Source organism: Helicoverpa armigera, chromosome 12 (genome assembly GCF_030705265.1).
Source record: "Helicoverpa armigera isolate CAAS_96S chromosome 12, ASM3070526v1, whole genome shotgun sequence".
Taxonomy (NCBI): Eukaryota; Metazoa; Arthropoda; class Insecta; order Lepidoptera; family Noctuidae; genus Helicoverpa; species Helicoverpa armigera.
Genome location: NC_087131.1, coordinates 695,076 through 767,164, shown reverse-complemented (window position 1 = coordinate 767,164; position 72,089 = coordinate 695,076). Strand labels below are relative to the sequence as shown.

The 72,089-nt window shown below is 34.8% G+C and overlaps 1 protein-coding gene, 1 long non-coding RNA gene and 1 other non-coding gene across 3 annotated transcripts; 1 reads left to right on the top strand and 2 right to left on the bottom strand.

Annotated features, from left to right (window-relative positions):
- Window positions 1-43,008: 43,008 nt before the first annotated feature.
- Window positions 43,009-46,132, bottom strand: LOC135117642 (uncharacterized). The gene is made up of 2 exons (XR_010277027.1): window positions 43,782-46,132; window positions 43,009-43,289 (listed from the first exon to the last, which is right to left on the bottom strand). It is a non-coding gene; the product is annotated as an uncharacterized LOC135117642 (long non-coding RNA).
- A 6,097-nt stretch (window positions 46,133-52,229) lies between these two features.
- Trnae-cuc (transfer RNA glutamic acid (anticodon CUC)) lies at window positions 52,230-52,301 on the bottom strand. Its single transcript has one exon. It is a non-coding gene; the product is annotated as a tRNA-Glu (tRNA).
- An 11,982-nt stretch (window positions 52,302-64,283) lies between these two features.
- LOC110379332 (zinc finger protein Noc) lies at window positions 64,284-66,390 on the top strand. Its single transcript, XM_021338968.3, has 2 exons — window positions 64,284-64,725; window positions 64,846-66,390. The coding sequence occupies exons 1-2, from the start codon at window positions 64,639-64,641 to the stop codon at window positions 66,106-66,108; spliced, it is 1,350 nt and encodes a 449-aa protein (XP_021194643.3). The 5' UTR covers window positions 64,284-64,638; the 3' UTR covers window positions 66,109-66,390.
- The last annotated feature ends 5,699 nt before the right edge of the window (window positions 66,391-72,089 follow it).

The window sequence follows — 72,089 nt, the reverse complement described above, 5'->3', positions numbered from 1 at the left end:
AAAGTTATTGACGTACTCAAAATACGAGCTAAGCGTTATCTCAACGGCGCCGCTAATTACAAATGAAAATCGCTTCCCGCCATTCCCTGTCAAAGATAACCGCACATCGTAATTCCTATAATCTATGCTCACTTGGTATCTTAATTACGCCAAGCCGCCGAAGGAGTACATTTTTAATTGAGCCACGTTATCTCACCGATTACATGACAAATGCATCTTGTCCACCACTATTTTAATTTAGAAATGTTATCGACATTTGCTACTGACGGCCCTAGCGTTAAGGTCCGCTCACATTAGCACGCTACGCTCGTTTTAGGCACGAACTGTTTGACATTTTGCGTTGTTAACGCGATTACAGTGTTTTAACATGTACGTGTACACCTTTTAAATGTTAGTGCATGAACAAAATAGCTGGCTATAAGTTTGTTGGTTGGCTTTATGATTGAAGTTAATAATATTATACGAAACATACACAAAATTTCATTATATTGCTTAAATCAAATATAGAAATATATAATATTTGTTCTCTTATTGATACAGTCATGTTAAGTCATGAAGCCCTTGCAGTCCAATAATTATTCAGATTTATTTTTATCCCTGTTATTTACATACCAAATAAATCTAATCTTTCATAACTGTCGCTACTAAGAACAAATAACAATTCACGGTGACTTGGAGCATACACATCAGACTCATTGATATACGATGTTACTTATGAATAGCTTTTATTCTTCGCTGCTGTAATCAATCTAAATCATTAGAATGGGCCGTTAAAGTCATTTTAAAGCATTAATGATACGATTACGCTCTTTGTAGGAGCATTACGTAAATCATTGTGAGAAACGGGGCGCACAAAAAGAGCAATTAGTGTTGTGCCAACGTCGATAGTTTAGCGGATGTCGATAGCATTCCGCGCGGTGCGACGTGACTGCACACTGAAATGCAGCAACTTTAATACACGTATAATTTAAACGATTCTCGACTTTAAGCTAAAGGGGTAAGGCTTTTTTCATATGTGGCCTGCGTTTGTCGCTGCACAGAGACGTGAGTTCGATTAAAAAATGTGATTTGTGGCTGCCACTCCGCACGTGTTTTATTTTGCGAGTTATGTTCCTGACAGGCTCGTCAAGAGGCCACGATAAAAAAGACGCCGAACGTTAGAGATTTAAAACGCTTGAAATGATTTCGCCGTTGAAATGTTTTAAAAACATTTTAAAAATTACTAAGCAGCAGACGTAGGTATAATCTCTCAACAAAAAAACGATTTGCATTGAATCGAAAAAGTATTGCAATATTTCTCGAAACTACTTACTTATGTTTTGTTAGCGGCGTAAGAAAAATAAACGCTTTCAATGTACCAAAAACAAAACTATTATCTTCAAAGAAAACGGTGGAGCTCTTTGGTGATTGCGATTGTCAGTCTACGTGCGTCTAGTCAACCATCATTCACACCTGTCAGTCAGGGCCTTTGAACAGCACAGACAGGCGGAGACGGGCCGCAACGACTAGTCGACGGCGATTTGTATGGCGCGAGTAAATCACTTTTGAAGTAATTTATGTCTGAACGCTGCTAGTGATGCACAACGTCAGGACTGCTTGTCGATGTTCTTATTTAAATTTGTGTTTACTTGAATTTCAAATAAAACATTTGAATCGGATTAAGGTTAACGTTCAAGTAAAATGGATTGATTTAATTAGGTTGCAATAAATACATTTGCTGTTTAGACATCTTTCAATCTTAACGTGCGTTTAAAACAAAATTCATTATCCAGAAAAACAAACTGGGTACATAAAAAGCATTGAACTAACATTTCAATAGATCTCAATATCGACATTCACGTCACGACACAAACGCTTTTGACAGCTTTTGTGTTAACAAAAAGTGAGAAAAAACCACAAAAACGGCCGAATAATCAGTTGGTCTATTAATCATACGGGGGTTGTCAGTCGTGACAGTTGACGTATGGTGACAGGGCCCGACAAGCGACGTATGTGACAAGTGACGTGACGTCCTTTGATGTGTCAGGCGCGGCGCTAATGAGCGAACTCTCAAAGGCCAATTGCAACGGTTTTCTTTGAACCGACGATTGATGTGGTGTGATTATTATCTTTAATGTCCTACTGTTAAGAAGATGGCAGACTGTGTTAAGCTTTTTCAATGTTTTATGGCCGCGTTTGAGATATTTTTGGGTCGGAAATGCGTTCTTGAGAATCACGGAGAATGTTGGTATGGCATGTTTTAAAGATGCTGTTGACTGATTTGTGTAATGAGATGTATTTAAATGGGAATTGTTGAAAGTATCGCCATAAAGTTCACACTTTCATTTGTTTTTTTAAGTAGATTGCTGCTGTAGGATATACGAAACACGTTATGACATTTATTCTTTCGTTTTCCAAACATTTTTGTAATGTTGATGCATCGTGGTTTAAATGCACTATTGATGATATGTTTATCTGTTCATCATGCAGCAACTACTTCTTGTATTTTTTATGTAATCCATAGTTTTCAAAATAGAATGTGCCGAATATGTTTCCTTTGCCAAATGCAATTTCTTCATCTCTTCTCGCCTTTGATCCGGATTTCTTGTATTTTTCAGTTGCAAGTAATATTTTCTTTCGCGTAACATTTAAAACAATTTTCTTCTTTATCAAAGTCTTTATATCGATCAAGCCTTGTAGATTCAGATTCATACCCAACTTCAGTATTAGGTATTATGAAACCACAGCAACTCAACCGATACAGTTTTGTAACTCATCCACAAATAATATTCAGTTACTGTCGGCACTTCAGGAATAATTAACTACATACGAGTACATGTCTTCGTTAATCGCGTTAATCGTCGGAGTAAGTTGGTTGGCAGCGAGACGGCTTTTCATCGAATGCTGATAACTTGTGTGTGAATGTGTAATTCAGTTGCATGTTACGTTGACGATATAGCGACAGTACCTAAAATAGTATTTTTATGCAAGTCCAAGCATGGGCGTAGCCAGCTTTGGGCTCAGGGTGGGGCAGCAGTCAACCTGTCCCCCGGGGGAGGGACCTCTGATTTTTTGTACCTTGAGCCGTTAATCTCAAACTTTTTAATCTCTTAATTTGAGAGGTTTATATTTTCAGGTGCAGAAAATAAACAATCACACACAGGACACAAGCCAAAAGTAAGGGCATATATGTTCCGAATACGCGAGCGAAGCGAGCGCGAAATTTTTATCGTAAACGTACTTAACTTTTTGTTTGTTGACTAATGCATAATAAGGGTATATAGTTTCTGAATACGCGAGCGAAGCGAGCTCGAAATTTTTATCGGACTTAAACCAAATATTACGTAAAATTTTGCCCAAACGTACCTACTTAACTTTTTGCTTGTTGACATATGCAAAAATAAGGGCATATAGTTTTTGAATACGCGAGCGAAGCGAGCGCGAAATTTTTATCGGACTTAAACCAAATATTACGTAAAATTTAGCCCAAACGTACTTAACTTTTTGTTTGTTAACAAATGCAAAAATAAGGGCATACAGTTTCTGAATACGCGAGCGAAGCGAGCGTGAAATATTTATCGGACTTAAACCAAATATTACCTAAAATTTAGCCCAAACGTACTTAATTTTTTGTTTCTTGACAAATACAAAAATAATCTAGTTTCTGAATACGCGAGCGAAGCGAGCGCGAAATTTTTTTTTTTTTTTTAAGACTCAAAACCAAAAACTACGTAAAATGTCACCCAAAAATACATTTATGCCAAACGTCCATACGAAAACCCCCACTCGCATAGATAAGTCGATAAAAATAAAGTTAGATAACGTATGGCAACGCCGCGCAGCTAAGCTTCGCGGACCACTCGGTATACCTCCAGGGACCACCAGTCGTCCGCGGACCACCTGTTAAGAACCACTGTGCTAAACGATCGTTCTATTGTACAGGTCGTACATGGCTGGGCAAGCAAAATAGCAAGCGCGGTTTTTACACTAGGATAAAATTGCAATTCCGAAATTTTGATCACATCTACCAGTTCTATCTCCTTCAATGCATTATTTTTTGGATTAGATAGACGGCTCGGCTCGCTACGCCACATAGCAACTATTCTTTTAGGGAATACGGCTCGCTTTCAAATGACGCGCGCACCGCGCATGTTCGGGAACTCGAGCGTGCATTTTGTTTTGGTCGCGCTCTTTTCAAAGTCGACAATTTTTGTGCAATAACTTACGGATAGTACATATGATTGTTGATGTTGTTAGTTAGAGTTAGTAAAAAAAACATTGTTTAATCTGACACCTTATATGTCAGAGCCAGGGCCCAGGGTGGGGCAAGTGCCCCAGCTTGCCCCAGTGTGGCTACGCCCATGAGTCCAAGTCACAGTATTTATTAGTATGCTACAAGACTTTCATGAAATACATTTTTAAGAATTAGAATGACTTTTTATGTAAATTGAAATGTATCGGTGATAATATGTGTATTTTGTATTTTGTTTGTTCCTGATTTGAAGTAACGTTCAAGAGGGCTTTTCAGTTAATTTTTCCGTAGACTGAATTTTTCATACTGGATGTCAATAGACCTTCTCATTATTTTAAAAGTAGAAAACCGTTAGTGAGGTTCAATTAATTTTATTTCCATTTAAATAATTACCTAGTTCTCGTACCGTCAAGTGTGCAGTCTTCATTTACTTGAACAGTGTTGTGCAGTCGTTTGGGCAGCAGTAAATCACGCGGCCGCTGTTGGACGCTGCTCGTTTTGTAAATAACTCATAAAGTAAAACTACAGAAAAACCGTTTCATTCAAAAGTACGAAAAGAAAGAAAAATAACCAAAAAAATAGTTTGGTTACCAATTTTTTTGACTTTTGTAGATCTGCTTAGTTATTTCCTCGATTTTAATTCCACATTTTTGCAGTTGATTTACTCTGCTTTGACATATCAATGGTACTTCTGTATTACCATTTGCGGTTGTATGCTGTTCGTTTTGCACGTATAATTGATGGGTGCGCGTGCACATGATATGTGTGACGCTTACCGCCCGCGAGCGATAGATGGCGCTATTACAAATTTTAAACCTGAAGCGGATTTGCGCTGGAATTATTGCGGCGAGACTTGGTTTAATTTAATGAACCTGGAAGTCTATAAAATAGATGGAAACGGCCGTATTACTTTATAATAAGGACGTTTTGATGTCATATGATGAAAGGCGATTTATTTATACAATTTATTGCAGATGTAATAATAGACAGAAGTCCGCTGAAGCTTTCAGTAAAATCGCGAACGAAATTCAGCACCAATATGATTTCAAAATAATCCTTACATAATCAGTTAAAAACTATTTAATATATGATCGTATCTATCTCTTCAGCACTGTGAGCATTATGTACCATAGAACCTGGTTTGATAGCTAGCCATAGTTATGTCAGTTTACGAAGCTTCACGACGTTGTCCCTTTTTTCCCCAAAAATATTTGCCGCCGACCACCTTGCAGCCAAAAACCTATTAACCAACATAAAGCACAAATACTTTTACTCCAATCAACACGTTTATCACGACATAAATCTCCAACGAGACACACGCCTTTTACAAAAGCAAGGACATCAAAAAAACCTAAGAACATTTTAACCAACTGGAGCTGCCATTAGCACGAATTTCTCTAAAGAAAGTCTGTCAATTAAATCTGGGGGGCGAGACAACGGAACAGATCAGACAGAGAGAGAGTCATATGTAATTTTCTGTTAAAGCAAATATACGAAAAAATTACAAACATAAATATAAATGAACTTGATGCGGACATATGACAGTTAGCAGTGCTCTCATGTCTTCGGCTACAGAAAAGGCACGGCAATATCGTGTCCAGTTGGCTAAATGATCCCAGAAAAAACCTGGCAACCCACAATCAGTATTCGTCTGAGCTGGCAATAAAATTAATATGTGCATACGGCGAAGCGCGAACTCCATTTGCAGTAAAACAAACGGCCGACCGCCGCCATTTTGTATTGTTTTTTTAAGGTTCCGTAATTGAAAAGGGTGAACGTTGTATGTTAGTTTATGTGGTTTGAAATATAGGGCTTGGAGAGGAAATTGGCGTTTTTGGTACTAAGGATTTTATCGTCGTTTTGAAAAGCTATGATTTTTATGCGTTTTAGTTATGTTTCATGTACACTGTCTCTGCAATTTGTTTAAGTACAGTTGATCGCCAAACTCAAGTTTCACACAAGTTTTCTGTCATCATAAAAATTTTGTGATGAGCTTGTCTTAACAGTAAGTATGTAAAGTAGAACCAACCCCTATGCAGTTCCCCAAATTAGATCGCTTTGAGTAGAACTCATTGAATTTTAACATTTTGTATTGATGTCGTGACATTTTGTCTGTGAATCTCACTCGCAATTTCCATAACATGTCCTATTACACCTTTTAATTTTACCAGCTTATCTCAACATTTTATCTTATACGGAACTTCGTCCATCCAAAATGGCTTCGCATTCGATGTTTTTATTTGTGCATTGTTTCTTACAGTCGTCTGATTTATGCGCAGTCACGTAAACGTGGCATAATGCGCGGGGTTGAGAGTCTGTCTGCACCTCGGACTCCTATTTGGGCGACATTCTAATTCAGAGGTGACAACTTTGATGTGTTGGTGGTCATGTCACGAATGTCAGATAAAATGGCAGTTTATTTATTTGGTAAACGTGAATTAAATGACTCTAGTAGTTATTTTTTAAGATTGCAAAAAATTCGAGTGGATTGTGGTTGAATTATAATTTTTACCTCTTCATTATGGGGAAACTCGTCATTAAAGTTTGACATCGGTGTTACGCAAGCGTGGTGATAAATAGGAACTCATTCCTTCTCTGTATGAGAAGAGGCCTTTGGCCCGGTACAGTTAAAACCATACCAGCATGTATTCTGTCTTTTATATTTCAACGACCACCATACGGCCACCACGGCCAGATAAATATCTCCTTGCCAATTAAATTCAATAAAATTAAAAATTAAGAATTCGATACCGATAAGAAAGCGTACATAGATCAAAATGATCGATGTATTCCACTGAAAAAACAACAAAATGCGATTATTCAGCCAATTTACTTCAAATAGCAGCTGTTACATTCTACATAGTTTTAAAGTAGGCTACAAACCTAATGTCATTACAATAATAAATCAACTTGTCAATTAGTGTCACGAATGTCACTTTTTAAATGGCCATAATTTATTCTTTCACATAAATTAGCCATTACTACCGAATTGATGTACATTAAAAGGTCTTATAATATATTAAGTCTAATTATTTCTCACCCTCGTGATTAGATACGGTAGTATTCCCCCATATAGTTTTTTGTTTATCTGATAATGACGAGCTATTACGTTGATGCTCATATGTTTAAGTAGGGGGTGGATTTAAATAGCTTTTCATACGGGTGGATTCTATTGGGCAGATTTTTTGCATGTTTTTCAAAATGCCATTTTGTTGAACTTTATGATGAAATATTTTGATATGTTTAGAGGGCATTGTATGTAGCAAAGCTGTGCAAATGACGTTTTAGAATTTTATTGATAAGTATTCAATTTGAGAATTAGAATTTTGTGTTTGGCAGAATTATTACCAAAAATATTGGAGTGATATTGAATTTGATTATTTTAGCAATAGAAATACCTAAATCATGATCTGTATACGTACGTATATTATTGATTACAACTATGTATCTTCATATTATTCTAGATACAAAAAGAGCATGAAACATAATATATAACTACGCCTATAAACATACGACGTTTTTATAGTAATAATAGCCCTGTCCTCGTCACTGTCGGTTAATTTTCCCATAAAAAGGCGCCTATCGTAGATTTCTTCATAATTTCGAACGACGTAAATTCATATAATTATACAATTGTAATTAGTCGCACAGACAGAGTGTTAGCGAAATTATATTTATATTACGCTACGTTAAAGTGCATAGTGGTTTATAGAATGAAATTGTTAAATTAGTTTGAAATTAATAATTGCTTTTTTTAATTGAGTTGTCTGTATTTTTTTATATTATCAAATGCAATTGTCGGTTCATTTTTTTTTTGTCTTCTAAAGGAAGACTTTATCTGCTTTAATTACCAAGACAAATTACTTCTTGCAGATGCAAATACTAGTCCACTTTGATAAGTAATAAAAGACTTCATTTTTATTTTATATAGGAATGAAAATAATTTTCTGATTATGTTTTCATGCACGTAAATATTTACTCATTTTTTGATAATTTACTGATTGCTCGACAAACTGAATAATATTGTTTAAAAATAATTATATTCATACAAAACCACATATCCAATTTATCCCTCCAACAAAACACAAGGAAAAAATACGAAAAAAATCACACAAATCTCCGTCTCAAATTCGCTGAGCAACAAGTTTGCCCCGAATAACCGTCTACCGTCTACCACGGCTGTCATGTAGCGTACGCTCAGTATGTCCTTACTTTCCCCTCGTAATTGCTCTGAACCTTGATACCGAAATGTGGGCTTGCATTGTTCAGCTAAGCTGTATTAATTAACGCTTGCTTGTTTCTCTCGCTAATAGCTTAATTTCCCCTTAGAAATTTTAATTAAAGGTGTTTTTGTATATTGGTAGGTGGACTACTGGGTAAAGCATCAACCTCTTATGTATGAGTGGGTTCTATTCAGTACCAATGCAACTTTTCTAAGTTTGTATTCTTTCTAAGAATATCTTAGACACCAATTTCTGATGAAAAGGCGAAGGAATACATCTCGATTAAACCTGGACTATATAGCCTGAAATCACCAACCCGCATTGAGCAAGCGTGGTGATAACTTGTATAATATTGGCAGCAGGATTGTTCGAAAGAGTTATCGCAGCCCTGGTGCCTAAAGGGCTTAACAAGGAACATGAACAGAACACACCAGGACACACCGCACAGGAACATGAACAGTAAGAGTCTGACACTCCCTCACGCTACTAACCCATAGCGGGAAGGATGATTTGATGATTTCTCACCAAAAGAAAAAAGGTGTTTTTGTAGACAGGAAAGTGTTTCGTCATTTAATTGATAAGCAATTATTTATTAAGTAGCTTAAGTCTGTAGGTGGTAAATTGTGGGATTACCTAGTTAGATTTATTATGTTTAATAATCTTAGAGATAAGACTTTTATGTCTTTATTGATCTTTTCACTTTCTCACTTTGCCACTTTTCACTTTCTAGAAAGTGCTTATGTCTTTAGCATAATTTAAAAACAAACATAAAACTACCTATAGGTTTCTGTATGAATTAATTGGAGAAGAGTTTTTTGAGTATTTTCCCCTGGCCAGGCCCTGTTCCTACAAGAAAAACTTTTCAAACCTAGATAACATGACTAAAATTGCAGGTCTCCCCATTACACCTTTCGTACAAATTGGTCCAGCACATACCGCGTGAAAGCTTATCAAACAAACACATTCATTGATCTATCTATAATAAGTATACCACGATTATGATGAATGGTCATACAGCTAAATATTAGAGTGTTATTTAATTTATAAAGTACGTCAGCAATAACTACTAAAATACATAAGAAATAACAATAAAACTGTGGCACAAACATATCTCGTGACTAGATAAAGGTAAAATTTACGATACGATACTCGAATAATTTAATAACTGGTTTTTATTACACATAATAACAGTTATAATTATGTTTTATTATGCCGTTCTAAGCTATTGCGAGTTTACCAAGTTATTTATTTAAGTCGTTAATCATATTCTTTTATTTAATAAATATTTTAGAGGTAATTATTTTTTACATAGAATTTTAATTCAATTACAGGCCAGTCCATTGTCAATTACTCATGTAATTTTGTTTTGAAATAGTAGTTAAAACAAGCAGTAGAATACAAAATTATTTTTTATTAGAAATACAAAAAAAAAGCCACATAGACATGGATATTAATGTAAAGTAGCTGTATTAATGAATACTGTTCCAATGAGAGGCAAATTGCTGGGTTCAAGTATATTAAATATTCATAGCAGAATGAAGTCATTATATATCATTATAGACTGGCACAAGTAGTTCATTTCTGCCTTTTTAATTGGTGAGACATTTTAATTGAATACTTGAAAAATATAGATATGTAATTTTCTACCCATAAGTACATAGTCATATTATTTTTCACCTGTGTTCATGAATTCATAAGTCTATGAAAATTAGTAGGTACTGCTATATCTTATTTAGTCTCAGTTTTAAACTACGTTATAGCACTTGGTTATAGGCTTAGTATTAAAGACATTTTAATTCTTCACTTAGTTCAAATACATTTTGACCAGCAAACAGACGTCATTGACTATCCTAGGGTTCAGTCAATAATGATGTAGGTATTTATTAACAGGCATTTATTAATACAGACAGCAATTATGACCACTAAAAAAGATGCCTAAGTATCAAAACTATTAACAACACTAACGATAATGACACATGTCCATAACACAGGTTATTATGACAAGCTTGACATTTGACATGCCAATAAAGTTTCGTAATTATTGTGACGCGTTTTAGAGCACACAAATACAGTACTTGATGGTAATGATGATGTGCTTTCGATTACCAAAATTGCTTGCAGGAGTTGATAGTTACGAAATGTCATGTTTGGCAAATGTCAGTTGAGTACAGTTGGAGTTCAAAATACACCTGGTGTAATGTGAAGTTTTATGATATTCTGACTATGCTGATTATTTAGATAATAACTTTCATTTGAGATGTATATGATGCTGGCCTTCTATGGTAAGTACTATAATTATGAATCTAGGTTTTGGAAAAAAAAAAATTCTTTATGTTATTAAAAATTTTTGTTTATTATTTCTTTTTATTACAATTTTCTTTCTCAAGGCAAAAAGTTAAATCAAATATAAAAGAACATTTTAATTAAGCCCGGCTTCAAACTTAAAGAAAATCGTAAAAGCAACCTTATACTGCGGGCTAATAAGCAAATAAAACACGCTGTATGCATTGAACGTAAAACAGTAGTTTGCGCCAATAAACTTGTTGCCCTTAATTTTATGTAATAAACTAATAATTGTAACTAGCCATATATTGCGAGGTATCAAGCCATAAATATATTTCAGTAGGGCTGGCAGACTTAACCGTTATTTTTTGGTATAATAATATAATGTTGATGATGATGTTATTTTACAAATTGAACTTCGGTTGGTTTCCAAAATGGGTGAATAAATTAATTCAAAGTTTTGTTTTTTTTTTTTTTGCTGGAAATTGTTTTTTTTTTCTTCACTGAGTATAAACACCATCAAGGCATGCAGAATTATAGATTTGTATGAATAAATGGGTTACCTCATTCGCCGCGTTGCATATGAAACTGGAGTTGAGAGATTCTGCAGTACTCGTCGCTGATAAAGAGCCTGAAATTAAAACAATAAATCAATCATTAACTAGAATACCTACAGACTATCATTCATCACATCATTTTTGCTTGCTTGAACGCCCTGGATCTGATCCGATTTGTAAAAAAATTCGTTGTTAGATAGCACATGAGTATTCAAGTTTAGCTTACAGAATATGTTAATTGAGAAGACTTTAGTCAAATTCTGAAATATGGTTGACATGTCATGAAATTTTTTTCATTGCTTATTATATTATTAGACATTACTTTTATTTCTAACATTGCCGTATTCTTCGTAGATAACCCTGCTATCACATAGTTTATTGTAGTTATAACAATTATCAATGAAAATTAACTGTAGATCTGTAATCTAAGTTATTGTTCTTGTCCATATTTTTAATTATCTTGGGAATTAAAAAGTGATGACTGTTTGATTGTGATAGTTAATTTTATGCAATAAGTTTGATGTAATTAGATTTGTTAGTCGTAAAAATATTATTTATTTTTATAAATAGTTATTTCACCCATTAGTCCTCATGTGCATGAATAAGGCTCCCTTTGTTTTACTGTATTTTCCCACCTAAATTGGTTTAGTCAGTTAATATTAATTAGCGATTAACCTTATATTAGAGGTATAATAGGTAAGCAATTCAAAAGAGAAGCCTTGGAAAATAAAGTTTAAATCAAATTAACGTTTAATATATCTATTTCAATTAACCCACACTACGTTAATCCTGTCAGTAATAAAAATCTCCGGTAATAAATGTTTTAATACGTGTCCACTGTCCATTATAATTTAATGGCCCTGCCAGACCTCTCACGGCTTTATAATTATGTCTATTAATAATAATTGTTGATAATTATTCATTTAAACTGACAACGGTGAATGTATTGTGTGATAAATAGGACCCTTCTGCCTATTGCCTTTTATTAGATATCGTCATCTCTATTATAAATTAATATCCAAATATGTGATAAAAATAATAGGTATTAGGTTTATGACTGCAAAATAGCTTGATCAAATTTTTAATTAACTTTGATGAATCTAAAATATTAATTCTAAACTTCCTGGAATAGATCTATAAACAAAAACCAGTTAACTACTAAATATAATTAACGCATATAATCATTTAAATTTTTTTAACAACCAAAATCAAGTATATCTTAGACACCATTGGCTGTGTTTCGGATGGCACGTTAAACTGTAGGTCCCGGCTGTCATTGAACATCCTTGGCAGTCGTTACGGGTAGTCAGAAGCCAGTAAGTCTGACACCAGTCTAACCAAGGGGTATCGGGTTGCCCGGGCAACTGGGTTGAGGAGGTCAGATAGGCAGTCGCTTCTTGTAAAGCACTGGTACTCAGCTGAATCCGGTTAGACTGGAAGCCGACCCCAACATGATTGGGAAAAGGCTCGGAGGATGATTTTTTTAACAACCAAAGTTATTAAATTTGCTATTTTCTGAGTGATTGGTGGATGATTCTCTGTCATATCATGTATTATGTAAAAATGCTAGCCTTAGTCCCTTATTCTTATTGGTCAATCAAAAAAATCTATAGGCACTGACGTTGCGTAATAACTATAATTTACTATCAAAGCTGATTTATTCTAAGATGATAGCAACACCTAAAGATAGATTGTAATTAATGTTAGTACGGACACCATAATTTATTTAATAAACATCATTATATACAATCACATCTATTTAAATTGCCAAGCGTACGTGTATTAATAACATCTATTAATTAAGAGGCAATAAACGCCGTATCTAACATAAAAACTTTGAGTTATAATCGTCAATAAATATAGACTGTAATTAATACATGAACGAGTAATTATTTGAACGTAAACTTCAACTAAAGAATCGTTGTACAATCGTAAAATAGAATCGATTAAGAGTAGCACACTGCATACTAAACAGTCGACCGAGAGTAACCCGATTGTTGTCAATTTTTATAATAAAGAAAACTTTGATTCCTATCAAAGTTTTCAATCGGCCTGATACCGACCAACCTAAATACCTGATCTCAGTAATGTGCGTACTACCATTCATTTTCATGCTGATTTATGAGCCCAAACAAACTATCGGCCGACTAAAAGTTTGCAGTCTAAAATTCATCATAATAATTCAGATTCACGATGCATTTAAAAAAAGATATTCGATTCTCAAACGAACGTCATACCATAACTCACGGCGTTCATCACGAACAATCGTTACTTAAAATCGATTCATCGGATGTTTACAATCTACAGGTATTAGTATCGATGATCGGTATTGGGTTAATAGCATGGAGAACAAAATTACTAGCGGAGGTGCCATGACGGAAAATCGCATAAGAAACAAGCGTGCCAAAATGCGGGTAAGCGAGGGACGAGGAACGTTACTGCTTTCGTCCTTATACGCCTTCTTTGGACCCGATTTTTTTTTGTAATACCAAAAAACGTTGAGAGATCTCTCAAAGAACCTGAACGCCTTAGTTCACTAGTAACTGATCGTTTTAGTTATGCAAACCACACGTATTTGACTCAGAAGAAGGCGCCTGACCTACCAGCATTATGGTATCTCCGCTAATCTTTTCTTACTCCATGGAATCGATGATCGGTATGGGTATTATGGTAACGATTTATGGGTGCTATTCGAGTACAAATGTGATGTAATTCGTGGAGCCACGGTGAGTAATCACCTGATCATGTATGTCGTATTAGTTCGATAGTATGGTAATTAACTGTTTAATCGACTTTGGGATATGGGAATCGAGAGGTTCTTTGGCTACGTAATCGATAATCGTGATTTGTTTTAATGTTGATTTGTGGAGAGGAGTTTAATTAAATAAGTTATGTGCCTTATTCAATATGTTGATGACATTTAATGGTACTAATGAAGAATGATTTAAAATATTTCTGTCTTATCCAAACATAGAAATATTATTATACTATGGTGAATATCATATTTTATTTCTTTGTATAAAATAAAATAAAACATAGTTAGCGCCTATAAAATCTAAACATTAAAATATTTATCGTCAATAGTTTTTGCAAGAACAATAAAATAATTCAAAGACTCATAATAAAAATCGTTGATGAGATAAAAACAACGTTTATAAAACACTGATTATGACCAAAACACTTACATTAATTGACTTGTATTCAAAGTCAACAATTAATAAATGATTACAAATAAACATCGGTAAGTAGGTACTAAAATTTATATTTGTTTGTAAATGCATCAGCAGAGTTACTGACCAAAACCCACTATATTCCTTCTTAAGCCCCTTGTGTACCAGGGCCGAGGCATCATCTAAAAATAATATCAAAATAATATGTGTTCTCTTAATACCTTGGAAGGTACAATCATGTCTCATTATAATCGTGATTAGCGGCGCAGACGCCGAACCGCCTATTATCTGTAGTTACTGCATATTATGGGAGGCTGATCGTCAGTTGTTCAATTTGGTACAGCATACCTATAATATTGTGGTATGGGGTTCTAAGTGGTTGATGATATTAAGATGAAAAATGATGATGAAATTCTAGAGGTTTTGGATTGTCCGGATAACTGGGTTGAGGATGTCATATAAGCAGTCGCTCCTTGTAACACACTGGTACTCAGCTGCACCCTGTTAGACTGGAAGCCGATCCCAACATAGTTGGGAAAAGGCTGGGCAGATGATGATGATGAAATTTGAAGAAGTAGGCTTTAGAAGTGTACTTGTAATTTAGATGAGACACTAAATAACAGAAAGTGCAAATAACAGTTGAATAAAAAAAAACTGGTTCGTTGAATTGGCAGATACCCTGTGGGATATTGTATGATAAAGGAGAATGGAAGAAGAAGAAATACTACTCCAACCAACGATGACTCAATTGACTATAATTTAAAAATGTTTTTGCACCGCCTTAAAAAATAAATAAGGTACCAACGGATGCATTTGTAGTAAACCACATACTTAGTGGCAGAACACACATTGTAAATAGAGACATACTACGAACCATAATAACAAAATTATACGGACAAACTCATACATACATACATCCATATAACAAATTGCTGAGCTATAAACGAACACGTTTCAGTAATCACTGATTATAGACCAGACTACACGAAATTACAGTGTTGCCAGTAATATTACGAAGTTTAAAGCCTAAGCAATGTTACCAGGTACATTTGGATTCATGGAAGGAAATCATTTAGCTTGAGGCTAATATTAGGTATTGCAATAAGCTATCATTGATGATGTTAGGTTTGTCGGGACAGTGATGATTTTGGTCTTGATCTTTACGTTAGTTTGCTTGAACTCGCAATCTCAAAAATTGCTGGTCGATTTCGAATGATATTTTTACGGTCATTTTACGGGTACGGGTGTTGGGTAACATTTATCAAGAGAGGCTACAGGATACTTTTTGTCTGATTTTGTGAAGTGGCTCCCATGGGACACAGGCAGAATATACATATTCATATTATGAAGTGAATAAACTTCTCTAGATCATGTAAAGACACCCAAAAAGCCCTAAAGTAAAAAGTTCAGCATCTTTCTAGAAAATCTTAAGGCCCGATTTGCATGACCAAATCAATTGAAATAACAACAAGAAGAAATCAAAACAAAGAAATCAGACATCCCGCTGAACGTTGTACAAACAATTTAAATTGTGCCAATACATGCATAATACCGCCTGGACGGAGTTTAATCCCTCAAAGGAAAACACGAATACACAAACAGAAATACCTACGGAATCATCGATAAACCCCTTTTTAAGTGCACTCAATATATTCAATACTCGATATTAAGACAAACTGCAAACTAAAAAGTCGGCCGACTTGACAACGGAGAGCTAGAATTTTTTTTTTATTAGCAAATCTTGCAGAAATTAAAATTCTATTTATGAAAATCTTGCTACCAATCAAAGTTATCTGTCTCACCAAGGGATCTGGGTTGAGAAGGTCAGACAGGCGGTCGCTCCTTGTAAAACACTGGTACTCAGCTGCATCCGGTGAGACTGGAAGAACACAGTTTGGAAAAGGTTTGAGCCAATAAACTATCGGCCGACTAAAAATCGGCAGTGTGTCGGTACTCTAAGATTCGTTGCAAACATTTTGTATTCAAAGGCTCCTATTGTTTTGGCCAAACAAATGCAAAGCAACTCCATCGGAATAGAAGAATTTAATGACTGACTCTATTCAAAGACGAATTATTTTTTGTTTAAAATCAAACGTGTTTTTTTGTGTTAATGGAGTGTAAATTGCATTCGAATGTTTACCATACATTATTATAATTGCTTTGTTTCTGTTCGTGAATATTTATGAGTGGGGTGAGATCACCAGTGATTGGCATTGTTGTTTTTTGTTGGGTGATTTTATTTTTTAAGTTCGAATTTAAGTGACTCAGGTGTAGGTCAGAAATAATTATTGTGACCGTATATCGTCACGTGTCACATAACAATACTTAAAAAGATACAAGGAATGTGGTACTTACCTATTGAATTTAAAACGATGAATAAATAAGCATTATCAAAAAAAAAAAAAACTATTATCAAAAGGTCATCAATTTAAAATCACTTCAAAATATAATAATTTGCATTTAAAGCATCAACAACAAATTAAGAGGATTAATTAAAAAAGAATAGCTACTCATAAAATTAATTCTTAGTCCAAGAGATGGTGATCTCACCCTAAATTTAGTGAAAGCGGTAATATATGGACGAAAGCGTGCATTTAATTTGAAATGATAGAAATCAAAAGATAAAGTTATTATGCATATAAATTGTTAGGAGAACGGAGATTCCGTTACAAGCAATTTTGCAATTTCGAAAGCCATTTTGATAATTCCAAATGTGAAACTAGAACATAAATATTGTTATTCATTATGCAAAAATTGGACACTAATCTGATACTAAAACGTCGCGGTCTAAAAACTGCATTTTTAATCCTTTTTTACGACTTAGATAATCTTAAAGTATGAATTTGTGTTTTTTCATCTTTGGAAATTTCTATTTTACACGCTACCCAAATAGTTTTGAAAATGAATGCGACCATATAATTATTGATTGATTTTTGTCTCCACAAACCTACAAAGTAATAAGGCATAGCAAAAAATACTTATTAAATCGTCATCATGACATGTGCATAAAGCCAAAGTAAGTAGATACATCAACTACACCATTTAAGTTGCCATAAAAGAAATACTAATTAAAACAGTTTTGTCTCATTACAAAAACTGTCAGATTCTCACGGTGCACTGAGAATTAACACATAATTGTTAAATCCATCTCATTTGCTTCACAAACATTGCACTACAGTGGCTAGTTGCCACTTCACAAAAACTCATAATAATGTTTATTAATTAAATCAACTCCAGTCACTCGCATAAAAATATCCCCTTTGATATTTATTATTCCAACTTTATTTTATGCGACGTTATACGAAATATCATGAATCAGTGAAATGCTGAATTATTCCTTTCATAATTCAGATGGCACTCTTCAAAGGGAACAAACAAGTAAGTTGTTTGTGACTTTTACAGTTTTTTTTTTTATTTTTTCTCGTTTTTTATTCAGTTGCAGTAACGGCTGTCGTGTTTTATTATTAATTGCAACTCTTTTGAAGAGTGGAACGATCCGGAGGAAATGGCATGGCATGTGTAATTTAAGAGAAGGTATTTTATGAAAATGTTCTTTATCATTTGCTTTATATTAAGCTGATAGCCTTGTGACTTTTAAAACAATGGAATGGAAATCTCCTGATAGTAGACGATAGTGAGCGTGTTATTAAGTTTTAAAAGCATTATAATTATCTACAGTAATTTAACTATGTTAAAAAGGCCTTTGAAGCTGACTTTATGATGGCGATAATCCATCTAAATCTAAAGTTTAAATAAACTTATAAATATTAAAACATCCGGTTGAATCAAGAGCAATTCTTCCAACATAATCTCAAAGATATCTCTCATCATAAAAACGTATAATAAAATATTCATCTTTATCTGCGCATGCTACATCTACAATTACCGCACACATAGAAACATTGTAAATAACCATCGGAATAACTTCACCATCAAGCATTTCCTTGATAATTTCATCAGATAGTTCTAATTCCATGAATTTATTATACAGATCAACAGTTCTGATGATTTGTAAATAAGCGTGGATGAACTATTAGCTTGTTGTACCAAATAACAGTGTTTCTTTGATGTCACTTTTTTCTTTGCAATAAATTTTTCAACGTAACATAAAGAGCTCTACGCGTTATTACACATGGAAATCGTTTTGTGACACACGGCTGAAGTTTGGGATGAAGAAACTTTTTTAATCGTTTTGAAAGTATTATTGTCGGATTTGAAATATTTTTACTACATCTAGCACTAACTAGAGCAACATAGACTATTTACGAAACGAATATGTGGATGCTATTATATTAAATATTAAACAATGATTACGCAGATCAAATAAACAAGCTTTGTATGATTAATCCACGGCACAATAAGACTTCGAAAAACGCCATAAATTAAAATAAAATACAACCGAATATGAAAGACAACAACTGTCATAATAATTCTAATCAAACAACAGCAGAAACAGGAACAAAACAGTAAAAACAATAATGTTCTAAGAAGTTGGATCATAAATTGTAGTCCAGTTAGACAAACATTTCGCTTAATAAAACATACAGAACATAAACTTGAGCAGACAACAATTTGTCATGGAGTTCACGATGCCTGCTCGCCAACCAATGCGTCCGTGAGTAGCCATGGCTTCACACGTCGCCTCTTCAAGTATAAATCTGCCTTTACAACTGCATAAATTTGTCGATGGAGAGATTTTCGTATCCGGTCCGACTTTATTCGCTTCGCATCCTGTTTGCTGTGTAACAACGATTTTCTAGGAAACTTCGGCATCGATAAATAAAGAGAACTCTATTTCGATCGTAAAAAGTCAATAGTATCAATTGAAGTTTCTCGATTCGAATGATCGATATTGGAGCTGCTTTCGACTGTATCGGATACCTTTGAGGATTGATGGCCTGTGTTTGATAGCTTGAATTTGCATTTGAGTATCTGTTCAAAATGGGTTTTGTGGTTAAGCTATCGAATACCTTTGTATTGGGTATTAATGAAATCGTTTGTGAAATAAGCAGGTCCGGTACTTGTGAGTTACCTCTCGTTTCCATTTTGATAACCCTCAGTTGTATAAGTAGCTCTTAAATTAGTTTTATTGGCTACACTAGAGAAGCTTCTGGGATTGGCATCTTATAAGATCGTAAATGTAAGCTAGTTAACAACTTTCAACTTCATCTTGTCTCTCATAATTTTAGAAACTTATCAGCCGTTCTTTTACCAACAATAATAATGATAAAATCCTCTACATGTCATGATAAACAAATCCACCTTTGTATACCAGACAATGACATAATCAGAACAATAACAAATCCCAAATCATATATCAAAGAGACATCTTATTTTGACAAACCATTCGGAGTAACTTTGCGAGTCATTATCGTACAGCACCAAAGTTCTGCAGTCAAGATAATCGTATTAGACCTGACAGTGATCGGTTCGTCACAGAGGGTTCCACTGAGGTGGAAACTGATCCTATTATACGTGTAAGAGGTGGGAATGTATTATGTGTAGAAGACGGATGGGATGTTGTAATGGGAGATTCAGAATGTCATGTAACGTTATTGACTAAAAAGGTTAGAATTGTGTTTAAAAAAAAGGACATAATACGTAACTGCTGGGGAGAAAATGACGATGATTCGACTGAATTGCAGTGTTTGCAGAATTTAATTTTTTTATCAGATGTGGTCACTTTGGATAACTTAACTATGATGCGTAAATTACCAGTCTTGCTTGCAACTGCTACATTTTCATGTTCAACCTCAAGATGAGTCAGATCTTAATATCTTTTTAAGCTTTTAAATAAAATATCATGTCTACCACCTCCGAAAATTCCCTCGCTCTTTCACCTTGACGTCATAGACATTTTTTGATTAACGATCCGTCTCGGGTCAGGTCTCCATTGTGCCCCCTTTGAAATTCCGACACTCATTTATCAAGCTTACTGTTCCGTTCTGAAAATTAATGCGCTGGTACAATTTATAGACTCTTGATATACGACATGACTTTCATATTAATATTTTTTGAACATATCAATCACCTTGACGCAATATGCTCGTAAATGCTATAGTACAAGTTTAAAGATTAAGACTAGGTTAACGATTTTCTTCGTTCCATTTTTACTTTCATTTTTATGTGATCTCTATATTTTTACATCTTTTGCTACCATACAGCTACATATGGCCAATTTTGTACCTACATTGTGAGGCTAGGCATGCAGAATCTGAGTTATAATGCAAAAAGCATTGTTACTTAAGTAATGAATTTTATAAAGCAATGTTAATATGATGCTGTATTTCAAAGATATTGTGAACGTGAAAGGCCTGAACAAGTTTCTTATGTAAGACCCGATAATGTTTGTCATTAACAATGTTACCGACAAAGCGATTAAAGCAATTGAGGTTACCACCTTTAATGTGGTTATTAAGGTAAATTATGGCTGTCTCCCTGTTATTACTCATGCACTAGACTCATGACCTTTAACCTCAGTCATTAATACAGGTGGATTGAAGTCACATTAACGACTGAGTGTTTTGGGAGTGTTAACAAAGTATGATGAGGTTTTTATAAATCATCAATGCTTCAGTTGATTTTGATGATAATAAGACGTAGGATTGAATGATAAGATGGAAGAGATAAACACAATTATTCTACGCATATTTGAAAACAAAGAAGTCTAAGGCTAAGGGCTACAAGTTTTGCAATCGTCTAAAATCTAATACATTTATGAAACCGTATACAATCCTAAGGTGAACAATTGAACATATAAAACATACATACTTGCCAAATAGACTCCGATTAACAAAATATTGTCTGGCTAATCCAGAAGCGTACAATAGGAGTCCTTTGCCACCTGAATCATTTCTCATCTCAAACCGCTTTCTCCCTCAGCTCTGAGTCGATAACTTAAAGCCACTTTGACGTCTGGTGTTCGGCGTTGAGCGAAATTTACGCGAACACTGATTTTGACGTATCGCCTTATGGGGGTGGTTTTCGTGAAAAATGATTTACCGGTGCCAGGGAGCTCTGTTCATGATTTTTGAAAGAGCTTCAAACGCTCCAGTAATTATCACCAAGATTAGTTTTTTGGTGAGACGAAAATAGAACTGACAATTTGTTTGGGGGTTCTGTCTAAATGGGTCCATTAAAATTGAAGCATCATTGTTTTAACTTTTTGTAGCTTTAGTTAATTAGGTACCTGCCAGCAATATTTTTACCTCTGTGTACTTCATCACTTCTAATTGCTTCTGAATCTATGTTATTTTTAAGACCTGCGATGTCTCTACATTGTCATATTATAGATAGAGGCACAAAAGCTTACCAAAGCTATTTTTTACAAAAGCATAGTAGTAGGTATCTCTCACAAGTTTCACAACTACGATTAAATTAACTATAACCTCAACCAACATCCACAAGTTTACAACCCCACTAATACATATGACAATGATTGCTTCCACAGTCTTAGCGTGTTTGCAAACCACACATCCAAACGTCTATCCTACTTCGAAGTAAAGTCTATCACTACACGCGTCCATTCATTACCCGTCGACTCCCAAGGCACGAGAAACATCGAAGGCAGGTCAGGCCTGAATTAATCAACTCACGCTTTGCTCCGTGTCACTTGACAACTGCCTGTCCAGAACAACGACAGAACCACAAACTTGATCCCAACCTTAGGAACACAGAAATAAGACTTGAATTCCATTGGGTTGAACATCAGGAGCTGGTTGTACTCAATGTGTACTGTCACGGAAATGTTGGGTAGCATGTTAGTAAACAATTGCGTGAGACAGTTCTGCTTGATTGATATGGTGTACGTATATGGAAATTTGTTTATGCCTTTAATGAAGTATGGGAACTGGATTTTGTGGTCAAACAGGTACAAAAATGCATTCACAGATAAACGCTCGACTATAAATAATGACTGACATATTTGGAGCAAGGTAGTTACATTATTTTTCATTAAAAAGTGAATTAAAATCGGAACTAAACGAGGCTTCCAGTAAATTAATCATGATCAATTCCTATTAAACGTACAACAAAAATCTAATAACCACCATAGCCATTAAAGTAATCAACCCACAATGACAACGCTAAAACTTACCCCCGAAGTGTTCGCATTACGGGCCCGTCTCAAAATAAACCAAACAGTATTAATCATACTTCTCCCCTCCCCCACTCCTAGCGCGTACACGATAATGATATATGCGATATTTGATGATAAACAATCAGGGTCATTTATTATCTGTCCGTTATTTGACAGGCGGTAGGCAGATGTCATTTGTCATTTTCCACGATCCGTGGGTCCCTTCGTTACGCCGCCGCCGCCTCCGACAGTGGTTAGCTACCAACAGATATAGTTCGAACCTGTCAAGCGAAAATTTTATCTAAAACAACAGCCCTAGAGTCTTATTTAGAATGGGTAAAAAATCAATCTTGATTGTTTTCAGCATGAACGATTATGATAGATGAAAGAGTTAGCGCACACACAAAGCCGATGAAATTGTATCGACTGTTGTACTCTAGGTCGAAGGCCGTAAAGTCGCTTTTTGTAAAAACAATGAACGCGTAGTCCCTGCCTCAGAGAAACGTGTTATTGAAGATGAAACAGTAATGGATGGGGATACGGAATGCGTGAACGCTGTCGGAGATGTATTGTTATCTGCCTTGTTTATCGCTATACGAAGATCGTTTCTTTAAATAATTACCTTTTAAAAAGTATATCCCGTCCGTGCTACTGGTAATATATTCATTATATCTGACATCTTACAAAGCGCCATTGAAATAAATAAAAATATTTTATAGCCGGACAGAGATCACGATAGGATCGTTTCTTTAAGAAGACATATTTGGAATTTTGACTGAATCATTAACGTCTGAATCATTAAGGATCGTTTTAATTTGTTGTCGAAAACGTTCCGAGGTTTTATGGCTTGCTCCTCGACCCACGCTTGCGGTAAGCATTCTCGCGTAAATACCAATTAAGATTTTAAATATAGTGTTAAAGGTGGCATAAAATGTTTTGACAGCACTTGTGAGATACAGTGGCCAATAATTCAGACACTTTCGTAATGCGAAATGCTTGTTAAACATTTTTAAAGGCAAATGTACGTGAATAAATTTAGGGTTGTTCCCACGGGATGTCACGTCGTATGCGGATGTGTCTAGTAAATCAAATGTTTAATTTCCACAGTGAAACAACGAGCATTGTGCGGTTCACCCCTTTTTAAAAGGATGTTCGCTCGTTCATGTGTTTAGTCTTTCCGTTTTATATATTGCGGCGAAAATTTTTATTACCCTTGCTTAACCAAAATTTATCGTCCAACTTTCTGAATTTGTAAGTAGATGCTTTTTCTGTTTTTCATTACGACTACGAGTGATTTATTTTTGAAGATGACTACCTAACTTACTACTTTTACATTTTATTTTGTAGCAAAACTAAATCCTTACAAAAAAAATTTCAAACATCTTGTATTTGCACAAGGCATTAATTTATTTACAACGCCATCAAAACATGAATTGCATCCGAATCAAATCCATTATTTGCATCACTAAAAAATCTATTATGTAAAGCGGCTCTTCCGTATCGGCAATCCTAGCCCTTAATTCCCAAAACGGGTGCGCTCTTTTAAAATATTCAATAGAATGTACTGTGGATCCTGCTTTGCTGTCAAACGCATTATTTACTTCATTACTCTCACCTTGACGGCCTGTTAATCTTTCATTGTGTTTGGATAAAAAGAAGCTTAAACTTGTTTTGTATTGAATTTTTTTAAAGCTTTCCTTTAATGGAATTGTGTGAGTTGCGTTTGTATTGATGGGGAAGACGATCCTTTTGTTACTCTAAGCGTGGTAATAACTTAGTGGTAGATAATGAAATAGTTAATCGCTTTGAAAGCTGATGAAATGAATGATACAATGATAGGGCTCGTTGATGGTACAAAAAGAACAAATGATTGTGAGACGCCTGTTGTTAAAGTACCTTTAAAACAAATTGAATAACATTTATTTAAAAAAACAACACTGAGATACAAAGTCGATAAAACAACTAAAAAAAAGTAACTATAAAAGAAGTTACAAAAGATCTAAAAACTACAGAACTAACAACAGTAAAAAGACTTGAAATAGATAGAAAATTCAATAAAAACAACGTTCTAGGCTGATCTCTTTGCTGGCATAGTCAAAGGTAATCTAGTTCCTTCAACAAATACAGTGAAGGGCTCGGAACGCGCGGGCAATTTTTCGTAAGCACCTGACAGTCTCGATCCATCGTACAGAGGCTGTATAAAAACGTCAGCCAGCGCCGACACTGACTATGATCAAGTATGTCTGTTTACTACTAGGGTTAGCCAAACAAGTCTTATTTAATTTAATTTATAAATAATCTAGGAAGATTGGTATAAAATGTCAAGTGTTACATGTGCTTTTATGGGTGCTTAATATTGAAAAAGAATATATTATCAAACTAACATTTGAACAGATAATTAAAACATTCAAAACCCAAACCAGTTTTGCACAACAATAATTTATCGAACATCATTAACAATTTCTACAAAAAAGAGACAGAACTTTACAATTGAATATTAATAAAACTTCTACAATATACATAATGATAAATGCATCAAATAAATTAAAATGATACTTAAATAATGTCTGTTGATTCTTTAATAGGATGGAAACGTGTAATTAATTAACAGTGTCGCTAACAAATTTTGTCTCCAGTCGACAGTTGGACAAAAACGGGGCATAATTTATGTGTGTAGCAGCCCTGGTCCCCTCTCCCCGCCTCCCCTCGCCGGCAGGTTGAAAGAGTCACGGAGCGTGATTGATGACGGCCCCTCCACGCCCACGCGCCCTAACAACCGCCTAGAACTGACAAACTATCGCATTGTTGGCCGCAGGAAATCATAAGGCGATTGGCTTCGAATTTATTGCCTTGTTGGTACCATGCGTTTAGTTACGACTGTTGAACGTGAGGGACGGCCAGATCATAATCTCGATTAACACGATGATAACTCCTATTCTAAAATAAACATTAATTAAATAAACGATCTATCGGATTTAGTGAATGTAAGTCGTACCAAATTACTTAGAGAGAGATCTGCAAGATTGTACGATAAAATCTTGTCTAACGCTTTCAAATTCTGTACCGACACCCTGATAGAAAACAGTGCGATGACGAGCATGTTTTGTGTCAAATCATCGCATAATGAAAAATATGAATTTGTCGGGGGTCCCGACCGCATTAATCTCGGCTTGTCCACATGAAATTCGTTTCTAGACATTTAAATACAAAGGTCGATAGAGTGATAAATTATATATGAAATAACAATTCGGATTTCAATAGCATCAGTTCGTGTTTGGAGTTGAACAACAAAAACAGAATGTGTGTACAACAATAGAACTATAAATATGGGTTCTGTTGCGTTGTGCTTTAAGCTCGGCTCGCCTTCCGCTCGATACGGCTCAATGACGTTTTTATCTTCATTGTTATCGAGAAATATATTAATTGCCGCGGCTGTCTCAGGCGCTACAACCCTGAGTGAAATTTCACCGAGAGCAATAATTTATGCATTTGAAGCGGACTCAGGCACGCCGCCAGCTAGCGATAGACCGCTCCGCGTTATATCTCTAAATGCATCTGACACAGTTAATCCATATAAAGTTATTATTGCCTCGCCTTTCAACCGACTTAATTGGCCGCTACCGGCTAGTGTAAACTCATGTGTTAACGATAAAGTAACTGAATAAATTGTGGTTTTAAATACTGTTCACGTTCGTTGCTCACGAATGCGAATTGCACGCCCGCTTGTTTTTATTGCCCTCGTGTTTACCTAAACGATTTTTCCTTCGCAACGCTCGTAAATATGGAATACAAAGGACGCACGTTCTTTATGCGATCTTGATAATATTGTTCTCGGTTCCTCGAGTTGAAATTTTAATTTGTCAGAAAATTTTAAGCCAAGTTTAATCTTCTTACGTCGGGGTGCCGTCCGATGTCCCGAATTAGCCCGCCGAGGCGTGTAGGCCATAGATTAAGTCGGATCTCGCGGCGAGACCGTTGCCAACGTCTCAATAAGCCGCTCTACATTTTTACGGCCCCTATATCCGTTTCGCTGCGTAAATACACTTAATGACCGACATTTCGTGAACGCTTTTATTGTGAAGTTTTTATTATCGAGAAAATCATTTGTTTAGTCTACGTACGGTTATTGCGAGGCAGCTCAGTGCGTTTCGGGGTTTATTAGGGTTACTTTATTACCCCTTTTATACTGCGTCTTTAATACTGAAACATAGCCTGCGAGCTTTAAACCGTCCGAGCCGCCGGATGGTGATAATTAAATTTGATTTTGATCTGCGAATATGATTACATGTTCCGTTATTACGTTACAGTCTCTAAAGCCTTTTTTTATTCCCAAAAAGAATTACGACCGAATCATGAATGTTGATCGCTGATTATTTCCTTAATGGCTCTCGATTAGACTTTTTATCGGTTGCGTAGTAAGAAACATCTAACGGAGTCATATCGATCGATCTAAACGCGTGAAACTAAATCTGTGTAATTTAAATCCGTGGAATTTCCTTCCAATACACAAATTAATGTATTCGAGCAAAAAGTCAACACGGTAATCTCGCCGGCTATAAAGCAGTGTCAGACCACTATAATAATTTTGAAACAGTCTATTAAGTGAATCTTTATGATAATGTTGGAACAGAAGTCGTGGCCGCGAACGGGCTGCCTGTTATTTTGATACATTATCATATTTAAACAATTCAGATGATAATAGACACGTCGGGCGAAACCCTTTGGTAATATAAATGGTTGTATTATTATTTATTTATGGGTTTCCTTCCTCCGGGCCGGGGGCGATGTGGCATATTTCATTGAGCGAAAAAATGCTTCGGAGTCGTGAGTTTATACTGGCTGGGATCCGGTTTGAGTACCTGAAATGGCTGACTATAAGCTTGTTGCCGCAATAATAAAGATTTATGCGACATTCGGCGGTAGCGTGTTTTGTTCTGTTACGAGCCGATTCGCTTTCTGAAAGATCAATAGCGCTCTTTATTGTATGCGGTGAATTATCGTCATCGAGCGTTCTTTTAGCTTCGACTAAATTCTTTGGCCGCATTCGATATCTTATTATCGCCTCTTACATCTTCACCGGCTTTACGATTGGCGTTTTGTTTCACTTCAATAGCGTTAAGTTCATGTTTTACGATTGTTACTTCTTAATAGCTCTCGTCTTTATCTTTTATTTGTTGTTGATTGCGAAACTAGATGCAATTTGTATTATCTCGGTCGTCAGAGTTATTGTGTGTCAATTTGCATAATTGTTTATTTGATTGGCGGTGTTTCATTTAATTGTATTTTATTGCGATTCTACAAAACGGTTCTACTATTGTTATAACATAATTGTTTTCAATTATAATTCGTTGTCCAATTAATTCGTAATTCTTAGAAAACCAGCGGTCTCCATACATAGAAACTAACAATTAAATTTCCATGCAACGTCCCACAATTATTCGCAATAAAAGTATCATCAGCACTGTAAACGTCTAGACTTTATCATCGTCATCTCCACTAGCTCGTGCACTGTAATTTTTTCATGTAATCTCATTATTACGTAGTGTACCAGTGCACGGTGATTAACCAGTTGATTTATGGCATATGCAATTTGCATCGGAGTCGATGCTATGGCTTTTTGCTCCGAAGCCGATGATTATCGTTCGTATCGTGTCGGTCTTAATGATAGTTATTTCATGACCCGCACAGCCAGCTCGGGGACGTTTCATTAAAACCCTTTACATACATTATTTCGACGAATGTGTCTGATTATGTTAATGCCTTCCTTTGGTCGGTATCTCGTAATGGATTGTTTGCTTTTTGTAATAACGTGTGACGATTTATTTATTGAGTGTTTGCTGTTTAAGGAGATGGTGTGATTGGATATCAACAAGTGTTATATTTATAGCATTATGACCAAGTGAAAGTGGCGTGTTTGTTCAAAAGATGTTCAGTAAAACGGAGAACTATGTGTTACATGTAAACATGACAGTCTGTTTCCTCGTATCAATAAACGTTGCAACTGATTTTATTCGTTTAAGTCAACAGGGTGACACTGTTTAAAATGTAGCTACATTTAAACACGACAAAAGATGTGGTGAAAGCATGACGTGATAATCAAGTCCGAAAATTATTGCAACGATAACTTACTTTTAATGCAGAGTACCTAAATTGTTTTCCTTGTTATTGGAACAAGTTTGAATGTGTTGGTAGTACTACATATACATAATACTTCTGAAAACTGATGATTCATCTAGATAGCGATGCATTACTATTGAGGAAAATTTATAAAGTGAAGAGGCTGCTTAATTTTATTAAGATCTGCGAGTTTTTTATGAACCATATCCCCTCATAAGTAATGTCACAATATCTAAATACATAACAGCTTAAAAATCACCAGCTATTGTAACGGACAAGCCAGCTTATTTCTTGACATCAACTTTAAGGGCACATCAACCTATGTACACTGTAAAATGACATTATAGCACAGTACATGCTATGTATGTACAATTTCCCAAACACAATGTTCTCTTCTCCCACATCGTGCTACAATACACGTGTTAGCCAGGAGCGTGACAAGTTCGGTGCGTCCTCATAGATAATATCGTACATAAAACAAAACGGCGCGACGCGAAATTTATGAATCGGCCCGACTTGCCTTCCACACAAAACTTGTTTATTACTGCCGTAGGGTTGATAGTTTTTTGTTTTACGCTCGAGTAGTAAAGGGTTAGGTTCGGGTCAGTAATAGGTAGTAGTTACAATTGTTAAATGATTTTTTAAGGCCTGTTTTTTTGTGTGAGGGATTATGTTACAGAGTCAAGTAAAAAAGGTTGGCATATTACAATGTTATTATTTCTTATTCCGAAGGAACCATCATAAATTGAAAAATAATACTTACAGCAAATGTGCAATTTCAACTCGATAGCCCTGCACATAATTTTATGGTTTCTCCACAACGGACATCATAATTTACTTTATATTATTAGAGCAAGATCTTTAATGGCGTTATGAATTATATGGAAAAAAGTATCCCGTAGCGACCGAGGGCCATTTAATCGCTATTATTTATACCGTTTATACCGATACAATCGATTTAAATCGACTAAACGCAACATCGATATAAAATCTTCATCGCTCCTACGGGATGATTAATTGATATTTCTGTTAATTTCATTCGTGATGTTTAAAAAGTTTTGAATGTGCTATCGTGACTAGTTGTAACGATTTTTATCGATTGATATTCGGGGTATATCGATTCGGTCTCGATCAATCATCGATAAATGTTATTAATGATTACTGTCATGTGTTAGGCTTGGTATCGATCATCGTAAGTTTGTTGGGCGCATTAATTTCGGCTCGGACGTGATTTGTGTTTAATTTATTTATAAGATGTGTTCACTTGTTGATTTATCAATGTATCCCACCTACAGTGTGTAGGCTGTCTGAGTGCAGGGTGGGCAGACTTTGAATTACATTCGGATTCCCATTAGTATGCTCAAGAAGGAAAGTTTCATCTTTTTAACGTTTATAGCTTGAATATATTATGAAGGTACAATTACCATAATGTTAGTGAGTTTTATACAATTGTATACATGAACCTATAGGTAACTGCTAACTGTGCTGCACGATAGACTGTCGATTTGAAGAAGGTGGCGGGCAGTGGCTGGATGCCGACTCCTCAAGACAAGGATGGTTGAAGCTCATTGAAAGAGACCTACTTTCAGTAGTGACTTATAAAATCATGATGATGAGCTTTAAAATTCGATAATAATTTATAATGATTGAATATGACAAAAACCCGTGTTATGACTAATACAAGTTTCAATACATTTATCTTTTATAAATAACCCCCTATCTATCCTAATTATTACGAAAGCTTTCTAATCGCAGTTTACGAGAACACAGTGTTTAACTAATCCAGTGATATTTCACTGTCAGATAAATGTAAGTTTTTGATTAAAATGTTTTCGATTTTTATAATTATGATAGAAGTGTCATCATCACGCAAGTCAATATTGTTATCATTGTAATATCAATAAATTGTCAGAGGTTTTCCCCCATTAATCAAATCGATAAGAAATAGGTTTTTTTGTTACGTTTTTTAATATTTATTTATCGATTAATTCTTGATTATTTAAAGGCAAGTTTCACCAAATAACATTCAAAAATATTGCAGATTAGATGCTCATTTTGGACTTCAGATTAGAATATTTCTCCAATTTATTAAATTACAAAGAATAAATTAAAATGTTTTGCATATAAATTAAGATAATGACATACAATTCATTTTAAAAAGTGACATAATCTACATACTATTAACATTTTCTTTGAATTAATGTTTCGAAGATAATTTAGAATAAATCCTGTCAACATTAATTAAAATTAGTTATTTAAATACTGGGTATCAAACAAATTAATCTATTTGCATTAAATTAAATATACATTAATTAAGCGGAGAAACGTAGTATTAATGAGAATTAATCAAATGTCACGCAGTTAATTAATTTCACAAAAAAGGACATTAAAGTTTACAGAGCTTTTATGACCAAAGTTATGTTTATATTACTGGAATTATATTAGAGCTTGTTTTAAATAGGTTAACGGAATTGTTCGAAGCTATATTTTACTTTTTATTAAAAATCTTACTATGAAAACATCAAAGACCATTTCGAAAATTTTTTTCAGGTATTAGCAACTTTTGGGTGTTAACAACTTTCACTCTTAAACATCTTTAGAGAGATGCCACAAGTCCCAAAAAAATAAACCTCTGGAGTCAACTAAACCCTATCAAATCCCATCCCTATTATTTCAATATTCTAGAATCACCCTCCGCACAACCCTGCGAGCGGCGGCAAGACATTAATACAAGTTGAAATATGGCCCACTAAAGACTGTATAACGTAAAATTTACAATTCATAAAACAGAATGATATATGCGCTGGAGGATAGCTGTAGTACTGAAGTTACAGGCCTTAGTTAACGCTAACTGTGCTAGTGTTGATGAACTTATTGGGGTATAAGTTTATGTTCGTGGTTTAGAGTTTTGACGAATTAATTTGGGTTCTGGTGGTGAAAATGATGTTGGGATGGTATTGAAAAATGGCGCATAGGGATAGTGTTGAGGAAGTAACAGAAAATACTGTTATTAAAAATAACATGGAAATACTACAGGTGCCTAAATTGAAAAAAGAAAAGCTAAAATAGTCGTATTTTTTTTCTAATCAAAAACAATGGCTGTTTGTCTATCAATGACTTTTAAGGACTTAAAAAAATTTTATTCCCTTAACAAAAAAAAAACTGAAATAATTTTTCAAAATGCTCTTGTCATAAAAATGGGTGAACCACAAGTCAAAAGAGCCATCACATTCATCTAAGTCGCAATACAAGCAGAAACTGACGTTTAATCAACAGCACGACTAACATACTAAGTAGACAAACACGATCTTTTAATCTAGACTGAAGTTAGAATGTCTAATGAAATGCAGCGTCGTCTGAAATCAAGGAAAACTAACGAGACTACACGTTGTACCGCGACAGACGACATCGGAGACGTTCTTACACCTGCATCTGATGGCTGGCGTACTGAGCGCAAATAAGACGAACTTAAGTGTAGGATTTAAAATAATAATTTGTTTTAGATGATCGTAAGATGACTTTATAGTTGTCTTCGGTAGTTACTTGGATTAGCGACTGCATCAAAGGTCTATTTGTTGGTGGTATTATACCTACCCCCGTGCCTGGGAGTAGTACATAATTGAGAAGGTACAAACTTACCTAATACTGAGGCTTTTCAGTTTGACGTTGTATTTAAGGTACCTACATAAAAATTGTGATCTGTTCAGTCAATACTTACTAAAGACATTAACATAACAGAACTACAAAAGACACGGTCGAGCAGGAAAATAAATAATTAAATAATCCATTCTGTGTATCTACATAATCTACATAAGTCCTTACTTGCCTTATAGGTCGCAACTACTATAAGTTGAACTACATAATTATTTCTACGTAATTACCGTTCCTTGTTCGGTAGTTGGCGTGAAAATATGTGTAGGTACATGTGTGTAATTATTTCTTTATGGCGTCGACGTGGGAACGAATAAAAAAACATGTATCAACTATTTTTGGTTCTATAGCGTTTTACCATAATGTTTTTGAAAAGATGTCATTTTATCTGCTTTCACATCTTTCCGCTGTCTTAACCTGTCGCTTTGGTGTAATGTACTGGACCAAAATAAATAATTATTCTATCGATGACTTCCATTTAGAAGAAAAATAAAATAGTAACTTTGGGAAGTTACTTGGTCAAATAAATCATCATCAACAGTGAAACTTCATCATCATCATCATTTTCTGCGTAGTCCATTCCTAGTCTTCCAAAATTGCTCATCAAAAAATCCAATTCAAAAGTCATACTCCAATCAACACATTTGCCCACTAATGTCGACACTGCTATCGGTACCACAGACGAACGCGGGGCGACGAGACGCGGGCCGGGGGGAGAGGCTCGGAAGTAATAAATCAGGTGGTAACGTCGACGCGGCACGCCATCACTCATACTGCTGACAACCGTTCGGTCACGTCATACAACGGTACTTGGTAGGGTTGCTAGTTATTTTAGTGAAGGTATCAATTTTGTGGGGGATGATTGAATCAGGTTAATGTTCTTGAGGGTAAGTCTAGGCGTCTTGGCGAAGCTGAAGAAGTATGGATAGATACTTTTGAGCTTAGAGCGAACAAAATATGGATATTTTTGGGTCTTAATTTGAGGAAGAAAGACGCTACAAAACGCTTAAGAATACTCGTCGCATTTAAAAACTAAGTCTTTCTGTCATGGAAAAAAAGACCCACCGTATTTAACATAGTTGTTCATAGCCAGTAATGAGTATTGTAATACAAAAAATTCATATGAATCTAAAAATATTTTCAGATATGTATTTAAAAAAATCCTCTACCACTTGACATCCCTAACGCCACCATAACTAGTGTGAATCATGAACTCAAAAAAGGAGTGGACCCGCCATTGATAGGACAGCCGACAACACGACATGTCCGTACATTCATGTTTAATTAGCCGACTTGAAGAAATGATACATAAACATCAGCTACTAATTGGTGAGGTAGCCATGAGATGATGGTAATAGTCACAATCCCATAGAAGAATAATTTACAGAGGATCAGGTTCAGAAATGGAAATAAGACATCCCGAATTGGACTTACACATGCATGCTTGCTTAAAGAAGTCAGATTAGCACTGAATCTGCCTTTTCTGTTATGGAAATGAGTAACAATGAAGACCAGAGATCCCATGATACAGTACCAGACTCAATGTCTGTAGAACGACAAGTCGTCAAAAAAATTTGGTTCTTCAAAATGTGCCGGTTATCCTAGACCTAGACAGACTGGTGCGGTGAAACTAATTGAAGAAAGTAAAATTCTCACGTGCACGGATGTTTGTATTTGCAAGTGTAAAGATCCTTGTCTAGGTTTCTGCTTGACCTCCTTTGCAATATTCTTTTGGTCACAAGGTCTATTAAGACGGTGACAATACATCTCAAAGATATCACCTTCTGTTGGTGGAGCTATCATTTGCCTTCAATTGTTGGTCAAATATTCCCCTTTGCAGTTTAGTTGAATCTCTGTTTCTAACTTATTCTATGGCGAGCTTGCTTTCTGAATTGATACTCTACTAGGACAAAGAATGTGCATTAGAAATTCTTGCCGGACTGATCTCATTTCCTTACAGGGGTAGATAGCAAGTAAAGTTCGAGGTACTTTTTTTAGAATGGTCTAGCTGCAATCGTGTAAGACATTATTGTAGAATTTTCCTAAAAAGGTTATTTACATAAGAAGAAATGGACAATGATTAGAGGTTCTTCTTGTCCTGCTATATGTATAAGTTAGTTTTTAAATGTTGAAATTCCCAAACACAAAAACCAACAAAACAAACACTGCCACGAAAATCAAAAACACAAAAATATGAAGCTCCTAAAATACAATAACCCCAATTTTTATGACGGCGTCAGTCCGACACGTGATCACGTGACAGCGTGTCCGACACCTCGCGTGACACACTAAATTATTTGTCCGTCCACCGACACACTATTGGTCACATTAATAACTAGGGATGTACTCGTTTATTTATGAAGGTAATCATCTAGTGTTTGTGGTTATATTTGGGGGTCTGTGCTATCTTCTTTGTTGTAAAATTGAGATGGATTAATTTGAGGATTTAACTGTTTTTGTTTAGAAATGTTAGTGTAGGACTGAAAGGCTCATTATACAGATGATTGCACATACGAGTGGGCATTAAAAATCAGCAATATTTACTATTCTTAATTGAGAGTGGTGACCAAAAATCAGCACACCAATCATTATAATCGAATACAATTTTCAACATGTTTACTTTATTCCGATTCAATGAATGTAATTATGAAACATTCAACTCATTCGCAGAATAAGTAAATGTTGATATTTTTACACCAATTAGGCCATTCAATTTGGCAAACTTTATAAGTGTTTATACAAAAATATAAATTAATATTAATTGTGAGCAATAAATTTAAGTTATGATGTAGGTTTTACCTCGTTCGCTAACCTTGGCTTTTGTATCGAGGTTTTACTCATAATTATTTTGAGTGTTAACTTTATATGACCACAATAAATCTTTGAGTATTAAAATAAAACTTTATATTTCAACCTCTAATTACAGGTTTGAAAACAATTAAAGTAATTTATATTTTTAATTTAACAACGGTCTTGATGACGGCTTAAATAAAAGTTTTGTAACAAACTCCCACACTAGTTATTTTTTATATTTGTATGTGTCGTCAATAAACAGAATTAAAATTAATTGTGTTATCATTTTATTTTTGGAAAACTTTAATGTGTTTATCGTCCTTGAATTTAAAAAAATGCCTTAACAACATACGTCAAAACAGAAAAAACTGCATTTAAAAATGTTACTAATTTATGAGGGTCCACCTTTCAGCATAAAATTGTTATGCTCTCATGTAGTTTTTTCAGCAGATTCACTCTTCATTAAAACGCGCCGGTATGTATCATTACATATTCATATATTCCTAATTAAATTTTATATTACTGATCTACAACTGTATCTAACTAAACCCCTACTGAACAATAATAAATCAACAAAGAATTCCATTGCACCGACAGTAATCTACACCACTGCAAATTATAGTCTTCTCAAATTAGTATGCACTATCATAATAATATAAATGTTTAGCTATATCGACTTCTTTCGCATGCATTGACGATGATTGACACAATCAATAATTAAGACAATTATTTATGTAAACACAGACCAACACGAAGCACTAATAAAACCATCTATTCTAACCAAATGAGACAGTTTTTCATTAGTTTTTCTTTCATAATTACAGACAATAAAGTGTGTAAATTAAAATGCCGATCATTTGGATGACAAACACTGTTTTATGTATCATTCATGAAGACATGCTATCTATTACGCTAATTGTCGCACGCAATATGTTACGATTCGGGGAAATGTGTGCTTAATTAGAAAATGCTTATTAAACTGTCGGCGATCAATTTCGCAGATAGTTAATTGTCTTTGACAGTCAAGAATGCAATTTTTCTTGTATTATTAGTTTTTAATAACAGTTTAGTAACGCTTCTTTACTAGATTTCAATCAATTATTAGCTCAACAGTAGCTGAAAAGGGTTATCTTAAACACTTGTAATGATGACATACATCCTACTAATATTATAAACGCGAAAGTTTGTATGTATGGATGTATGGATGTTTGTTACTCTTTCACGCAAAAACTACTGAATGGATTTTAATGAAACTTTACAATAATATAGCTTATACATCAGAATAACACATAGGCTACAATTTGTAAACATATTGTTCGAAATACTAAACCTGCGCAGACGAAGTCGCGGGCACCAGCTAGTACATAATAAAGCTTATAAAGTTGTCACATATTTAGATTCTTCAACATTTCCCCCACTGAAAAAAAATTTTCCCGAAAAATGTAAAAACCTATTCACGAAAAAGCTAAAAACATTTCTAACCAAACAAATATGCCACACATTGGCTCAAACATTGGCCCAACCGCCGTCGACGCCATGACAGTTGACAAGCGTGACAGTTATGACAGATTGCGGCCGCGCGTAGATTATGTCACGTCACAAATGAGATGATAAAAAGTTAATCCGTATCGTGTGAGGAGGGCTCATTGTGTTGCCAGCACTAATTAACTGATTACGTAGGCTTTAGGCCGTCTGCACGATCCGGCCTGTAAATAAGTTATTATTTTTTAATTAAAGTCGGATTTCCGAATGGAATTTTGATCAAGCATTTTAGGAATGTGTGTTGATTGTTAGAATTTGATTTTTTCATTGACCTAAATTTTAAGTATGTAAAGAATTATTTGCATCCTATTATGTTAAAAATGTTACACAGAAATCATTCTGTCAATGACATAACGTAACACCATTATCACATCACAATCGCTGACAGAATCCTGCCAAAATAAGATCCCTCCAAAAAAGTCTAAAATCATCAAACTTAACAAAACAACAAAAGGTCAGAGCATAAAAAGCGTCCCAAAAAGCGATAATAATCCACCGTTTCCAGTTTCACGGATTACACTGTCATTCGAGATGGTGGAAAAAAAATGAGAAAAAATCCTTTTCGGTACCGCCGCATCGCGGTAGGCGCACTCATGCGTCATGAGTCTGACATCGGCCTGACGTCAGACCAGCTTGCTTGACAAGCCGCCTGACAACCCGTGCTAACGCTCCGCCGGATTATATACCTTGATGGATTAATTTGTGTACAATCTGTATTCACTTTGGTGCTCAGATTGTAATCAAAATATAATGAGGTAACTCTATAGTTTTAATGCTGAACGTGGGAGGTTGTATTTCTTAATGAATGTTATGGCGGTGTTATTTTCTAAGTTCTGGTGTACTCGGTTACTGTAATTGATAGGCTATTAAATGCTGTTTATGTTAATACTGGTTACCTACACATAGTAGGGCAAAGCCCTTTTCTAATGATATCTGTTCTTTGATTTCAATTCTTGAACTAAATAGTCCAGAAGTCCATTGAAAATATCCTATAAGTACTCTAAATGGCTCAAGAAGCCTAAATACTTCATGTATTCATATTATTATGAGCCTTGTTTCATCTCTAGGGTTAAGTAGTACCTTTGCCCAATCCGGGATTAGTAATCTTGACTCAACGTTCTGCAGTCGAGCTTGCAACCACTAGACCATAAGGCTACCTAAAGATTAACCCTACTTCATTATGCATACTTATAGCCCATAAAACATTTTATCTATTAAAGTTATTCAATTAATTCTCACTGTCAGGACGGAATTAGCCGTGTCAGACATATTTTAACATAATTGCGTACTTATAAGTAATATACTGGTAGTTTACCTAATATCCTCTAAGAGTCGTGTGCGCATGTATTACTGACGGACAGCGAATTCCTTGAATAACTTATACTTTTGGTCTGTATTGAGCCATTTCCTTCTTTTTGGTTTATCGATGAAGATATAGTAACATGCAAAAATTGTTTTCATAATGTAAATATAGGATTTATAAAGCTGTCAGTGTGCGGGTAGAAAACATGATGTGTTCTATTCTAAGCCTTACGTATAAAATGAACACGAAATAAGTCAGCTTGCACATATTTGTATGGCAATCCTAGCATAAAACGATAAATAAAGATGAATTTTATATCCTGCTCTATCAAAGGATGACATCAGCTTATCTATTTTATCAGTGCTATTAAACCATCAGCGTAATCAACTTCAATTACAACACTATTCGATCAATTCAGAACCAACGTATAATGTCGTAACTAATTTAGAGTCGACGGCTTATGAAATTCGCCAATTAATGCTCAAATGTACGTATTAGCCGAGTTGATTAAAGCTGATTTATAGCTATATTACAACACTATTTTAATGACTGCGAAGAAATTACGCTCAATTAATTATAGAACTGTAATTATTTTTTGTCGGATAATTAGAGGTATTGATCGGATAATTATTTTTATGTTCGCATTGATTGGAATTGCGGAAGGTGTTAATGATTTATTTGCTTATTTGGCAATATTAATTTTGAATTCAAATTAAGTAGAACAGATGCAATAATATACAAAATTGTTTAGTTAACATGACATGCATCGTATGTCATTTATTTCACAAAATATTAGACCAAAACTAAACATACATTATCACGTGTCGCTAACACAGAATTGATATTGCCATTAACTATCAACAAACCACAGTGTAACGTTCTTTTGTAATGCCCACGCAAATCACAATAATTCCTTTTATAACAAAATGTTCAGTTACCTTCCACAATAAAACTTTTGTGCCCACAATAAACACAAAAGTTTCCAATTTCGCATCAACCGTTTAATTTTTAAACTTCAATTTTATGCTTGTCAGTTCATAATGATGGAGACTGATTGTTATTACTTGTCTGGCTGAATGCACACGTAATATAGCAGGTAATGGTTTAATTTATCAAATGTTTGAAAGATTTTTAAAATAAAATTGTTATTCCATTTTCTAAAGTCAGAGTTCAATGAATTGCGTGTTGAATTTGGAGATTATTTTTTGAAAAGTTAGTTGAATTTTGTTTATTTAAAGTAAGTATTAAGCTAATCGTACATAGTTGAAACCTTTTCTTATTGTGTCTATACTAATGTAAATTAAGAATATCAAAAATAATGTTTACTTTATTATTTGAAGTTGTTACAAAGAAAACCAAATATTTTTGTTGAAAATATTTTCATGTACCCAAAAAGACAAAGTTTTACTTTTTGATTATTTTTTCATAGCATGACAAAATGTTCTGAACCATTTTCCTGTTTTATCGTTTGTTGCTTTGTTTAATTTAATAATAATTTGTTTCAAAGATTAATTCACACCGAACAACTACCGATATTCCAAATCGATTGTGACCGTGACTTCCGAACAAATTGGTTGACACTCCGAGACGTGCGGCGGCTCTCCTTTATCGATTACTAACTAGCGTGAATCGATTCTGATGCACCGATGCTGAGACAAATCGAGTGCTCTCATTGGTGTGCCCTGCTGAGATTTGTTCAGAGATGATGATAATTAGATCTTTAAGATTTGAAACTGTAAATAACTGAAATAAAATTATTTGGTATTACAGCCTTACATTTTATTAGTGTTTAAATTGTCTTCAACAATGTTCCGTCACATCAAATATTAAAGGACCTCCCAGGCTGCACTACTTTAAAACATTACAATAATCATTATTTATAATTTCACACAGAACTAATGAGCAAAAAATATTATTGACATAACCAGTAGCTTTCAAAGTATCCCGACGTTGTCCTAAAATAATAAATATTGTAGACCATCCGATGTTAACTTTACTTTTGGCACCACCCTGTATAAATATTTGGGAACACGAAACCTTAACTTGTTTAAACAAATAATTTTAAGATTGGGTTAAAAAGAAAATTATTCTGAAGTCTAAATATTCATTATTTACAAATATTTACTCTGAAAACTAGTTTTTCACAGGTATACAATTATCACGTAAAGTTTAGTGCTCCTGCAACGTCGTCTGTTTTTGTTGTATACCGAAACTGTATATTAATAAATATTTTTCCCCATAAAGTTATTAAGTTGCAAAAATGTATTCATAAAATGAAGAAACTATTAGACTGAAATTAGACCGACGCTCATGAATAACAACATTCAACTATACGTCGATAACATCGTTTTCCATTAACTTAGCAAGTAGTTTTCTTCTAGTCTCCTTCAGACAGTTTTATGTAACCGCTCACTCTTTATTACACTATAGAGTTTCATATTTCGCCATAACTTTACCTCAGCACACCTATTATCATACCATCTGAATAATTGAATTAATTTCGCTAAAACGTTTCATACATTGTAATAATTGCCCTTCAGAAAGTACCGAAGCCGGTCCACCTTTGGAATTTTATTTCATATCACTTTATAGTTCGCAAACTATCAATTTGCAATATTGTCGCATGCATACATACGACGGCATAAAATTTTATAGCACCGTTTTGAAAGTCGAAGCTAGGCGTTGAAGTTTAAAAATTCATAAGCGTGGGCACTGAAAGGATCTAAATTGTCGTATTTGCATGTTAATACGAGGTGGAATAGTGTTCGTTGAGCAGTTAATTTATTCAAGTCATTAATTGTAATGAGATAATCAGTAGTCGTGTGGACTGGATGGCCAACTGACCCGTGTTTGTGATGAGTATCTATTCGTAGGTGTGGATGGGAGTTGTAAAAACGTTTGACGTTGCAACGAGTTTTTACTTATGAGTAAACCGGTAGCTAGCTCTGTCAATGTATTTGCTCTTTGATTGCTAGCTATGTGTTTTTCAAAATCAAAAATACTTTTTTGATTTTGAAAAAGACTGCCACAAATCTATATGTAAATGTGATACGAATTCGAATATAAGCCATTATCACACTCACAGTTACATTGCCACAGTTTGATTCGACAAACGGTTATCATTATGTTTTTTCACCAATTTATGTCTCTCACCAAGAGTGCATTACGTAAAATATTAATAATTATTAATGTTCGTCCTAATCCAAGTGCTTATTTTCAAGGACCATCATTTTATCCTTTAAACAACTTTTTAAATCACCAGCAAAACCACACCATAAATAATTTCGTAAAAATAACTGACAGCGGTCATTTCTTGAGTAAAGGACAAAGGAACGAAAGTTTCTTGTAACGAATCAACAGTTGTTTAAATGCAGCTACCGTCCGTCATTGTTGGCAGGAGTCAACAGTGGCAACGGCAATTATGGATGAAAGGCAATAAGGCAATACAAAAGGCAAATAGTTGCTCGTCATGCAGTCGGGAGTCAAAAGCAAATATAGATTTTTTTTTATGTTCATTTTTGTGTTCAAGAAATGATGATTTTACGAAAAGACTTGTTTTTTCTAGTTTTAAAATTAAAAATCTTTTAGATCATATTACATTTTCTAGATAAAAAAAGAAAGTTTATTTGATGTTTTACAGAATTATTATTATTAATTCTCTAGAATTAATATTACAGTTTTGCTCAATGGATTTTATTTTTAAAATGTTTTGCAAGCGTTAAGCATAGCATATTAAATGTCTCATACATCCTGCGTATAAAGGGGTTTAAACATTATAATGTGGGTCATATCGATGATTCCGTTTCCTCCAGTATAATTTTTACAAGATCATTCGTAACACAGGAAGCTATAATCTGTTCTAACGCGAACCCCGGTTCCCTACAAAGATTTATTATTTTTTATACTATACCAAATGAATCGGCACATAAATTTCAACATCATAAACGTTCAGTCAAATATATTGCGCTATTTTGAATGTGAAAACAGTTTTATTTCTCAATTCCTTCTTTTGATTCCTTTCTGTTGCTCCGTCGTAAATTTTACGGCCGACACTGTACATGCGTACACATAAATCCCCGGCTGATTTCCGATCGAGAAAATTAAAACGCATTCAGCCAAAAACAAGAAATGTGCGAATTAACATTAAATGCGCGTGAAATGACAGGCGAAACATAAAAATTTCTCTTTTAAAATGCGCCTTTTGAGACCGTTCTCACCTTGGGCAGGTTCAGTTTATTGAGCGACTCGATTAAAGTGTGGCGAATCGGGCTGTTAAACTACTGACGTGATTGACGATACCAATGACTTATGTAATAAACTATATCTCAACAACAATGAACTTTAAGGTTCTAAATATAAAATTCAAATTGCTGAAGTACAACGAGCTGCGTAAGGTCTTTTCGGATTTGTAGGTGTCGTGCCGCTTGGGTGAGCATTTTGTACGTTGATTGGCATTTTGCCGCGCGAAAAGCAACACCTTTGCGGCCATGACATGTCGTCTGATTGATTGTATAATTAATTTTGTTTTAAATTCAAAACGCCAAGCAATACGTGTCAGCTGTATGAGCTGTCAATTAATTTGACAGTTCTTGATGAAGGTAACCCATAACGAGGTGTTTTGTAAGCTCCGCTTTTTTGTGGTTAGTCATTAAAACTAGTTGTCTTGCTTTTAAAGGATAAGTTGACAGGTATAAAGTGCGAATGTTTGTTTCTGTGTTTTTTGTTTGCATCTAATTTGTTGTGTAACGAAATAATAAAATGTTCAAAGATTTGTGTGCCGCTAATAAATCTTTTGATAAAACATTTTTCCGCTAGTCGCCTGACGTAATGTTGCGCTTGGATAAATATTCTTAGTTATTTTGTTTTATTTTGAAACACCAGTTTTTTGTTCATTGACAATTCATTTATGAATCAGTCTTTTAGGAATTTTCTTTCAGAATCGTCAAAAAATTTTAATTACATAGCAACGTGCAGATTTCCACCGCAACATTTTTACACCAACATCAAGCTAAAGCTAAAATCCACAAACTGCAATATCAACAACCAAAGTCAAAGTCAAAGTCAAAGTCAAAATCGTTTATTGAAAATAGGCTAGATTCTAGCACTTTTTCACGTCAAAAAATACAAAATTACAGCACCCCCAAAACGCCCCCCTTTCACCACTTCCTAGTGTTATGGCTGGGAAGAAGAAGTGGTGAAGAACAAACTTCCCAGCAACACAGCTGTCTATTACAATTTAATTATAATTAAATTACAATTATACAATTCAATATTAGTCGCAAAATATATATATATAAAAAAAAACACTTGTTGTCCACTTCAGAGCTGCCATCTGCGTGTATCTGTGAAATAATCATTAATGTTATAATAAGCCTTTTTAATCAGTATATCCTTAATTTTGATTTTAAAAGAACTGTCCGTTAGTTCTAACAAATGAACTGGGATTCTATTATAAATGCGTATACAAAGGCCCACAAACGAACCGTGCACTTTATGCAATCGATAGTTGGATGCGGTTAATTTATGTTTATTTCTAGTGTTGAAATTGTGCACGTCACTCTTTTACTAAATAACTCTATGTTTTGCCTTACATATATTATATTGGCATAAATATATTGAGACGCCACAGTCAGAACACCAATATCCTTAAACCTTTCCCTTAGGGAGACTCTAGTACCTAGTCGGTATATAGCACGGATAGCACGCTTCTGTAACACGAAGACATTTTCTATGTCGGCAGCATTGCCCCACATAAGAATTCCGTAAGACATAACACTGTGGAAATAACTGAAGTACACTAAACGCGCCGTGGCTACATCGGTGAGAGCTCTTACCTTTCTGACAGCGTACGCAGCAGAGCTTAGTCTATTCGTGAGGCCAGTTATATGCTCACCCCATTGAATTTTGGAGTCTACAGTTATTCCTAGAAAAGTGGTAGCTTGGACCGTTTCAATTTCCTCGTTGTTTAAAACTACACTGGGGCCGAGATTTTTCACGTTTGGCAAAGCAAATTTTATACATTTGGTTTTCTTCGCATTCAAAACCAAATTATTGGCTGTGAACCAGTGCGTTACTAACGACAGACACGAATTCACGTCATCAAAATCTACTCTATTCCTATCAACTTTAAAAATTAGAGACGTGTCATCAGCAAACAATACTACATCACACAATGATTTTAAATAATATGGCAAGTCATTAATGTACACAAGAAATAAAAATGGCCCTAGAATCGAGCCTTGCGGTACGCCCAAACAAACGGGTAGATTGGAAGATTTGACACCATTAACGTCAACACATTGCATTCTGCCGCTTAAATATGAGCTAATAACACTAAGTGCGCTATCTCTAATGCCATAGTACTTAAGCTTCTGAGTAAGCGTTTCATGTTGGACGCAGTCAAACGCCTTAGAAAGATCACAAAACACCCCAATTGCATTCTGCGACTTCTCCCACGCGGTATAAATGTGCTTCAGTAGAGCAACTCCGGCATCCGTTGTTGAGCGACCCTTAGTGAAACCATATTGTTCCGCATGTAAAATATTATGTACATTGAAATGGCGCAGTAGCTGATTTAAAATGATTTTTCATAAATTTTGCTTAACGCGGGTAAAATTGAAATCGGCCTAAAGTTGCCTAGGTCATTCTTGCTCCCTGATTTAAAGAGTGGTATAACCTTACTGTATTTCATAAGTTCCGGAAAGGTACCTGAGTCAATACACTCATTAAATATACTAGCCAAATAGGGTGCAATATCGACAATAATACAGTCTATAACTTTTACAGAGATACCCCACAAGTCACCTGTCTTTTGAATTTAATGACTTGAAGGTTCTAACTATATCATGAGGTGTAATATAACTAAAAGTAAATGTGGCTTCACATTGGCTAACACTACTTCGTAAAAATTTTTCGGCGTTGGTGGTAGAGGAGTCTAAGTCGCTAGTGGTCTTTATTGCAATATTAGAAAAGAAGGTATTAAATTCTCTAGCTACATCCGAATCTTTCTCATAAACTTGATCCTCATCAACGATTTTGTATCGAGTATCACGCTGTTTATTTTTCCAGTCTCACTATTAATAATATTCCACGTAGCTTTAATTACACTATTACTGTTCTTGATTTTATTACTAAAATACATCGATTTTGCCGCATGACAGACTTTTTTAAACAATTTGGAATAATTTCTAACAAATGTAATAAAATTTTCATCAAATTTATAATTTTTCATTTCATACAGCTCATACAACTTAGCTCTACTCTTGTAAATGCCGGGGGTAGCCCACTCATTGAAATTAGCCGTTTCTTTTATTACGAAAGTTTTGGTTTTAAAACTAGAATTAAATTCATATTTAATGATATCGAACAGAGCTCCGTACATTAAATGGGGATTGTCATTATCTAATATCTCATAGCCTAGTTTTGCAATTATATTATTTTTGAAAGTATTAAAACGACTGGTTGTTAAGGGGCGACATGTTATTTCCCGTTTGATTTTATGCTGTCTATCAGGAAACCGTGCCAGTTGACCACGGTGATCGGAAGGAAGGCCATTGGTAATCAGAGTCTCCGTGGCGGTACAATTACTAAATATATTATCTAAACAGGTTGACGAGGTTGCCGTAATTCTTGTTGGTTCTAGAAATAAATTAAACAAGTTGAAAGATTTAAATAAGTTAAGCAACCTTATAGTTAAGGGAGATGATTCTAAAATATTAACATTGAAATCACCGCAAACTAAAAGTGTTTTACTACTTGAATTTAGTTTAGAAAGGGAATTTTCCATTACCGATTCAAAGATGTTAAAATCCCCAGAAGGAGGCCTGTACACACAAATTATAACAAACCGCTCCAGTTCAACACATGACAGTTCTATGTTGCGCTCCACTGATAATTTAACTATATCCAAACGTTCTTTACACTTTATATTATTAGACACAATTATAAGAGAGCCACCATGGATGGCTTCCTTTCTAACAAACGCACTTTGTACTGTGTAATTACAATTATTAAGGAATATTATTTCAGAATTTCTGTGCCAGTGCTCAGTTATGCACATTACTTGTACCATATAATGCTCAATAAATAAACTTAATTCTAAATCCTTGCCGGAAAGGCCCTGAATGTTTTGATGTACAACATTCAGTTGATGTGGCCCACCCTTTGTCGCACCATGTAGTTTAAACTATCAACCAACAGCTACTTCCACAAATATTCCTTAGCAAATAAACAAAGGCCGCATGATGAATGGTTTCGCCCGCCATACATCATCCCGCCGCGATTGCCACTAATGATGAATAATTAGCACCGTTTGTCTCACCACACTCCCTTTGTGTAGCCACAATGCTTCGTCTGACGTCTACCAGTTATTGTATTACAGTGACATTAATATCTCATCTTTGTTGCACTGGTTTTGGAGGAATTTCATCTCATACGTCACTTGTATCTTCAACAATTTCATCATAGTCTTCTTTAACTTCGAAAGTAGTTGTAGGTGTGATTTCAGGTTTATAAGCAACGTATTTTATGTACAAGAGCCGGGATATCGTCACGTCATTAAATCTGGTTTCGCCCTCATAGGCTATCGCTTAGCAAGTTGCTGCTACTTAGCCTTAAGTTCAGCGGTAATTTATTGCTTGCGGTTTCAAGACAAGTACATAAATCTTGCGAGTTCGACTTAACTGCAAAAAGAACTAGAGTGGTGACAGTTTTGGTTTTGAAATGTTTGAAGTGGGGTTTGAGGAACTGAATATTAACTTATTCTAGAGATTACATAATTTTGTTACTATAGATGATGATGATATGATTGATGTATCTGGCATAGTCATACATATGACCTTACTTTTACTGCTTTAAGAATACTTGCTACACCCTAAACCCACAAAGACCGCAATATTTCATTTCCCTTGAAATCGGCCACAATAACCATCCATCTCTGGTTACGAATCGTAAATATACTTTATAATCCATTGAAAGCCAATGAAGTTGAAACGTCGGCTACAAACAAGAAGAGGTTTCACAATCAATCGTGGACAATAAACGGTGTTCACCTCAGCAGTGCATAAAAGTACTATTCATTACCATCCATCAACTATGACGAACGACCTCTGAATGGATTGTGGACTTTGGTCTAAGTTATGAGCACTTGGCGGCAAGTAATTGGTTAAAGATATTTTAAAATTGTTTCAGAGCTTTGATAGGCCTGGTTGTCACACTTTCTGCCTTCAGACAACTCTGGTCTTTTAAAGATGCATAAATGACAGATGGAACCCACTGTTTTAAATGATTTTGGTGAAACGGAGAATCTCGTTATAAATAGATGGTCAATCATTCAGACAGGTCTGCAGATAAGCAAGTCCTTAATTTTACGAGTGACTGTTACTTAATCATGAGCCTCGTAAGAATCTAGGATTCCAGTCTAATAAGAAGAAAAAACACTCTTACTTTTAAGTACATCCAAACTCGTTTACGTAAAAGACGATATAGGTTGATGAATTGGTACCTTACCTGTCAAAACATAATAAATTATAAAGATAAGTAAGTCTTTGCTTGATAGTATTATAATCTGTTTACACATGACCGGGAATTCCAAGATTAGTTTTTTCATTTTCGATATAATTTTTATCATTAATTAGTGATGTTTTATAATCTGTATCTGTATCATAATCGATTGCTGTCAAGTTAGGTCCAATATCGATGATGGCATCATTTAAATTAAATATAGAACGAATAAAACAGTGCCTACAAACAACGATTTCTACGGTTCTGTGGATGAGTTTTGTTTCATTCTACCCAAGATGTAAGCGTTTGTTAATTGCCGATATCTTGAGGTTTTTAGACAGTCGCTACAGCTAGTAACTCAGGCCGATTCGCCTCTCATTTTTCCACTCCCTTCGATCTAGCCTCGGCTTGTTTATCTACACAATACCTCCGACAATTTGTCTTCGTCGTTTCTAAATATCCCTCATTGTCTTTGAGTAATTTTGTTAATAAATTCTACCAGTCAAAACCCTCAAGCGTTTCTTGAGCAATTTTCTTTTGTTTATCGAATATTCTCAGACGGAATGATTTATGTTCTCCCGTTCTTTTTATATCAACATCTAGTACTGACGTGTATTAATTAATAAATCTCCCTGAATTATTGCGTTGTTTAATGCAAATAAATATTATAGTGTATTGAAGTTTTATTACGTTTATTTCTGGATGCTTTTTTGCTAAGCTCAGGATTGTACGTTTTATTTTATGTAGATTTTAATCTGACAGATGATTGGATCGATCGCGCTTTCGGTTCCTTTTTGTTTTTGATGACATTTGTGATTAAGACTTTGGACCATAGCGTATTAGAATAGAATTAAGATTTTATCAGCGATGAAAATTAATTGTATTATTATATTGTTACTTTAACGTCTCGTTTTACTTCAAACATCAAATTGTTTAATTTATTTTTTAATATTATTAGTTAATACAGTTATACATCGAATATTTATGCAATTTTCTGTAATGAATGCAACATACAAAATACAAATACAAATACAAAATACAAAAATCTTTATTTCTTTTACAAAATTTTCTTCTTATAATTAGTTGCTGGCATGTAAATATGCCTGTGTCAGGAGGCTCCGCTCATCCTTAACAAACCAAAAACATAGCAAGAGATATGAAAACATATGTTTTGTATTTTAATTATTTAGTGGGTAAGTATTTATTTATTTTAGCCTAAGGTATATATGTCACCGTAAGATTACAAACATCGTTAGACTACAATCTATCTCGAGAGACTGTAAACTGTCGAACCATTGTGAACCGCAACATCTGATTGCAATTTAACGCATTATTTTTCGCTATATTATAATCTATCGATGAGAAATTGTCAAATTGTCAAATTGTGTTGATATTTTTAAGTTCTAACACAAATTTTAAACATAATATTTTAAATTATCCATTTATCATATCTCTAATGTTCTATTGACGTAAGCCCCAGGGTTTCTGACATGGTCAGAGATTATGACAAGCTTAAAAAGTCACCTATCATATAAACTTTATTAATTTATAATATGAAAACGGTCACGCTAAGTAGGAACTAATAAACTTTGAATAAATTATGTAAATAAATATTAATAACAATAAAATCTACACAATTTTGGAAATATTTATTGAAATGTAGAAACGATTCTGTGATTTCAATCTGTTTTAGGATATTTAATTTTTAAATCATATCTAAATCTTAATTTCTGTTGCGATATTGATCTTAAAATCGATAAAAAATAAATTTACTAAACATATTTTTTATGTAAGAGGAAAGAAATTCAGGTCATTTGGACAAATATTATCACTATCATCTATGATTATGTATCTTTGGCCTTAATCTGTTATTTTATTGGATATTTTGCAAAATGTTTGTCTACATATTTAATTAATATTAGTAACATGTACATAACGTATTACTTTACTCAAATTAGTATCTATAAACACGTTATTTATCCCATGGGCTTGTAGGTAAAAGATATATCATTAAATCTGCAAATAATCCAATAGATAATTTATTAAAATCCAAAATAAAATCCATTAAGTATAATACCATCAATAATTCATTTCATAGAAAGACACCCGCCCAACTCTTTTATAGCAGACATCTAAAAAACTGACCATAAAATATTATAAGTGATTGCCAGCACTCGATGACACAGCATACTCACAAACAACTTATAATCAACACGATGACTGTAGAAATCTTCTTACACCGAAGTAATGAGACTACCGATTATGATTAACACCGAATAGGGGCCCATAATGAATAAGTAGATGATATTCAAGATCTGGCCCAAGACCGGCGCCGCAGTAAATGTTGATGTACAAAATATTGTGAAAGCTCCCAACGAGCTAAAACATACTCTAGATCAAGGTACTAGAGGCTTCGATGAAGGTATTGGTAAAGTTGTCCGCGTGTAAGCGAAGCGGACAGCCGTCAATCAGACGGTAAAAACCGGTAGCCGTCGAGTCAGACATTACGGGCTAACAAATGGCGTGGAGTGGTTATTACGTCGGTATATTATTTCCGTAATGCGACGTGATTTAGAGATAGTGATTGATTTGTGCGGCTCGCTTTTGATTGCTTCCGTTGTTACAGACAGTTATCTTGGAATTAGATTTGCATGACAGATAAAGTAAGGTCAAGATATGAATATTTTTATTCTTTTCAATTATCTCGTATCACGATATGGTTATATTATAAAACACAGTATCTTTAATAAAAATCTTTATAGCAGTTTTATGATCAACAGCTTGCAAATTATGTATATAATCTAGCATTTAAATTCTTAAGAAAATGAAGAAAATCTTGAGGAAAAAGATGAAGATAATAAGGCAATTGAAACAGTAGCTGACACCACTCTCCATACGTCAGTAGTCGAACATTTTTATCCCGATGCAACCGACGACTTGACAGGCCGAGGATTATACAACGCACCACAAAAACAAAAAGTTCCCAAATAAATTGCTGTGGAAGGCAAACAAAAAATCTTTAAGATAGAATAACAATAACATAGATAGGCTTCCATAGAATGAAAATAATACGAACACAACATCAAACACATTTTAAGCGGCGTTAACTTTAGAAGGTTATACCGTCTTAAGTTCTTGTTAGAAATTAATGGACGCTTCAAGATTAATATCTCCAGCCGATATCTACACGTAAGTAATTTTTAAATATGGATTTACAAGAAAGATACGACCGAGTTGAATAACATATTGATAAAATTAGTTAACAATCTGTACTTGTACAACCTTGACAACGACATGTAGCGGCACAGTTGAACTCCGATTGTAATCGGAGACCCAATTGAAAAGATTTCAATTGACATTAACTGATAGAGGAGCTATCAATTAGAACTGATTTTGATAACAATCGACCCAATGGTTGAGCTACAGCGGTTCGAAACATAAATCCTAATGACGATAAACAGTATTTTTGAGTAACATCTTAAAATCTTATAATGTATTACCTCACAAATCAATTAGTTTCAATAGACTGTCGGCTGGACAATAAGTGATTAATGTAAGCGACGAGGAAGGTTAACCTCAGCTCGTCGTATGATTTATAACAATTTGTTTGTATTTAATAATACTCGTTGGTTCAATGTCGAAATTTACATTTTTATTATTGATTGCGATGTTTGTTTTTGTGTCCCTCATAACAATAAACATCTGACAAGTGTTTGTATCATAATTATTGATGTTGTTTCAATCAATTATTTATACAAGTATAATGTTAAATTAAGATTTCGGAAGCATAATGTGAATATAGATATACCTAAATGATAATGCGGTTTTATGAAAACTTCTAAATAGACTGCAGCTAAGAAGCTAATCGTATTTCATATTTTTTGCAACCAAACTTATTATTTAAGAACTCAAACTACTCTATTAGCTCTTGTCAGGTCAGCGTCTAATCCATCATCCATGAAAACTGTTTCAACTCTTTTTTTCAAAATTGCTTTTTTACAAAGCTAAATCTCATCGTCAAAAACACAATTTTGTTTCAAGACACTCTTCTAAAATCGTTTTCCTACAACTTTATTTGGTAGGAAACTTAAATCGAAATAATGGTGGTACTGAAACGCTAGTGGCAAGCATATCAGTTTTCAAGCATATCAGGTATCATTTGAATTCTAGTCTGACTGCGTTCAGATAGTCAATTGATATCTGACAAACGTCCATCTGGGTTCCGATGCAAATTCCAAAAGCTAACACTATCAAACAAAAACGAACCTTAAGCTTGTGTATGAAAGTGCAAATTCGTGTGAAAATATTTCAGATTCGCTGAAGCATGGTAAAGAGACTTTACAGATTTATAACAACGGTATAATTGTTTGTCTATTTGAAATAGTGCTTTGTTGATTATGTAACATTATTTTAGATAGACTGACATAATGTTTTATTGACTGTTACGAACTTAAAAATAAGATAAAGTATCCTATTACTTAAGAATAAAGATGTTTATCTTTTTACTTGATCAGTAAAAAAAGATAAGAAAATGCTTATTTACGTAAAATTTTTACTAGCACTTAAGGAGGAACTTGAAAACATAAAAAAAAACAGTAAAGTTATTATTTAATTATTGATTAATCATGGTCTTTGTTATAATAATAATTCAAGAAATTATTTTTGTATATCAATAATGTTTATATAAATAAATACATAATTTTATGCTACCTACGGCGATAAACTATCATTTTAGGATATCTAAGATAAGTGTTTAAGAGTTAATAAAATCCAAAAAGATATTCCGATACCGGGAATCGAACCCGAGCCTCCTGGGTGAGAGCCAGGTATCCTAGCCACTAGACCATATCGGATGTTGAAAGTAATGTCAAAAGTACAGTTTAAATTCTTTGTCTGTGGTTATTCTTAGAAACCTTGAAATCATGATAATATTTTATTGATTTTTCCTTATTTGGCAAGAGTTTTGATGTCACAGTCGATAATATTATAATCAGTCTGAAATGCATGCAAATTAAAGCAGGTGATTCGTTCGCATTCATCTCCATTCTATTTCATCTTATTTGAAAAGTCATGTCTATCTTACCGTAATGAACTCAGACAAATCCGAATTTCAAAATCGGAATCGCAACAAAAACCGAAATAGAATTTATTTGAATAAAATCGACATTCCAAATTCAAACCCGAACCGCCATTCCACTTTGTTAATACGCGACTTATTATATGGTAAACAGTGCCATTAGCATGTCTCGGTGCACTGCATACCTGTCGCCGAGGGCTGTCGATCAACGTCAGTCAATCGTCGGCAGCCGACTGTGGCCGACGACGCCCGACATTTGCCGACATCCCACGATCTACTATCCCGATGTTATCCCTTCAGAGCTTTGTCTCTCCTTAAACGGCAGCTGCATTCAATAGCTTTTGTTGATGAGAGACAATAACTTCGTTTTTTCTCAAACAAACCTGATGTAAAAGGTATTAATTATCATAAATGTAAGGGTTTGTGATGTAAATAGTTTTAAAGGTAATATTAGATGTGGACATGCTTTGGTCAAATAATGAGACCTTTTTGTAGACGATTGTATTTTTTCTAGGGGTAGAGTAATTTGAGCCACTGTGGTGTGGAATTTTCTTGTATGAAATAATGCCGGTATTATTATAGTGTATAAATTAAACAGTAGCAGTGGTAAGGTCGAATGTAATAACTTTTGTAACCGGTAATTAGGGGCGCGTAGTTTACCTAATCAAGCGGCTACATTGTTTCAACGCTGTCATAATTATCATGAATACATGCTTATGAATTTGTAGTTATTAAAGGCAATTATTTTTGTAAAAAAGTGGATAATTTGCACTATAGCACGTATACCTCCGGATTCAGCCGTCAGTTTATCAAACAACGCGTCTAATCATGTAGTCACAAAAAATATAAATCCATTATTCGCACAGTTTTCGACGAAGTATTGTGTCAGTGGGTATTTTCACCGTGTCAAGGTAAATAATGATTTATTGGTAGCAGATTTCACCAGCTATTCTATTATGCATAATTCTTTTGTCCGCCTATTTAGTAGCCTTAAGTAGTTCGCAGAATTGCGTGAATCCTATACCAGGAAAAAAACCACAGAAAGATAGCAATAAAATTGTTGCATGTTTTTAAAAAAGATAATATATTTTAGCTTCTTCGTTTATTCTTCATCCAAATAAAAACGCCCAAAACTCTGAAAGACACATACATACATACATAGATCTACAGCAACAAATCAAATAAATAACAAAACACTACTCAATTAATCAAGGTGTCAATTTATTCATAATTCAAACATTAAAAAGGTTCGAAGTGATTACATAATTACTGCGTGTGGGCAACACAGACCTTGTCATGAATTGATCACGATTTGTCAAGTTTGAGTGCATTGTCACGCCTGCGCCCTTTGTGAACGCTTTGACAAGATTGACACGATGCTTAATAGATTTGTACGGCGGATGTAAGGTCGATGGAGTAAATGTGGCGAAAATTTTGTGAGGGTTATTTATGAAGTTATCCGGTTTTGCAAGTATCTGAAATATTATGAAGGGATTGCCAAAATGGCAATTGGTGACTTGATCATAAAACCTACGAATACCAAAAAAAAGGCAAGTAAAATATAAAACTGTAAAATCATTTCAAAAGAAACCATTTAAACAAATTAACACACATAAAATACGTGTCCTAAAATAACAAGGACCTAATAAATAACCTCGCACTATTCATTCTTCAACACAAAATCCAAATATGCCTCGTAAAACCCGGTACAGGCACAAACAAAATCGTTTAGCAATTCACACGTGCACAGTGGGCCGCAACCAAAAAAACTCCAGTCAAAAAAATATTAAATTTATTCTGTTGCCGTGTACGATCGCGTATATCAAGTGCCTGGGTCGCACAGTGCGACAACATAGGGTTGTGTAGCCAGAAACTGACATCTGACGGCTGTCATAACACTGTCACACACACGTCGGATTTCGATTTTATCGAGTATTATACAGTATTCAATGTTATTCTATGATTACCATTAAGTTCACAGTTTATTGTGAAGTGTTTTTGTATGGGAGGAGTAAATTAGGTGGCCGTCGAGGGTAATATTTTTATTAACATTATTTTTGCGGGTTACGCCCATGTGTAGAGTTATAAACTCATTCCTAAAAAAACAATAAATTTACCAACTCACATTTGGATTGTCCATCGCATTTTCAATAACTATTTAGTTACGATATTATTTCAATACGTTTCATGAGTTCTATGTTACTAAGGATTTAACTTGTACGTGTTACCGCTGAAATAAAATAAATCCTTTTTGTTTTTTTCAATATAAGCCAAGGCTAATTCGGTAACCCTGCCGGCCGCTGACTTTGTATGCAATACATATCGTTGCAGCGTACGCGAATTTATGTTCTATGCTTTTGTTTCTACGAAGCACTGGGCTGCACAGTGGGTGGCCCATTGTCAGGTGTTTGCTTGATAACTTTATGTCGCTCCGTGTTATGACAGAGAATGGATTTTATTCAGTATTTATGTGATAGGTTCATATCAAGGTAATCTGTTTTTTTGGGTATGAAAATAAAAATAACGACCCGTCTCCAAATAAGATAACATCTGATCATTCTGAAAAGTTTCCAAGAAAAATAAACGATTATACGTTTTCTTAAGTAAACAGGATGTATTTAGTTAACAGGGAGCAAATGAATTCGTAGGAAGTCAAGATGAATATCTTTGTACGATATTATCAACGGAATGAATAGCTACTTAACATATTAACGAAGTCCTACAGTTACTCTATTAAAGAATATTCTCAGAACGTTCACAATATACGCACAGCGATGAAGTAACCAGTTAAACTGCATTATACTCGTAATCTGACACGTCGAAGGGACAATCAGGAATTAAGTTTAGCGAGAACCGCACATTGTGTTGTCGAATAGAGTCTGTATTCAATTACGACGTGAATTAAACCCACGGCGTTGGGCGCACTCCAGCTAATCTCACAGCCAACAATAGCCCGATTTATACTAAACCCCATTGTCACCGCCAACAAAGATCTTGTCAATTATAATCTCCACGAAATCTTTCATCGCCGACCCGTCAAACGGTAGCGCACGGTGAGCCAACTGCCACGGAACTCTGGCCAAAAAAACTTTTTAATAAATTATTTGCAAAACTTGTTTGGAACCCTTCTCAAAGGGCGGCGAGGAAGCGAAACCGATTGCTCGTGACGTGACGGCCTTTGTGACCGTCGAGTATTATGTTGTCAAAATACACGGGGATTTTGTTATTATTTTTGTGTTTGCGAGCACACTTAGCACCCTTTTGTGTTGCGCAGACCTTCTCGGAAGAGGGGATGTGTGAGCTATAAACCAAGCGTCGTAACTCCAATCTTTCCATGAAAGCGGTCCATGTGAATGGAATAGTAATAACGCATCGGCTAAGCGGTTCACGAAAACAATACATAATCTCTTATTATCTCGAAGCGCTTAAAGAATGATGATACGAAATACTAAAACGTACGTCTAAAAAGGGCTGGGAAATCACATTTCGTATGTTCACCGACGTGCCCTTAAAAAGTTAATAACATTTTTGTGTACGAAGATGTCGGCTCGAGTTACGCGATCTGTGCCAAGTGTAACTGCCAAATTACACCATCACAACACATAAACACGCCTGGCTGAGCCCGCTTTTTGTCACGTCACACGTATGGGAGTCTCCTTGATATTTATTCAAATTATTATTCCTCGTCGCCCTCTTGTTATGTTCCGAATGAATTTTTCATGCACACGTCGCCCCGAGCCTCGGTAATTTCACTTTGAGTTTGCTCCACGCCAACGAAAATGAGTTTATTTATGTTGATATTTTTTTCCAACACGTCTACGGTTTAATGACATTGGGCGTTGCGCCGCAGCCTTCGAGATATTGGACGTGTAAATATTTAAGCACGATAATTTGTTCATAAAACACATTTTGCCTTCAATGTCGAGTTTATGAGTTTTGTATTTTTGTTTTAGCAAGTTAGGATCTTTTGGTTTAATCGGCTGTAAGCTGCAGTTTGTGTGTTTATATAAATAAATCTGAGTTGAATAAAAAATGGAGAGATTTAATTTATGATCTCACTTGTCGTCCCTCTATCAAATAGAGTACCCGCACTATAATTATTCACGTGACAAAATTATCAGTACTACAGGTAGTTTTTTAGCCAAATAAGTAGATGGTTAACCATTTTTCCTATGTTCGTTATCTAACTAGTTCTATCAGGACACACCCAGAAATAAATACTATAAGACCTTAGAATTTACATAGCACCAAGGTTCAACTGAACAAACTCATCAACGTTATCAGACATGACAAAGCCACCGCAGTCGTTGTTACCTAAAATATTTTATAATCCAACTGCAGCCCTGAGTAGCCTCTAATTCCTCTGCTATACCACTGTTTGCCGGGCCTTGATGATACGCTGATCCGTCATTAATCATTCTGCCAAAAGTACTTTCTTATGCCACGTCACGCCGCACCTCCACTTATCATCATCCAGCTCGAAATGTATTTCTTCTACCACACGTTTGATAGTTTCATTTTATACGCCATCCATTGCACTTTTTGTATCATATTTCTTTTCAACGCTACTATCAAAACCCTCAGTGTGAAAAGCCTCAACATGTTCAGCAGCAAACAACAATTTGTCTAGGTCTCCGGCAATGGATTCACAGCAATAAATTTCGACGAGTCTGTTGACACACGACACATAATATTTGCTAACATTATTTCAGGACAAACAGAGTTGTCACTGAACAAATTTGTGGTGTTTTATTCCGATAGCGTTGTTTAATTAAATTATGTGCGGTGCGATTAAATTATTTGTTTAAAGCTAATGGAGTTCGGGTATTTGTTTAACTTGATAGCGCTCTTGTTTGTGTTTGATAACGCGGAATTTATTTGGGACAGAAATAAGGAACAACTTGAGAATTCTTCCGTATTTTTTATAGCTGAAATTTGTAATATCCGATAATAGTCATGAAGAAAATGAATCATGGTTATTACATGCACATAAAATATAAATAAATGACCAGTCATTACGCCGACAACTTCATCCGAAAAAGTATTTATGTCGATGTGAAAACTTCGATGAGCTCTCACTTAATTACACAACATTATAATAGCCATTTCATAATATTTTATGTCAGTATAAATTACACGTGATTTGTTTGATGGAATAATGATGATGAGGAATAATAAAATGTACTCAAATGTTGATAGCAATTTATCTTATGATTCTTAACTCTATCAAATTGATGTGAGTAAAAAACTACACGGCATGCATGTCAAAGTCACGTGTGAACTCACGAAGCTAAAGCCAGTAACACATTTAGAACATAAACATGTCACGGTGCACGAGCATTACGGAGCGACCATTTTTTAGAACTCATTCGTTATTATTAGCGTAAGTCGTAATGTCTGTCATTTTAGTGTTACCGTCTATCTGAGACCTCCCATAAACCACCCCCTTAATCTAAATATCGCTCTTTTATCTGTCTTTAACAATTTCGTAAACTCTCACTAAACCGTAGCTGGAATATAAATTACATCGATGCAACGTCCAATTTGCCTATATCGGGATTACCTGCTGTTTTATTATCGACCTTATGTCTTGCAGCATAGAGATGATCATCATCTTGGCTGCGAGTTTCTGAATTCTAAATACAAATTGGTAAAACTGGTAGAATACATCGTCTCAAATTGCCCCCTGCCAATAAAAAAGGGGAATGAACCACAGGGCTGAATTTTGTTTATCGCTATCTTTATGGTGGGCACAGTTTATTTATACTGTATTCATGCGTGTACGACATGTAATATAATACGTTTTGAAATAAACGAAGAGTTAAGGGCGAGTTACATTTGGGTATTGATGTGTTAAGGATGTCTTCAATTCTTTAAATTGAATAAATTATATCCGTCGTTGAGAACTCAGCTCCACTGAACGGTCGTATTATTCTTTTGAGTGCAAACTTGTGTGTAATGCTGACACAATTAATCGTTGTTATGGTAATGATGCACTTCAATATAAAAATATACCATTTATACATTAAATATAATGTAATTTATTATGAAAGACCCTGAGAATTGACGACAGCAGATAGATATAACAATAACTAAAAATTATGTAATGTTTAATAGAAGAATACCTGAATGTAATACTTTAGCTTCATTCTCAAAGCTTTTACTTGTTCTTCTATTTAAAATCTTAAGCCGTACAACTGTCCTGATTGAATAATCCGAATTGTGAGATCAAAATTAGATAAAATCCCTTATTCCATTTCAAGTATAGCCTATTGTTCTAATCGTCGAGACAACCGATTAAGTTTTGTCATCCTTCGAAACAGATAAGATTCAAAATCCGAGCACAATTTTCATTTCAAATAACAGGGATTAGATAAGAAAGCATAAAGACAAAGAATCTGGATTAAAAGAGACTCGTTCCACTTATCTAGGATTATAGATTATGAATTAACGTTTATCAGTTAATTTGGTTTAGCTGTTTTAGTTTGTTTAAACTGTGAGATCATCTTTGTTTCTTACAATTTTGGAATCAATGAAGATACAGTTTTCTGTGTAGTCCTATCTTAAGTCCGTTTTATTAATAATTTTAAGATTGTCTGCATCTTTGTTTCTAAATTCATTAATATGTATTCCTGTAAATTCTTAAATTGTAGCTTCTTTCCATTGAGCTGGAAGACATTACTTAATAAAGTTGCTATTAACTATGCCTTCACCTTTTTTCATAAAGAAGACCCTTTCAATGCTTCCACAATTATTTTTTTTGTCACCCCTTTCGTATGTTTTATACTTAAAACAGTTTTATTACGAAAATCGTGAACTGCATCGTCTTTTTACAATGTTTCGTCTGCATTTAGAGGTTGCCAGTTTATTACAAAGTTCTATACAAATAACATAGCCTGTGTGTCGGTTGATGGTAAAATATAAGTTTGTCAATGCATTTCTGAGAATGTGTAAAAGTAGTTATTTATTATGCGCATACGGTTCGTTCGGTCGTGTTTACATATTTTAATGTTTTGTTACGCGTTTGATACTGGTGTTTCTGTTATAATAGTGAAATATTTATTCAGTTAACGATTTCGTTTTATATTTATCCGTCTGTGGGGTCCCGTGTTTAAAATTTTATGTTTTCACCGTTTATAAAGTCGTGGTGTTTAAATTATATTTAGTATAGGGACGGATATGCGGAGTTGCTTTCGAATCTGAACATTCATCATTATTTTTTGTAAACTATTCCTCCTAGCTATTTGTTTATATTAGAAACTTCCATAAAACTTAACTTGTAGAATATTCTTAACTTAACTTGTAATTTTTACCTCCATATAACTGTATTCAAAAAATGTGCACTTTCTCCAACAAAGCAAACATACCTACTTAAATTTGCAAAAAAAAAAAATAACCTTGAGGCAAAATTGGCAACAATTATGCCATTTAAACCATTCTCGAGAGCCATAAACCATTGGGTTGTTTACCGTAGCGCCAGTCACAAACTTGCTAACAGCCCAAATCTTACAATACGTAATCATTACAACCGTAGTTAAAGTATTGTCTTGTCGCCTTTGAGATTCGCCGACTTTGGTGAGGCTTTGAAGTTAGCGATCGAAGATTTAGTAGAGGTTTTTAGAAAAAATGTTTCGAGAAAGATTGCTTGAAAGATCTTCGAAACAAAACTGACATGTGTAACGAAACTGTAAATATTGTAATGTCAAAAACTCACAATCATTTTGATGGTGTACTTAAGGATTTAACTTCCAACATTATTTACGTTTCATTCTTATTCATGCTATCAAAATTTAAACGTTAAATAGTAATTTGCTTTGCAATAAACATCGTGCCGCTATCTACGACAAATATTCTTTATTTACTTAGAACTGAAATAGCTTTAACATTATAAAGACCATAATTTAATGGCATGTTTATGATTGTGTTTTGTTTCTGTCATCACGTGAGGAACACTTCTTATTTACTTTGATATACGTAGTATAGGAAACGTGAATAACAGGGCCACCTGACGTAATTCTAACAAGCAAACAATATAACAATGGATTATTGATATTAAAGAAAATAATAAAAGTGTTGCAGAATATAAACCTAATCATCTTGTAGATGATGCAAAACATAACAAAGATGAAGCAACAGTTGATACAAATGATAATAATGTAGTGGCTTCTAATCAAGAAATCGCTCCCGCCTATGTCGGCGCTTCGCTCCTTTTACATCCCAACTTAACAAGTGTTACAAGGCAAGTTGCGCACAACGAAATTATTTACACCGCGCGGCGTTTCACAAAAGCTTGGCTGTTTATTGCCACCATAAATACTAATACAACTCAGGGAAAATTTATTTTACCTCACCTTTTATTTATAACTATAGTGCAGTGGCCCGGTTTTTCCGTGCGCCAGTTTTTTTTTTCCGATTTCGTAATCAAGGATCTCTTTCTTAACAATGAATGTATGAATGGGTGCAGTTTGTTGTAAATGTCCAAATATTGTGATTGTTTTATCCTTTGTTGTTGTTCTAGAATGTTGGTTAGCTTTATTGTCGGCATCGTTTGATTCTTTTGTTTTGGGGTTACCTTTGGCTATTGTAAATTCAGCGAAGTGGTCTTCTACGTATCTTCATTTCGGATTTTACACTTTCAAAGTTTTCTGTGATTGAGTAGCAGTTTACAAAACTTTATACACCATATTTATAAAGTAGAGTACATAGAATACGAAACGTGTTCTCCTGGTTGAAACAAATGACTCACCTACATTTGGTTCAATCCCTCAGCTGTTACTGTCTTCCATTAAGATAACATTCAAGTTTATGATCTCTATATCAACCTCACAAAATATCCCAATCTAAATATCTAGATAAGCTACAAATCTGCAGGCGTCGAAGATAATTATTGTAAATAACATTGATATATCTGGACCATTTTCAAGAAAACCGATACCTTTAGCATTTGTCTGTATTTAGTCATTGTTTACTATCTGATACTCTAAACTAGAATGTAGGTAAAGTCGAAGTTTATTGTACAGATAAAGGCAAAAGCAGACGTTTGAAATCTTTATCTTTAGTTCGTTTTAATGCACAGATAAGCGTTTACTGCGGCAATAAATATCGCAATTAGGGGTTGAAGGAACGAATTGTTTTATGACCGGCATAGTTCTTAACGACTTGCCTGTGGGAGGTCCCGGCTTGTATTTGGCGTAAAAATTTGGTGTATTACCATAATAATGGAGGAATGGAAGAAGAGTTCTTGCCGCTATTTATTGTAGTATAATATTTTCAGACATAAAATTATACCAGCCTATTTGAGCATCTCGTTTCGATACGATCAAATAGTAATTGATAAACCTAAATTGTATCTCTTACTACTATAACCCAATCCCACCCATCCAGTTAACTCTCAACAATACCAAACCAAAATCTAATTTCCATCTCACCTCCCATCAGACCATCAGCTCACACAATACCAAATTATCCACGTCTCTCACAATAATTCAAAAGCACTCTAGTGTATATCGATGACTCATTAACAGGTTCGTGATCATAACAAAACATCAAAGAGGATGAAACCGAAGCAGCCGTGTGGGACCCGTCAAGCTTTTTACACCGTTTGTAAACAGTAATTTGGTACTGACGGTTTGAACGAACGCTTTGATGTTGCCGCATCCGCTGCGTACAATGACTGTCTATCTGGAGGCACAGACGGTTATTTCACAGTAGAACAAGTTTTAGATCACTTTGTTAGTTAAGCGGATTTGTGTGCAATTTCATTTCTGACTGTTTCTGAGTTAGACAGATGTGGTTGTGAAAAAAAATGCATAATCTGTCTTTGGTTAAACTTGGAATCAAAAAGTTTTCCACTTCAACAAATGACACTATTTCGGTCTACGTCATTTCTGAAGTCAGAATCAGCTCATTGATTAATTTCTTTACTAATATCGAAAGATATAGTTTTATCTTTTTTATTTATTTGGATCATAACCATAAATTATTAAGTACTTATACAGCTTTGAATGACTCTACAGCCATGTTTCATCATATTGATAATCCTAGTCATAAAATAATATAAAAAATAACTTGAATTAGGATAAAAACAAGTTATGATAACCCAGTTAAGTATTTTCTTGGCCTTATTTTTAATTTATTGTCACATGATTGATAAAATATGTAATGTCCCAAAATAACTCTATCGATCAAGACATTTAGATTAGTATCTTTTATATTGCATTCAATAAAATTACAATTAATTTTATAATCATCATCACCTTATGATTGATAGGTAGGTAATCATTATCTATTTTTTAAATCGTATGAGCTAAATACCCCCGTTTCTATATTTTTTTCTAAACGCATAGGAGCTTTATCTGCATTTAATTCAAACTGTGAAGCTTTGTAAATGATTTTGATTTCTGTATGAACTTGTTCTTCTCCTCAAATGTTACTATGTTCGGTTTTCGGCTAGTTAACCGAACTTTTTCCGTCACGCCCAAACCTCTGTCGTCATAATTGGGCCTGTTTACACTCCGTTGCATTTCGGATATAATTGGGCCAGAAAATTGTTTTCAAAATCTCTTTAGTGGCCGATCGTGCATCTCATGTTTTATGTTCACGATTTTATTTGAAATTCTACAATGCTTGTTTGATAATTTGCGGTATGTTATGTTGAAAGATTCTTTCAATAAATCCTTTGTGATGCGATTTTTTTTCTTGTGTAATCTTCAACATAATGGCCTATTACATGCCAATGTGTGCTTGCTTACAAAACATCTGAGTGACGGTTTTAAATTATAAAAGAAGATGAGGTACTATTATGCTTCAAATTGGTTTTAACACATGTCATGTCATTTAACATGTAAAAAGTCTTTCAACAAATTGGGAATGACATAACATGCTGTCAATACAAATTCGTGAGCGTTACCTAAACGTTCTCATGAAGTGTGTAACACATGTCAAGAGGCCATTAGCGCGGCTCTAGTCCGCGACAAGCAAAGCCTAGCCGTAAGTTGTTCTCGCACAGCTCTCCTAAACAAACAGTCGAACGGCCGCGTGCCTAATTTATAGAACAACATCGGCCGACACCGGCCCGATCTCGCAATAAACATGTTTTTTGTTTCGCATGTCCGCGCACTGTCAAATATATTACAGCCCGCCGGGTTATTTACGACCTCTGTCGTCCGCCCATACGTTATACTTAGTATCTTTGTTTGGACACAATAAGCAATATTTCTAAAGGGCCCCGCCGCCGTCTCTCGCAGCTGTTGATATGGGTTCCCAAATTGACATATTTAATTTGATCGCAACGGAGGGTCCGAACTCGCCCGCTTGACAGGTTTTAGTGTCGGATTAACATTAACGTTATGGACTTAGCGATGTCGATAAACTGAAATATCGCCTTTTGTTACGCTCAATGTTTATCGATTTACATGTAAACGGCTAAAGTTAGCGCGTGTTGACACATCAAACGGTTTCACGGAAAGCTCCCATCTCGGGGAACAGATCAATTTTCCCTTTTGAACCGGCACCGATGCATCCCAGAACAAAGCGGGCTCGTAAAAGAGTAAGTAGTTTCGAATGTGTCAGCAGTAAAGTGCGATGACGCCGGCGAAAGAATGAAGCTGCGCCGTCGTCGGGGGCGTAATAAAAGTGGCGTGAAACAAAAAGCTGAGTTCGCGCTGGTGCGGGCGCTCGCTCAGGTAGAGAGGCACGCTCGCGGCGCCTCAAAGCGCGCCCGACATGGGTGGCGAGCCACCAACACCATCGCACGTCTCAATCCGCACCCGGCTGCCGACCATACCGCCTTTCCTTTTTCCCCTACCGCAATGCAGCTATGTGTCGTTTCCGCTTTATTTTTTATGGGCGAGCGCTGCAGCGGTGAGACATAGCGCGCTCCCTCTAATGTTGACTTGAGATATCGCCGTCCCTGTCCCGCGCCGGCGGGGTGAGGGGACCGCGGCACGTCGGCGGCTGGTGGGGTCCGGTCTCTCAGAGTTGACTCGACCGCCGCCACTGACGCACGCATTCTGCCTTGTTTTCCGCGTACCGGTGACATAGAGTAGATATTGCTAGAGCGTTTCGTGACCGCACTGTGAAGTTTACAAGTGATCGTAAAAGTTATCTCCCAAATGGTGGTGCTTGAAGACGGTGGAATGATGACTACTAATCCTAACCAATACTTACAACCTGATTATTTGACTCCTCTTCCGTCCTCTGTAAGTATAAATATTTTTTATTTATAAAAAAAATATTTTAATAAAAATGATTTGAATTATTTTTCCAGCTCTTGTATTTTTTTTTGCAATTGTACTTATTTTTGTTTTCTATTGTTGCAGTTGGATTCGAAGAAAAGCCCGCTTGCGCTTTTAGCGCAAACTTGTAGCCAGATTGGTGTTGACTCAGCGCCAAGCAAGCCTCTGCTGCCGCCGCTAGATAAGAAGAAAGTGAATAGTGTTAACAGTGATACAATGAGTCGTTCGTCTCCCACTAATACCGCGATCAAGCCTGACAAGCCGCGCTCCACGCCGGAGCACAACAAACACTTGGCGTTCAAGCCATATGAAACAAATGTTGTTACAAAGAAGCCTGAGGACAGGCCCTCGTCCAAAGCCAGTTCTGATAGCTCAGATGATAAGAAATCAGGAAAAAGCACGCCTGGCCGTAAATCTACGCCGCCAACCGCTGAAAATGGCAAAAGCAGCCCCGCAAATGAACCTAAATCTTCTCCCGCTGGCTCTTCCGGAACAAGCCCAATTATTCGGTCCGGATTGGAAGTTTTGGGTCACGGCAAAGACCACCTTGGCGCTTTCAAGAACATTCCTGGATTGTCCGGATTCAATCCACTAGCGGGACTCTGCTGCCCGCCGGGAATGGAACAACATGCTAACCCGGCGTTCAGACCACCTTATGCCGGTGCTCCGTTCAGTGCACATCACGCTGCTATGCTAGCGGCCGCCGCTGCATTCCCTGGATCTTCACCAAACCCATATCTTGGATATGCAAGAGTAAAGACCCCCGCCGGCGGTGAAACATTAGTGCCAGTTTGCAAGGACCCCTACTGCACTGGATGCCAATTCTCAGCTAACAACCACCATCTACTAATGAGCAATGGATCGTGTCCCGCTGGTTGTACACAATGCGAACACCAAAAGTACAACCTCGCCATGGCAATGGCTCTCTCCCAGCAAGGGGCCGCAGCCGGCGGTATGCCATACGCTCAACTAAGTCGTCCTTATGTTTGCAATTGGATTGTGGGTGAATCTTACTGCGGAAAGAGGTTCGGCAACTCTGAGGAGCTCCTGCAGCACCTGAGGAGCCACACGACGGATGGTTCTACACCTGCTTCTGTCGCTTCAACGCAGGCTTCTCTGCTAAACCCTCTGAACCCGCTGTTTACGACGGCCGGCTTGCGCAGCGCGTACCCGACGGCGCCGCTCAGTCCGCTGTCGGCCAGCCGGTACCATCCTTACTCAAAGGCTGGTCTGCCCGCCGGCCTGGGCGGCTCTCCATACGGTGCCTTCAACCCAGCGCTCGGCCCCTTCTACTCGCCCTACGCGATGTACGGCCAGCGCCTGGGCGCCGCAGCCGTGCACCAGTAAACCAAGTGAAGTGCAAACCTGGACTTATCGTCTATGTTGTATTGTCCAATTTTCTTCTGTGATATCGATAGACTATTCATGTTCTAAGGCGCGACCCGCCATGACAAATTTAGTGATTAGTGCAATTTAAGTATAGTAATTTATGATAAGTGGACACCCCGACGGCATGCGTCGAGTGACATTGATAACGGACTGTACAGCCAAATGTTTTGTGTAAATAATCTCTATGTTTAATATTAAATGAATTATTTCAAATATAATATCTACCTACCAATCATAAAACGTTTTTTCTTTAATTTTCTCGCACAAGCTCAGAACACAAACTAACGATTGACAAATGAACAAGACACGATTCGAATTTCCATATAAATTGAACACATACATACATCACACAGATTTATGAGCGAATAGAAAGTAAATAACGATAAATATCAAATGTTATAAATTTTATTACCAATCAACGTCGTTAGAGCGCTGCCATACGATCTTACGACGCAATAAACTAAGTCCATTGGTTAATTAATGTTCAAACAAACATTAGAGCCGTCAATCTGTAGAGTAAAACAAGACGGCAATCACGCGAGCACACCTCCCATAGCGAAAAAAGACCAACAAAATAATTTATTACATTGAAAATGTATAGCAAAGAGGTCGGCGGCATACACCGTCATTAATAATGAAACCGTGAGCTGTCAGCTTTAATGTCAAGTTTTTTTAATAAATGCTATTTTGATTAGGCTCACGTCATGTTGGAAATTCAACTGTCAAAAGGCGTAATTGGTCGGACGGGACGGGTAACATGAAACAGAGGCGACGCCAACTAAAAAAATAACTCGCGACCAGCGGACGGGTTAACGTTGTGTTTTTATTGAGATTAATTTTCACTTTCTCATCAAGTTTGATATTACAAACATCCTTTTAGAATATGTTAATACAAATTAGCTTTTTATTATATCATATAGGATGTTATAATATTAGGTACACTTTCATTTTGAACTATGGAACTATCAAATCAATTTACGTCAATGATTTTTGACTTTGCATATTCATTGAAAAAATCCCAAAATTATAAACAGTTTAAGTATTATGTTTTTTAATTATCGCTCATATTTTACGAGATTAAAATCTATATAAGCTGATTTAATTAATTCTCATTTCGTAACTTGAATTAAAATGCATGTCATTATTTACTCAGATTACTTTCCTTTCGAAAGATTAAAAAATAATTTACAGAAACTTTTATTTTAATTGATTAATCAGTAGTTACAAAACGACACACATACTTACTGATTAATAGTCGGTATTATAAATTCGGAAGCCATATATAAATGTCAGTTTGATTGAATTAGTATGTCAAACAATTTATAATCATTAAGAAAACGACATGATTCCTTAATTGGCGTATCAATAATTAATATTCCTAAGTTTTCGTTTATTTAAGTAGGACTTCAAACAGAATAAGTTTTGGAATTCTCTTCAAAATATTTCTCAGTAGCTTTGAGTGGAGACTAACTTATTTTTGACGACGCAAAGGGGCGATAAAAAAGAAAAAAGTTTTTCGGAAAACCATGGATTCTATGATGGATTGGATGAATTCTGCTCGCCCAATTAAGCAGAGACAGTGTGAATAACATAAATCAAATAAATTAAACCCAGAGCCGTATTGACACAGCCCATGAATATAAATCAGCTATTGCATTAGATACCAGTTTCATAATTAACTCCAACTATTTCAATTGATTGATACTGACGTTTATATCCGTTCTGATTTGATTTCATAAATCATTCGTATTGTAAAATATGTCGTTTAGATATGACACGACTTTGACATAGTTTGGTAGTGTCGGAGTTTGAGTACTAGTAGCGCCATCTCTTAGCAGAGGTTGGAACTAATGGTTGAAGGAAAAGTTTTTGTCGCGATTTCTTGGTGATTAATCTGTGCTGCGGTCAGGTTGTGTCTTGAGGATCAATCTTTTAGTCTTTGTTAGGTGTTACTAAGTTTTCTGCTCATTAATTGGTGGGTTAAATCGTGAAGCTGTGTAGCCGCTTTTTCTTAGAGATCTTTAGGAATGCGCTATCAAAATGATTATATGAGAAGTGTATTTTTATTTGAGCAATTCATGAAAAAATGCTTTTGCAGGAAAATAATACCTACGTTTAAAGATTTAATTAGATCTTAATAGCATTTGATTCAAGATTATGATTGATAGACGTACTTGATCACTTTAAATTAATTACGCTATTAAAAAGTCAATAAAATTATAGTAGGTAAGTACAATAATATTTAATGTGCGTTTGTAATTATTGACTTCAGCATTCATTATTACTTGTAAATGATTACAACATCATTTTATATTATTATTGTGTTAAAGGTTAATGAAGTAATATTTATGTATTGTGGACATCGTTCAAGATAAACCATTATTTAATCATTTACTTAAATCTTTATTGTTGTATTTATTAATATTATGTTGATCGTCAAGCCAATTTAAATACTTAATTTGTTTCTGCTCGCCATTTTTAATTCATAAATTATACATTTATACATCGTCGCATTTTGTAATGTTAATACTAATTATAAACTACAATTTCTTCGATGAATAATGGCTTGTTATTAGTCATAGCCAATTATTTGCTATGTTGCAAGTTTAATCTAACAAAACGATTATTCCAAAGACAATTTCATTACAGTGTCACTGCGCAATTAACCCTGCGAGCGATAGGTGTGTCTGCAAATGTCAATCTGTCAAAACCACAATAAAATTTATACTCCCCGATCTCTGTTTTTACACATTCAGCGTGATTAATCGTCACATTAAAAAAGTTTTAAAAGGGGACGTATAAATCTTAAGATATTAATTGAGATAATAATGTAGATTTTATTAATGCCGCCGGGGCACGCCTTGAAATATCACTACGTGTTTCTGTATAAATGACCTCTCACGGCGGGATTAACATTGACAGATGCGAAGCGAAGATTGATGCCTCACAGCGCTGTAATCCGTGCAGTGAAATAACCAATTACGATTAGCATAACCATAAGGTGGAGTAAATTAACATATTATCAACGGATGAATAATGCATGCCGCGGTATTATGTTCCCGCACATCAAATTAGAGGGTTATGTTACCCTTCAACGCGATGTATTGTCAAAATCGGTTCCGAGGATACTCGTTATTATGTTAATTTCATGTTTTCTACCTGGATTTAGTTTATTCATGAATTATGCAGCAGATCTCTATTTTGAAAACCTAATGTCAATACAAGCGATTTTATTGGTTGGTTTTTTGTTGGATGTTTTGTAACCCTCGAATGTAAGGGTATTTGACGGTGACGCGTGAATGACAGGAAATTTGACAATGCGTGACCGAGTGAGCGATCGGCTCATTTGATAATGAAACTTCGCGTTTAGAATATTAAAAGCTTAAGCGATATTTTATTGTGATACGAGTCGTGACAACGTTGGGGTCACATTATATTGTTCCTTTTTGTGTGAGAACTACTTGTTAGTAATGTAATAGGATGCGGACTGTTCAGCTTTTAATAACGTTCCTTTGTACGGAGTTTACAAACGCCGAGAGAGATTACTCGCATGAATAAACGATGTTACGGAATATATTTTTTATGATTTTCTCAACATCAAAAGAAGTTAGCGAATTGCGTGGCCTTATTACTTTATGAGTCGGAACATTACGTTGGATAATAATATGATCAGATGTTTTTGTAAAATTATTCGTAGAATTATTTATAATTTTATTATAATTAATGTAATAAAACTGAAAATGTAATATTCGAAAAAAATATATGATTGAAGTTGAAGATAGACTAAATTAACTTATTCAAGTGAATTAAAAAATGTCTTCTTTATCCTTTAACAGCAACAAACCTTGCTTTTTTCTAAAAAAACAAACTGTAAATCTGGCTAAATAGATACCCAGGTGATCTATCACGAGGGAAGTCGGAAGAGGGTGATGGAACACAAGCAAGCTAGTGTTTATTTCCCAACTAGACTACACTAAGAACTGTTAACAACCTTTTCTAGGAATTGTGATATTGCACCATTTCAAAAAGCTATTATTTTTTAACTTTATTATGCTGGAGATATATACATTAACTTCATTCAAAACTTGATCTTTATTCATATAATTTACCTTAATTTTAAAATTTTATTTAAATTAAAATAACAAAAATTTTTAATAATTAAGTCAGCAATTTAATTTCGTAACAACTTAATAATTAAAAAGTGTTATAAAACAGAAGTAATAATGGCGGACTGTCGCGTGACGTCACACAATAAATAAACTGCGCACAAAGTAATTAAATGTGCATAAATAAAAGAATATTTCACGCAAACAATAAATTCTGAATGTATACGTGAATAATTACGATAAATTATTGGGTTTACGATACGTTTTAATTTGTTTCGTTAAAAATATTAAAATTAATAGGTCTAAAAATATTTTATGTGCTGTCATAAATGGGTAAAATTAAGTGTCATGACTAAAGTCTAATAATAATATTTGTCACGTTGTTAAAAACTGTGTAATGTGCATTCGAAAAGCCAGTATGTAGAATCATTCTTATGAAAGAAATAACAACGTACCTAAAGTAAGCAGTTATACTATAAAGCTGAAGAGATTATTTTATACTTCCTTAACCGCATTAAAAATATTTCAGTATTAGGTTGTCCATATACCGAAAAAAGAAAATCGGGAGCGCGAAATACTTATCCCTTATTTACATGAAACATCATCTTAATACAGGAACATCATTAGATCCAAGTAATAATCAGGATATAGATATCTGCCTATTTTGTATAAAACATAACAAATGAATAATTAATGCACTTAATAACATCGATATATTTAAAATACTTTATATAAGTTATAATATTTATTGGTGCATAAGTAAATGCAACATAGTTATAATATAAATGTGCTAATTTAAATAAATTATTATATTATATTTCTAAAGATAAAGTCGTAAAATATTTGTTTATTAGTCAATTAGTTTATCTGGAAACATTTTATTATATAAAAGCACAATAATTTCAGACAGAATGGGTATAATAAAATATTTTATTAAAACACCCAGTTTCGTGTAAATATATTAATAACTACATACCTTATTTTTACATACATTTAGAACACTGCAATACCTTAAGAAGCTCTATATTCCTAGAATCGTTTTATATTCCCATTATAATAACAAGGTGTTGATTTGCATTTGTGCCATACTTCAGGAGGAGGTCATAAAATACGTAAATAATATTTTCATAATGCGGACAAAACAAATGGGAAATAAACATAAAATCACAACATTAAACCATTTTTTACATTAATATTTAAAAGTTTTTTTGGACCAATTTAAATTAAAAAATAATCAACTTAATATCACAATTCAATCTTAAAATTACACCCAACAACAGTCCGACAACAAAAACGCCTTGACAATACAAGAAAAGAAATAATTAATACAAATACAATGCAATAATTAATACAATATTTTGTCATACTTCCTGCTGTATTGGTACAGATTGTTATTTCTGATATAATGTAAGAGAAACTTAATTATACGACATGTGACACGGATAGTGGGACAAATTACAAGGTTAGCGTTAATGTGGCCCAAGTTATAAAATAATGCGGTAGAAAAAACGATTCCTTTGTAAGAGTTATGCCCGATTCGTCATTTTAGTGATTTGGCATCCATAAAAAACGTGTCCCAGTTGGTCATTCAATAAAATATTTTATTTTGCTTAGTCCCAATTGGTCATCCGTACTTTATTTTGTTAAAAGTACTGTCAACAAGATAAGCTTTACAATATTGTAATATGTTTTTTTTTGGTTATGTTTTTTCCGAATATGGCAAGACGTTATTAATAAAATCGCGATTTCAACGGCGTCACACACCGCACGGCCAAAACCAAAATACCAGGATCGCATAAATCTGATGAGTAATATACCAATCAACGAGTGTCC

What these genes read in the sequence shown, in the direction of transcription:
- LOC110379332 (XM_021338968.3), top strand. Translation starts at nt 64,639, where the DNA reads ATGGTGGTGCTTGAAGACGGTGGAATGATGACTACTAATCCTAACCAA. An exon ending in TGACTCCTCTTCCGTCCTCT is followed by an intron (nt 64,726 to 64,845) that starts GTAAGTATAAAT and finishes CTATTGTTGCAG; the next exon opens with TTGGATTCGAAGAAAAGCCC.